The sequence below is a fragment of the Lepeophtheirus salmonis genome, chromosome 4, assembly GCF_016086655.4.
Source record: "Lepeophtheirus salmonis chromosome 4, UVic_Lsal_1.4, whole genome shotgun sequence".
In the NCBI taxonomy this organism is placed as follows: Eukaryota; Metazoa; Arthropoda; class Copepoda; order Siphonostomatoida; family Caligidae; genus Lepeophtheirus; species Lepeophtheirus salmonis.
The window spans coordinates 27,886,501-27,958,589 of NC_052134.2; the positions used below are offsets into that span (position 1 = coordinate 27,886,501).

The 72,089-nt window shown below is 32.4% G+C and overlaps 3 protein-coding genes and 1 long non-coding RNA gene across 4 annotated transcripts; 2 read left to right on the top strand and 2 right to left on the bottom strand.

Annotated features, from left to right (window-relative positions):
• Positions 1-2,771: 2,771 nt before the first annotated feature.
• LOC121116727 (uncharacterized) lies at positions 2,772-5,877 on the bottom strand. The gene is made up of 3 exons (XR_005863928.2): positions 4,385-5,877; positions 3,708-4,317; positions 2,772-3,650 (listed from the first exon to the last, which is right to left on the bottom strand). It is a non-coding gene; the product is annotated as an uncharacterized lncRNA (long non-coding RNA).
• Positions 5,878-6,293: 416 nt separating this feature from the next.
• LOC121116726 (pyruvate dehydrogenase (acetyl-transferring) kinase, mitochondrial) lies at positions 6,294-8,681 on the top strand. The gene is made up of 2 exons (XM_040711021.2): positions 6,294-7,158; positions 7,286-8,681. The coding sequence occupies exons 1-2, from the start codon at positions 6,897-6,899 to the stop codon at positions 8,323-8,325; spliced, it is 1,302 nt and encodes a 433-aa protein (XP_040566955.1). The 5' UTR covers positions 6,294-6,896; the 3' UTR covers positions 8,326-8,681.
• Positions 8,682-9,281: 600 nt separating this feature from the next.
• Smg5 (Smg5 nonsense mediated mRNA decay factor) lies at positions 9,282-13,140 on the bottom strand. The gene is made up of 6 exons (XM_040711020.2): positions 12,401-13,140; positions 12,088-12,337; positions 10,581-12,019; positions 10,447-10,530; positions 10,170-10,385; positions 9,282-10,118 (listed from the first exon to the last, which is right to left on the bottom strand). Exons 1-6 carry the CDS (start codon positions 12,834-12,836, stop codon positions 10,045-10,047), a joined length of 2,499 nt encoding a protein of 832 aa, XP_040566954.1. The 5' UTR covers positions 12,837-13,140; the 3' UTR covers positions 9,282-10,044.
• A 1,693-nt stretch (positions 13,141-14,833) lies between these two features.
• Positions 14,834-16,154, top strand: LOC121116722 (ribosome biogenesis regulatory protein homolog). Its single transcript, XM_040711019.2, has 2 exons — positions 14,834-15,162; positions 15,218-16,154. Exons 1-2 carry the CDS (start codon positions 14,953-14,955, stop codon positions 16,037-16,039), a joined length of 1,032 nt encoding a protein of 343 aa, XP_040566953.1. The 5' UTR covers positions 14,834-14,952; the 3' UTR covers positions 16,040-16,154.
• Positions 16,155-72,089: the final 55,935 nt, after the last annotated feature.

Here is a 72,089-nt window from a genome sequence, read left to right on the forward strand (position 1 = left end):
TATATACAACCTTGCTCCTTCCAGACTTCCCAAATTTGATTTTGAGCACCGCTCTGGTAGGTGATGAATGAAGTCCAAGAATTAATAAGTGTATCAATGTAGAGTTGTTGTATCAAATCTTTGTTAAGGCGTATGCAAAGAAGGTCCCAGAGGCTGTCCGGAGTCAGCTTTGATTGCAACTTGGAACATACTCTGTTCATTGTAGAAAAGCTACGCTCTACAGTTGCCGTACTTATTGCAATGGTGTTTTTAAGTTGACGAGCTTCATTAAGTTAACGCACCTCTTTTCACTAATCGGTAGCCCTAGTTGAAAATCTTGTTTGGCTCTTGACAATTCCAGTTTGAGGAGGGATCTGTTAATGTCTAAACAGTCAAAATGCTCTATAAAATAACCTAAAGTAGCGATATTCAAGTAGCAGGGTTTGGATGTATCCAATGCATCGAGAGATTTCATTATTTTGATGTTCCTGCTGTCGAACCGGATTCAGAACTCTTCTTCAATTATACTTTTGATGTAAGATTTAGATTAGAAATTTGGATATTTATTGAATTTGCAGCACTATTCGATGAAGTTGATCTAGTTTGGTGTTTTGGCATGGTGAGCGTACGTTCAAGGCGTAAACCAATCTTGTCACAATAATCATTTGTTTTAGCTTGCATATGGCAGGAGGGGGGGGGATGGGCTTGGTTTTTAGAATTTTAATGATAAAAAAATCCAAAAATATATATATTTTTAAATTGAAAAATTAAATTATGTATTCTAAAAATTTCAAATATTAAAAATTTTGATTTTTTTTTTCAAATATTACATTTTTGCCAAATTGGCGTAATTTTCTTGATCCGGAATATAAAAAAATTTAGTAAAAAGCCGAAATTCCTTTAGGGAGGAGACTATAGGCTCTCCAACCCACCCCTTGCTGACGCCCCTGATGATCTACAACAAAATGTATCGAAAGAATGTTCAATGGCTACACTAAGGTTGTGTCTATGAATCTTAAGATGTATTATATCAATATTTATCTTATTAATAAATCAAAATTTATCTGTATGTATTAAAAACAATTACAAGGTGCACTGTACAAGACATATTTAGTGCTTCCTAACTTATATTATCAACACATACTGATCTAAGAAATAACAAATAATTATTTAGCTGTGTGCATATACTTTTGTACATGGATCTTCTCTTTTGTGCACACATCATATTCATACATCGACTGAACTGAGTCTTCTAGATTATTTAATAATTTTTTCATTTGAGATATAGATTTATCCGTATTTTCATTGGTGCATATTGAGGATGTTTCACAGCTATACTGTTTTCCTAGCCAGTATCAGAAATTGGCTATATTTCTCGTTAGCCAAGCATTTAAATCACTATATCATTTTTTTATTGACGCTAACATTTTGTAGAATAGAATGGAATTGAATTGAATAGTAGTTGAAGAACTTTGAAATATGGAAGTTTTATTCTATTCGAACTACCGACTGCGCCATGTGTAGTTTTCTAGAGGTCTTTGTATTTGTAACTGAATAAATATATATGTACACATAATAGCAGGATGTTATATTAATAATAATAAGGGAAGGACTATAATACATTTAATATAAGTAAGGTTGATAATTTTGGTAAGGATACAAAAGCGTGCGAGGTAAAGGGAATAAATACTTATGGGATCATTGATTAAATAATAAGCATCTTCCTCTACCAAGAACGTTATCAATTCCCACCTTTATTATTCAATATTAATATAATATTAAATACTGATGGTCGATAGAGAACTGAATAAAGTGCCTAAAATAACGTCTCCTTCTGTCTTGATTTCTGAAATTGGGGGGCTAGGAATTTGGAAATACTTACCGGACGAGAAACAGATGGCTTGTCGGATTTGTCGATATAAATTTAGTCCTCTGTCTAAAATTAAACGTCACTCATTAAACTCATCTCATATCAAGAGCATGGATATTCATCTATAAAATCAAGTTAATGAAGAATACATCAAGCTGCAAGATGCAACCCACCGTTGATACTTGAAGAAACTACTAAGAGTCCCTCACAACTCCCCAATTGTACTCCAAACATAGGAGGAACATATAACAGATTATAATTTTTAGCAAATAAGAATTGAGAACTACTAAACCCCGAAAACACCCCAAACATTCGGCGTACAACTGTGAGTTTGTAAGGGGCTCTTAGTAGATACTTAAGTATCGGTGGTGGGTTGCATCCCATTTTGCCAGCCTCTGTTACCCGAAAACACCTCCAAACATTTGAGGTAGAATTGGGGGTTTGTGATGCGTTCTTCATTTTTTTGCGGTTATTTGTATCCCGTTTTGGGACCTGGCGGTACCCGAAAATACTACCGAACATTCGGGATACAATTGGAGGGTTGTGAAGGGCTCTTAATTATTTTTAAAAGTTTTTACGTTAAGTTGCATACCTTTTTGGGACCCGGCAGTACCCAAAAATACCCCTAAAGTCCAGGGCAAAATTGGGGGTTGGGAAGGGCTCTTAGTAGTTACAGAAGTGTCGGCGGTAGCCCAAAATACCCCCAACATTCGGGGTACAAAATGATAATTCATAAAGTCTATGCCCCATTTACTAATAAATTTATACGAAATTGTTTTTATACGAATATGTTTTATGCGAAGTTACCGTACACCAATAAAGAGGTGACTCGCCCTTCAGCTGTTGGCAACCATTTCATGTATTCATCCATATCTATGTATATTAATATACCTATCTAGAAAAAGATTCTATATAAACTTCATTTTGATCATAAGCGTTTTATTAAGTATAATTATAATTTGTTTTAATGCCTTTTATAGAGGATATTTAAAGCTTTTGAATGAAGGGATTTGCTTTCAAAAGGATTTCCGGAAAAAATCTGTTTTGAATTGTTCCGAGATGTTGTTTGCTTCATGATGCAATCGAATTTTAGAGTAAACGAACATAATTTATTTTTTTGTAATTTTAGAACGTGGTTATTTAATGGTGAACATTCGAAAGTGTGAGGTTCAAGATCCTTAAATATCTATGACTTGTCATTACATTTTAGAAATATGCAGCTGATAATAGCGTTTTGAATTAATGTTGTCTTGGTTTTTAGAACTCCTTGCATTTTTAGTCTCAAAAGGTTTTCTCTGTTTCTTTGCATATATCTATTACGTCCTTTGATGGAAACAAAAGACCCACATTAGATTTTCCAGCTGTCAAAGAATAATTATGGCTGTCCGTTACATAGCTGTAAAGAGATTCCAAGCACTCAGGACATACTAAATGCTTGGAGACTGATTTGATAGCCTATCCAATATAAGCAACAACACATTCTTTCAATTGAGAAAGACTTGGGACGAAATTAGGCACACCAAAGTAGTCATGGTCACTAATTAGTAAATTTTTTTCCTCCAGGCATACTTCTTGATCAATGAAAAATCTTCATTATCAAGGAATCGGAAAACTTCTTATGGTTTCCTCTTGTTCTTTGAGGTAGTGAAGAGCGCCCCTATATCCTCCAGCCTTGTGCATTCACCTCAGCTGTCAGAGACATGATACCTAACTAATAGGTGCTTATAAATGGAGGAAAACATGGGACATGTTGGATTATTATTGCTTCCCAAATGAGACCTTATGGCAATTTATATGATTCCTGAAAAAGAATTAAAAAAGAATTCATATACACTAGGTAATATATATAAATATCTACCAGAGATAGTTTGTAAGTTAGAAGATACTTCATTCTTTTAACTAGATTTAACTAGAGAATAAAATATGTCGCAAATTGAAGTAATTGATGCCATGACTCCAACAAAAGCAGTTCTTTTACGCGTTTTGACCAAAGGTTTACCATATTCATCCTTCAATTCAGAAATATATAAAAACATATCTTAAACGATTGGTTTCCAATAGTCTTCATTTCCAATTCTCAGAGGAGATTTGAATCCTTTTGCCAATAGCTGCTGTTGGTGAAATCAAAAATTCTATCAAATCTCCTTAGAAACTGAACTGTTCCTTCAGAGTTTCTAAACTCCAGTAATTGAATAATATCCTTTGTACAGAACTCTCTCCCATCTGCTGTAGATTATATTATGGGTTGAGTAGCCATGTTTACCTGTTGAAATAAACAAATTAATTAATAACCATTTTTTCGTTTAAAAAATTGTAACATTTTTCACATATCTTTATTTTCATATTATGGAAGTTAATGTGCTTTTTCCTTAGTTTATTTGCAGCTAGTAGTCCTTCTGACGACTGCAGTTTTTCCAATTCTTCTAGATACTTATATTCAACTCTTCTACCGTCTTTATCTACCATAACTTTAAGAGATGCAAATGTATTCCTAACTAACTTTATACAATGGCATGTGTCAAAAATCATAAATACTTTTTGGTGGCGATCACTGAGGTGAAAGAAATAGGTCTAAAATCTCTCTCCTGGTTCCAAATTACCTCCCAATTCTTTCAACATTACTTGGTGACTACTAAGCCCGTCAAAAGTTTACGAAATCACTTTGATATTAATAGAAAGGAGTCTTTTATGACATTTTTTTACAAGATTGGCTTTTTCGGAACCAGTCAAACTATGAATAAAAAAATGAGCCACCGGAACTTTCCAATTCGAGTTAAAAGAAACAACCATTAATACAAGAACCTCAGTTGCCGGCACAGTTTCACAAATTTCTTTTTCGTTAAGTCTATGTTGACCTATACTTTAAAACCTTTCTCATGGGCTTTATAGGCCTTAGATTATAGTATATCAAAAGAAGATTGAGTAAATCCCGGGTCATTATCTACATTAGAATACCAGTTTCTAATTGTATGGAGACTTCGTAAGCAAAAGTTGAATGTCTTCCTTACATAATTATAGGCTTTAGTGGAGTAAAATGACAATGTCAAAGAGAACGCTCGAAGCTCAGGGGAGTAGCTGCTACAAGCTCTCTTTCCATTATTTCCGAGTTGTCTCCTCTTCAAAATATTTTTAGGTACCTCCGAAATTGTTTCAATAATAGATGTGGCCTCTTCTGACATTCATCTCTTGACTTCAATTCATTGACTACGTCAACTAAGGTTGATAACTTCTTACCTAACTTATTTTTTTTCCATTTGGACTTTCTTGATCTCGATGAAGTAGGAAAGCATATCTCCTTACCATTGGAGTTTCTTACATTACTCTAAATTATTTGAGCTTGCAGGACCCTAATATCTAGGGCTGGCTCAGGAGACGTTTTCACAAATTTGGGGCATGAGGAATGTCTGTCCATGGGGGATTTGCGTTTTAAATTGGTTCTAGCTACATCTTCTTGAAGATGAGGGGGAACGGCTTTGAATATCGTAAGTACAGCGTTTTCTCTTAACCTTTTAACATCCAAAGTTCTATTAAAACACACAGGATCAAAATGTTGGCAACAAATCCTTGAATGATCCTTTGGAGGAAAGTTCTTCAACTTGAGGTTCCTTACCCATTGTCAGCACCTCCCTGAATCCTTCGGAAATCGATGAAATGGAAATTCACTCTTAGCAACACATTTGTTATGCACCCGAACACAACACAAGACATGATTAGCAATTTCACTTTAAAGTTTAACTATGAATAACTTAGGATTACATAAAATGGGTGCCGAGAGCTGAAAGGCGAGTTTCCTTTTTATTATATAAGTTGTGGTTCCAGTTATTAAATAGGTCGGTGCGTTCTAGCCACACACCTACTTTTAATTTAAAGTATCTTGTCGCTTTGAAAGAGTTTATGAATTATGTGGAAACTTCAGCGACTAAAATGACGCAGTTAGTAGTCACGACGTAATTTCAGCTGTTGGAGTTTCCATTAAAGACCGATGGACTCATTTATTTTATTACGACCAGACTGTTAAGACGGCAGTCTTTTTAATTTGGTGCTTAGCTTAAATCACAATATTATGGAGGCTCATGTGATTGTGTGAATATTTTCAGCCCCCCCCCCCCTTCTAATAATAACAATCCTACGGACATTTTAGTCTACGCATAAAGAATATGTACATTTCATCATCACTGTTCGTCATTATAATTTACTACGTTGCATTTTTTTATGGAGTTGAGCATAGGTCTCTGTGAGTTTAATGACCCTTACCACAATTACGTCATTCAGAGTAGTAATAACAAATACTTGGCTCAAAGTTGATACTGTTTGATGCATTATTAATTATTATATATGCTTGCATTCGTGTATGCTGCCAAAAAAAAAAAAGAGCTGCAGTTGACCTTGAATCACTTACATAGAGTAAATCATACAATTGATGTGTGTATGCGTAAAAAGATTTACAAGTACTAAAGCATTAAATGCCTTAACAAGTACCAATGAATTGCTTGATCATTTGATGTTTTTAATCAATAAAACCTTGAATAGTCAGGAGCAAAGACTAAAATTACCTACTAGTTATTATATCCTTATTATTATGACCTCCTTCTTCAAAAATGTAAGGAAGAATAACTTGTATCTTTTTCGTGGATGGGGGGTTGATAAAGGGAAATAATTCCTTGCAGTGCTATATTTTAGGGGGAGTGTCGATGTGGATTTGGAAAATTCCATAGGGCGAGTTAATTGAGTTTAAAGGATGGGATGTATATATTATATTTCGAAAAAGGGCCCTAACAAAAAGCAGACCCGTCGTAAAAGCTACGGATTAACGAACATAAAGCGTACCCTATTTATTACTATTATAGGAAAAGTTTTATAGCTTCTCAATAGATGCTACATATATTTTCCCTTCATATAGAGGGCGCAAATTCTCGAATTTTCTTAACAATAGTCAATAACAACTAACTAGCACTGAAATATTACGCAGTTAAATAGTACGTTAAAACTTCACAATTTTATAATCTCAATCCTTAGTTGTACAGTGTATCCCTAAAGTGCAACAAGCATGAGACTGACAAGAACGTTAAGAAGAAACTTAATCAAATTACTAGACACTGATCTATCACAGAAGCTTGAACATTATGCCAAGTTTATACCATCCCCTGTTAGTATAACACATTTCCTAGAGCACGGAAGGAAAGCATCCAAAGAAACATCCTATTTTTTTATGAGAAAGGAAATACCAGTTAGATTAGCCAATATAATCAAGGAGCTTGAACTCATCCCTGATATCCTTCAACAACAAGTCTCGTTTTGTCAAATACAAGGTAATGTTTTATGTTGACTGACTCTTAACGCTTTCTATTATCATGGAGTACTATTTGATATTCTAATAACATAACTCCGATGCCTTAATGAAGCAGAATAAAATAATTAATTCTTATCTTTTTTCAGATCTTTATGTCCAGAGTTTGCAAGACTGCCTTGAATTTGAAGTCTCTTCAAATAATGATGCTATACAAAATTCTTTCAGAGAGGTTCTAAAAAAAATACGTACTCGTCACATTGATACTGTCCCAATGATGGCGGATGCTCTCCACCAAATGAAAACTCAACAGAAAGGCAAACTCCATCCAGCTATTGAGTCTCAAATCCAGTATTTTCTCAATCGCCTATACATGTCTCGTATATCCATTCACATGATGATTCATCAACATGCTCTTACGTTTGGAAATGAAAGCTCCAAAAGTCCAGACTTTGTTGGTTGCATCAACCCCGAATGCAATATTATGGAAATAATTGAAGATGCATATAGTAATGCAAGTTTCTTATGTGATCAACACTACTCAGTCTCGCCCAAAAAAAATGTTAAGATCATTAATACAACCTCAATGGGTGACCCGGATAAAGTCATCTTTCCCTATGTTCCTGCACATCTCCACTACATCCTTTTTGAGCTCTTAAAAAATGCTCTTCGAGCAACGATTGAAAGACATGAGGATTCTCCTAATGGAATTCCTGATGTTGATGTCCTTGTTGTCAAATCCCCATGTGATGTTACCATTAAAATATCAGATCAGGGAGGAGGCATTCCGTATTCCATTACGGATAAATTATTTCAGTATATGTATACTACAGCCCCCAGTCCCTCTTCGAACAATTGTCTTGGTCAAACTCCTATTGCAGGGCTTGGATATGGTTTACCTCTATCTAGACTATACGCTAGATATTTTCGCGGGGATGTTGTTTTAGCCTCTCAGGATGGATATGGAACAGATGTAACTGTTTATCTACGAGCTCTGTCAGATGAGGCATATGAATATTTACCTGTTTATAATCATATGACCAAACTTTTGTATGAAAAACCTAGACCATTGTCCTGCGATTGGACGGATCCTACTGCATCTCTCGGATCTTCCCGAAGTGCTAAAGTTAAATTCAATAATGCAAGTCATTATAACAATGCCTCCAATTTTAAGAATAATTATTTTTAAATCATTTTTTATTTTTATTGTAATATATATTTATATAAGTTTTAAATGGCATTGACTTGTAATATAATATACATTCTGTAAGAAAATTCATTCATATACTTTAATGTTTTGCTCTCTACTGAATGATTGTTTTTTTGTTCATTTTTTTGATTATAATTAAATATGATCACACTCCCCCAAAATTGGAGGGGATTGGTTATTTGATCACCATGTCTTCAACATTTCCTTGAATTGATTATAAGGAATTTTTATGTTCGTCGATATAACGTACTATGAATTATAATTTTTTGAGTTAGCAACTACTTTACTAATGCAAAGGTTTAGGAACATACGATTTCAATAGTATAAACACATAATTGTGAATAACTCTTACACCCAACTCTAATATCAGTATTAATAATAAAACAATTATAACTATTCTTGTAGCTTTTGTAAACTTGTTAGAGCAAAAGATTAATTATTGGATATTCTCAAGCGTGTAAAGGTACAAATAGCGAGTCTTTTTCGGGAATTTTGCAGGGGATGAGCAAACTAAAAAATATGAAGTATCCACCAGGTTGTGTGACTTTCTGTAGCCTGGGTTAATATAAGTAAGGATTGCTTCAAGATGCTGGTGTCTCCTCCCTATGATAATTATCATCTAGGGAGTTGTATTATTTGTCACAAACGGAGTCACTCTCACCTTATTTACAAACTAATATAGGTAAACGGCGCTGATGCCTTATTAAACTTTTATGAAATATGTAAGAGGGTTTAGTTTTGTTAATTATATTGTTTATTCAATCTCCACAATATTAGGTTAAGGGTCGCTTAATTAGTTTGGAATCACCCACTGAGGCTGTACTAATGATCGTAACGTCTTTATTTGAAGATGTTGAGTAGTGTTAATCACATAAGAAGCTTGCATTATTGTAACACATTCCCACCATGTGAAATATAACTAAAACAACAATATATAGATTTAAAATAACATAGCTTTATTTTAATGCAACATATTAATCAAAACAGACTGTCAATCACAATTTAAAAGAAATAATATAATAAAACAATTCATTACTTTAAGTAGTGAAAAAAATAACAACGACAAAAAAACCGAATCGGTTGATATGGAATTCCGTAGAGAATTACTCCCATTAACTGTCTCCTATAGTTAATAATTATTTGAGAGCTGTTGTATGAAAAGTTTAACATAATTAAATGCATAAAATCCATATTTCAGGCATTTGACATATATTATAACTACTCCCTTGAATCAAATGATGGTTAAATCAATGTATGTTAAAATGGATAAATTAGGCAACTGAAGAATAAAAATATAGAAAATTAGTCCTAAGACCTTTTTTCTTTTTATTATTTTTTGATCAAAGAGAGAAAATACATAAAGAACCCACAATCATACCTTAATTAACCTGAAATGTCAGTATTAAATTGGAATAATACCAAAATTCAATGCAAAGAAAAATAAAATTAACTTAAAAAAATATTCATAATTTACATCCTAACTTCTAGGCCCAAATGGAGGCACCTTACAAGCCCAATCCATAGATATTAATGCAACTCAAGGTGTCAATATCTTTCTTTTCTTTTTAAATAGCAGAGTGGGTTGAAGTAGGCAATTATTAACTCGCGCAAGAGAGAATAATATAAGAAATTCTGGAATAGCATATACATATGCCTTTAACATAATTTTAACCAGAGACATCTCGAACTTTCAATTTTTCAAGTTTTGACATCTCTTTGCTTATTTCTCCTGATACAATGACGGAAAGTTTTGACATGTTCAATCCGAATTCCTATGAAGAACGATATATGAATACAGGTATTTTTAAGAACATTTCTCTTACCGATTAATTTAGCTAACTCAATAGGATTAACATCCATATCGAACTCTTGAGGGGACAATAAGGTGACAGTGCGAGTAGAACCAAGTCTTGTAAAGTAATTGCAACATTCGAGAATTTCAAAATAATGCCAAGCTTCTTTATTTTTCCTTTTAGGATATTTAATATCCTCCAAAGCGGTTGTTTCATATTTCTTCTGAGCACGAAGCCATGGATTACCTAACATGAAAAAAAACAAAAAACCCAAAATTTAAATTTTTTCAATATATACTTCCCATACCTTCTTTAAATTGCCATTCAAGCCAACGGATTGCAATCCTAGCTCCATTATGGGTCCTTTTCATCGCATCTAATTCTTGAACAACTAAGTAGAACAATTAATAGATAAATAAAAACAAGTCATATAAGACCTACCTGCACTTGGAATAATAACAGTAAATTTTTTAGCTGCTACTATATTTTTGATAGTTCTTATATGTTTTACAATAGCCCAATGATCAACAATTATGTAAGGAGAAAACATCTTTGACTCTTTTTCTTCTAGGTTTTCCACCTCTTGCTTAAGCCAAAGATGAGCCATACTCTCCATCAAAGCATTTCGCTTCTCTTCATCCGAATTAACGCCATCAGATTTAATATTTTTTTCGTTCGTAAATTTAGGTTTTTTCTTTATTTCCTCGAGCCAGTTTTTAAACTCAACGAGTTGCTTTATTCTTACAAGTCCCAAATCTGTTTTATCCATAAATATATAGCCTTTTTTCCAATTTAAATTATTTGTGTGATAGGTAGAAAACATTTTCAATCCCCTAGTGTAAAAATCCTCAATCATAACAGAACCAATGTCTACTTTATCAAAGCTTTCATTTATTTGTTCATTTTCGATGTATTTATTACTATTATGGAAGTCAACAAGATTAAATACTTTACTCAATCTTCCCCAGAATATTTTCGAGTGCTCATCTGTCTCTATAACGTCTGGAGATGTCATAACCCAGAGACAGAGTAGTCGAATGCATGAAGCTAGACTATGATTTCCCAAAGTTTTGGCTAGATCCTTGGTTGAGCAAACAACGCTAGATTGTTGTATGACAACGTCATCATCCTCTTCATCCATCACATCCTCTTCGGAATCCGATGAATTCATAAAATTATCAGACAAAATAAAATCATCTTCATCACTTGACATTGAGTTCGTAAATTCATCTTCAGATATACAGGAATCCTCATCATCGTCTACAAATTCGTCAGATTCATTTTCATCTGTGCTACTTGTATAACGATTTCTTTTTCGACGAAATCGATCCAAAATATTTCTACTTGCATTTTTTTCCCGATCCCCATCCTCCACCTGAACCTCATATTCATTCTTTTTATCCTCATCCTCTATATCTTCTTCTTCATCATCATCCTCTATATCCTCAGATCCAAAGAGTTCCATTTTCAAATCTACCAGTAGTTTGAAGACACAGTTTGAAAACAAAGCAAGAAGAGCAGCTCTTGCAAGAGAAATAAAGGAGGGTTTGGCATCCTTTTTCGACTCCATATATTGAATACCAGCAATTAAAAAAGCAACCGCATTCATGGCTACTTCTGAATTTAATTCATCTCCTTCCTTTACAATACGAAGATAAAAAAACGTTAATACTCTTTGGCAGATCTCACTCAAATCAGAAGTCTTGGTATCTGGCTCAAAAAGAAAGCAACGCATCATATGAAGCAAGGACACAACAAACAATTCCGTCTCTTCTTGACCCTTATCCTCATCATTCAACTTTAAGTAGAACTTTTCATTTTTTGTTAGTAAATTTTTCAAATTAATTTCTGCTCCATCAAAGCGATCTTCACTCATTGCACTGTGGGGGAAAAATTATTCAAAGAAGCTCATAATGTGTAGGGAGTAAAAATAAAATAAAAGGGGTACCTTCTAAGATAGTAATAAGCGGACGGGAGTCCCCAATATTCCTCCTCTGATAAACGCCCTAGTTGGTTATAGGGCATTCCAGATTTATAACTAGAGGCTATGAGTGCTTGGTGATAATATCTTCGTGCTATATTCAAATAACCCCCACAATTCATTTCTCTAAAATAGCGAGCTAAATCCCCAAGGCATAAAAGACACTTGTAGAACACAGTCCGCGCCCATTCCTCACTCGCCTTCTCAGGGGACGTCTCTGGAAATAGAAAGAAATTCAATGATTTCACAAATAATTATTGAAGGGCGGGCGGAATATTACGAGCGGGTTGAGAAAAACCATGGATTGGACTCGAGTTAAAGTCTGATGGAACAATTCCCAGTTTGGAAATGATTCCCTGATAGTGACTAAATCCTCTCCATATCAAGGATATGACTCTGGACCTCTCTTCCATGTCCAATTCTTCCTTTTTAAAGGCGGATTTCAGAGTGCTGTAAAATCCCTTTCTCCAATGGAGATCAAAAGCCTTAATGCCCCACTGAGATGGATCCAGCTCCATCAATTTCATCGCCGTTTCCTTTAACTTTAAGCGATAAATCTCCATTTCCGGACGGAAAAGTCCTTTGAGACTCTTAGCCTCCGTTTGCACAAAACGATCCATTCGTCCAGATATTTCACCCAGGGTTTTACGAGCTTTTTCCAATTCACTTCGCCGACGAAATACGTCCCATTGTTGGGGATCATCTTCCTCGTCCATCTTTTTCTTTGTCCTTGTCGTATTTTATCAATTATTATTTGTTTCGGTTCCTAATGAGTGACTATAAAGTAACTTATAACTTTGAAGCTTTAACGAATTCTACTTCCTTTTTGAGCTGAACCAAGGGAATAAAGAATTAAAAAGGTTCCTCAAACGAAAGAAAAAGAAACAACTACAATATTTTATCTCTCCCTTTTTTATAGCCACTTTATCCCATTCTAGCTAGCTAGACTTGACCCAAAAAAATACATTTTATTAATATTCCCCCCTTCAATTGTAGACACAATTCTCACTAAATATGTTCAATACTAAAATTATAATAATCAAGTCTATCGAATATCCTTTCTATTAATTTTATACCCTTATATATAGTCATATTTTCATGACTTTAAAAGTTAAATATAAATCCATCTGCCCTTCCTCGGAAGTTTGAGACACTCCATGCAGCAACCAACGCTTCTAGCTAATTATAAAATATTTTACAATTTGGAAATTTAACCATACGCAGGCTAATTATTTATGAGTATATCCCGCAAGAATTTTATAATATCGTGTCAAATCTAATTTTGTACACATAAGTATATACATGCAGTATAAATATTATACGGTATTAGCCAAAAGAATTTGGTACCCCTGGAGTAAAATTACTAATATTATCATTTAATTTAGCTAGATTACAATCTCCTAAATAATTGGTGGGTGTTAAATAACTTTAAGTTATTATAATGAGAGATATCTTTATCTATAATGACTCGTTTATTCTTAAGGATCTATGCTTGCCTTGTATACAAAAAGATTGGCAACAAGTCTTAAGCTCAAAATTAGTTTATGCGTATTTAGATTTTGAAAATAGCTAATTATTGGTAATTTCGCAATCCGGTTATCAGCAGTCATGGGCAACAAGGAGTTTTTGGTTTCTAGGTATTAATAATTAAGCTAAGAAAATGAGATGAAACAGGATTTAATAAGTGGATATTAATACTCATACTAGTTTTAAGACAGAGAGCTGAGTTAACTTCACACTAACATGGTGTGTCTTTTATGTAACATCCTTCATTTAGAGGAATATATATTATTATCATGGTAAAATTCTTTAATTTGCACTTCATTATAAACAGTAAAGGAAAAAAAAGTCCTTTAATTATTCCATTTTGAACTTTGAATTGACATTAATATTATCAATGTCGCAGTTCCATTATTACAAGTTTGGCTATTTCTAGCTAATGTTTAAGACTGGATATGTCTTAATATTACATGACGTAGTATAATAATAATTAAAATCATGTTATAACTTATAGGTTAACTTCGCAACAAAATTATCTCAAAATGTGTAACCATTTATGAACAATCCCATAATTTAAGTTAACTAAATTGATAGAGGGATTGGTTCAGCTTTCCACGGCTCAACCAATGTTATTTACATCTGGTGCAATTTTGTTTAAAGTTAAGAGTTTTAATTTGATGACTGTTTTAAAAATGACGTCATTCACTAATTACTTTTCACATTTATTTTTGGGAATACACATTATCCTTGTAGCTGCTGAAAAGACTACATCATTCTCAAGTATTGTTTATATATGTCAAGTACAAGTTGTAACGTGTTTAAGCAAATTTGTACAAGTTGCAACAATAAAATGAGATTAATCATTTTAAATGAAGGATTTACAATATTTTGGATCATGATACTACAGTAATGGTATATTCCATGGATGATTGCTAAATTAATTGTGTAATTTTTGGCTATTTTAATTCAAAGGACTTAAATACGAGTATTCTGTGGCACATAATAATGTTCAAATGCCCACAATTATATTACTCATAAATACATAATGAAGATTTAGTTTTAATAGATCAAAATGAAATAAGGTTATCAATTAATAAATTGTTATTACAATGTTGTAGTTAAATAATTAATGCATTTTAGGACGAATAAATTGTAACATGTACAATTTGCGTATGCATGTAACTTGTAAACAAATATAATATAATTCTGTCTCTTTCTGTCTCTCTCTATATTTATGGCTACATAATTTAATAAATACATTGACGTCATTTCAACTGTTGCTATTTAAAAAATATGAAAACAAGCGTGGTGAACTTGATCGCAGTGTGAAAGATGATGATGGAAGCTATGGATACGGATGACTTGGTTAGTTCCATTCTCAAGAATAATTCCAAAAAGTCCAAGGGGTTAAGTGTCCTTTGTCCTGATCGTCCATTGGATCAAATTAATGACTTGGGCAATCTTTTAGGGTTTGAAGCCAATGAAATTCCGGTGAATCCTGACGATGATTTTATTAAATCTCGAACACGAGATAACCTCCAGGTACGGCGTAGACTATTGATATAAAGGTATTTGATCTAATATTTGATCTGTTTAGATTCTCATCAATGAGCTATGGAGTTTGGAAACAGAGCGAGTGGAAGATGCAATCGTCGTGGCGCTTCCCCCTCCCATATCCAAAATCCCTCGTGAGAAACCTGTGCCTAAGGAGAAAGCACTGACTAAGTGGGAGTCTTACGCTAAAACTAAAGGAATTGTGAAGAAGAAGAAATCACGCTTGGTTTGGGAAGATGCTGTCCGTGAATGGGTTCCACGTTTTGGATATAAGAAGGCTCAAGCTGAAGTGAAGAAAACATGGGTAATGGAACTTAAGGGAAATGCTCCTGACTCCGAGGATCCATTTGAAAAAGCCGCCGAGGAAAAAAGAGAAAGAATTGCAAAGAATGAAATCCATAGGCTCCGGAATTTAGCTAGAGCTAAAAATGTCAAAATTCCATCTGTTCGTGAAGCTGTCTTACCAAAAACAGCTGCACGTAAATCCTCAGCTCAAGAATTGAGTCGAGCAGCAGAATTAGCTCAGAAATCAACTGCATCTCTAGGAAAGTTTCAGGAGAAATTGTCCTCGAAAGTTGAAAAAAATGTAAAAAAAACACCAGGAAAGAAAAGAAAGTTTGATGCCCTTGTGAATGATACAGAAAAGGATAGGAGTCTCTCAATTCTGGATAAAATGAATAATAAAAAGTCACAGTTAAACGTATCTAAAGCTGTGGGAAAACAGATTCATGCAGAAGAGACAGAACGCTCTGCTAGCAAGAAAACAAGTGGGAAGGGTGGGAAAAAAGGTGGAAAAAGAGGGACTTATACGTCCAAGGCACGAAGAGGTGGAAGTGTTGGTGGCAAAAGAGGTGGAAAGAGGTGATGATGGAACTCCATAAACGCTCTCCTGTATTAATACTTATCTCATACACTAGATTTGCTTTGTTATTTTGAATTTATCATATAATGTATTAATATATTTTAATATGAAACGATAAGATTTCCTGAGATTTTTTTTAATATATACTTTGTCTCAGAGATTAATCCTGAGATCTTGGGATATTAACGTTACGTTAGTTATGACTTATATAAAAATATCTTGGTATTTTACACATACAAATTATAATTGATTTATTTTATTTACTTATATATTAATTATAACTTTGTTTATCTAATCTGATAAGAGTTTAATACTCGTTTAGTCGTTTTCAACTCGTTCTCGTTTCGTCCGATATTAAGTATGGAAAACAATATATTAGAAATTAGGCTGGAACATGTTCGAATTATGTCTCTTAAAGGCTTAGTGAAAAGTTCTATAAACTGTTATCATTTTATTGGAATATCAGTGTTGATTCTAAGAATTTCTAAGTGGGAATCTAGAAAAAAAAAATCTGAATGACATCCCTGGTCGTTGGCAGATTCTTTGTCAATGTATTGGACCTAATATAGGTATATATATATGTATATTCTAATAAGCTTAACATACTTGTTATTTCACAGTATACTTCTCATTTGAGACAATAACTATGCAAGCTTGGACATAGAACGGAAAAAGAATGGCGTTCACTCTTTCCGTTAGTTTTTTGAACGAATATATTTGGGAAATTGCCAAGAAATAATTATTTAATAAACATAGATAAATATATATATTCTTAATGCCCGTTATCATACACAGCTTGATGAATGGGCCTAGTAGCCGTGAAGGATAAATTATTGCAATATTCAATTCAAATCATTTGTCTTAAACTATAATTTGCAGTTTCGATTCTTTAAGAACCTGCATAATTCTTGTCGATTTTATAGCTTTTATAGCTTCTTCGAGTTAGTTAGATTTAGTTAACTAAGTTGAATGATCAACCATGCAATCGAACAGGGACAATCAGAATCCATTTAACGTCTTATACAAAATATTAGTCAATAATATGTATATTAAATATTATACTGTTAATCAAAGCTGAATATATTAATTCCATTAGACATTTATTATATTCTGAGAAAATATAAATACTTCTAATAATATATTAAATAATTAAAAAATGTAACATCCATAGCCAATGCGAAATATAAAATTAAACTATGTACAAAAAGAAAACTGTAGACAATTGTTACAAAATAAAAATATTACAACTGCACAAATATATGTATAGTGTTAGCCGTTGATATGCCCTTATTATTTTCATACTAAGAAATGCAGTTATTAACTGGTTGGAGCAGTGCATTCATGTCGGGTTGAAACTGAAAATATAGACAAGTGTTTCGGGACTAATTTTATCCTCTTACACGTCAAGCACCCCTTTCGCCCCAAAGTCTTGCATTAATGTCTCTAACAATAAATAATAATATAAACAGAACCCACCTGTCTGGATAGGTTAACACTAACTAATACAAACTAAGACCGCTGTGGGTATATCAGAGATTAACTTAAAGGAGGAATTTATCACCTTTCGAAAAAATCAGCAAAACAATTAATAACCAATCAGAGGCCTCTCCAAACAAATTCAGCTAGAAAATAAAAAAATGAAATCTGACTGGACCTGACAATTAATGACCAGACCCTAGTTTTATGGGTGCAACTATAATGTTGAAAAAATTTATCTCGGCCCCAAAGTCGGGTTAGGTTCGGGTCATCTTTTTTTCTTCGCACACTTAACATGTCTATGCTACGAGTCATCCTTCCATTAAATATGGTAAATCAGAAAAAACATGTCGGTTCAGCTATTTTTTAAAGGAAGGAGGCTGTTGAAAATAAATGCCTTGAATAAAAGTATTGCCTCTATTTTGAGGATATTAAAAAAAACAATTTGAAAAAATTGGACGCATTTTTATAAAAATTGAGAGTATCATAGGACCCCTGGAATTGCTTGTTTTCCTTTTGTAAGCTAGGCCATTGATGCTCATTTTTATGTATTACGAAACAAAAATTATTGATGAGTATTTTTTTTGTTAGACTTTTTATAATAAATAAATATTAAATGATATATATAATGAACGAAAAAAAATGAAAGAATGAACGGCGAACGGAAAGTTTTTATGAACGACTGAACAGAAAAAGAGTGAATGGGTAAAAACCTGTAATTATGCTCGTAAGGCCTTCAAGGAGTCGATACTGTTGTTTGAATTGGCAGATAACTTCCTCTCTAACTCCCCCTAAAATAAGTAATCCATAAAATTCATATGGGGCCAGGTGTGGGGGTGTCTTCTTTAAACAAGCTTTGGTTTTTGCGGGCCTTGTTAGAGGGGCCAAGTTTTGTTGATAGAGGAACTCAAAACAATTGGCCTCATTTTCATCAAGGTATCACTTGGTCAGGCAAGATTTCATACTACCAGTCGGCACCCACCCTCTCATTTGACTCAAAGAAGATAGGGGGGGGGGCATGACACTGCCATTACTCCTAATGACCCCAAGGATCATGATGCTGGCCGGAAACTTGGTTTTAAAGATGTAGGGTACATTATCTCTCTCTATGGCCAACCATCTGTCGTTCTGGATGTTGTAGGATCTTTAGACAGTCGATTGTTTCTCATCCGAATAAAAGATGATTTTGTTACCACTGGACTTCAAATTGTTCGTAATTTACCTGGGGTGTAATTGGTAGTATAGAGAAGGAATTTTATTTGCCTTAGTAGTTGTCAATATTATTTAATTCGTGAGTAGTGAACATCTTTTTCTAAATAGATTCAATTATATTCAAAACCTGTTTGAGCGTTCGTGTGTGTTCATAAAAGACGGAGTGTAACCCTGAGGATTTGTTGCAGAGATATAATTCTAAGTCCTTGTTGGACTCAGAGTAGAATTGGAGATCGACATCGGAGTAACACAAGCAAATGTCCTTGTTTAAATCCTTTTTCATTTCTCTTTTGTCACCAATGATTGTAGCTGATCTAATAATAAGTCATTACGCCGTTACCTTTATTGTATCACGCAACCTTTCTTCAAAAAAGAAACCAAAAAAAGGCTCGAAATCATCTGGTAGTTAGCAAAATAAGTCAATCCCACCAACTCCTATTTATTTCATATATACTCCTAGACTTTCACTTTCATATTATTTCTTCACCATTTTTAAAACGAATTACATATTATTAAAATCTACATGGTATTTTGTTCGATACTGTATTAAAATATTGCTTAGTAATATTTTACTACAAGAGTAGTTATTATATTATTTTTTCCGAGAAATAGGCAAAATTTCTTCATATAAATAATAAAATAATTGATCCGGCTTTACCTGAACTATCCCATATACTACAATATTTCTAAATCAATTATATCTGAGCAATATTGTAATTATCATATTATGATAGCATAAATACTGTCTTATTATGCTAAGTTCCTAATCATTCATCAGGGGAGTCATAAGGTCAAAAACTTAGGGAATTGTATTTCTGAAGGGGCATATTTAATAGTGTTACAAATCTTCTTTTCACTTTCTGTCGGGAGTCCGGGAACTTCCCCATAAATTCATAGTACGTCCGGGTTTTTTATAAGTTAAGAAGATTTTCTTTCAATTGAAAATATACGAGTAAGTTAAGTTTAGATAAGGAAGGATCAAATTAAAGATAGATTGATTTACTTGTTTTTTCGGATTGAAATATTGCTTTTTCCTCAATATAAAATTAAACATGGGAAATTCTTCATTTATAAAATTGATATTTTTTTTTCCATCAAAATGTAAGAAAGAGTAGGGGTGTCCGCTGCCCCACATCAATTAGGAAGAACATCTTTTAGGATTCAGAGATGCTTACTTTAGAAGGAGATAGTATCACCAAGACGTCTTATTAAACAATGAACAAAAAAGAAGAAAGAGCACGGGCAACAATTGTTTTTCCTCTTCTAATTTTTAAATTTAGTTTTTTTTTGTTACAAACATGTGAACTCTAATTATGCATCACTGGCTATAGACATTAAAGCTTAAAGGCTTAAGTATAGACTAGAATTTTTAACTAACTATATACGGAGCTTTCATGAATTAACACTTTTATTGTTTTAACTGCATTAACAAGTCAAGTTCTGAGAAGGGAAGAAAAAGTTGAATGCACCATGAAGGAAAATGATATAGTGACGTCATCTGTGGTATCATAAAGAGCGACATCTAGTGTAAGAAAAATATTTCACAAAAATTATGAATCTTTTCAACCTGACAGACGTGTTTGTCAATTTGTTTTAAAGATTCTGAATCACGTTCGGGGGGTGGGCTTCAGAAAAGTAGCCCAAGGACCACCAGGTGAAATGTAGACACCTAAAAGATATTTTTTTTTATATAAAAAAAGGTCTATAGGGCCTAACACATATCTCTTTACACCCATTATCGGGATGGATTCGATTGTATTCAAACTATTCCTTGTCAGTGAGTTAAATTCGAATAGATTGTAATGAAAAAGGGAGTGCCAGGAGAAGGAGAGAGTGAAACATATGTTTAATGATAAAAATCCAGTGTAGAATAGGCATGTTAAAATTACAGTTATAACTCTGCAACAAATCCTTGGGGTTACGCTTCCTCTTTTATGAGTACACACCAATTTTCAATCAGGGTTTGAAGATAATTGAACCTATTTAGAAAAGTATGTTCACTACTCAGGAATTAAATCATAATGATAACTGTTAAGGAAAATGAAGACTACAAATTCCAAAAAAAGGACCGGCTAAAAAAACAACAACTGATTTTCATAATTGTATATAATCTTGATATGATACATTTGCATTAAGACCCTTGTAAATATCTATTTTTTTATAATCTATTTTTCTAAGTTTTAATTGTAGTTTTTTCATTACAAACTACTCAACTTTAGTTACTTATCAATTATCACCAAATACTATCCACTGGTATGCTAGAAAAAAGGAAGCCAAAAATTATTGTGATAACCTTGACAATTTGAAAAATGTTTAGTAGAAGAATAGCTCAACTGTCGTGACGTTTTATTAGATTAGCGGTGAGCAACCTTGAGAGGGTTAGAAAGGAAGGAAACCCACATCCTACTCTGTATAAAGTGAAAACTTTAAATTACTTCAAAGTCGAACATAAACTCTAGTTTTAGTCCAACAAAGACTTTTAATTATAACTCCCCAACCAATTTTGTATTTTGAAGACTGGTTACATTATTAATCCATTATCTTACTCAGTTTTTATCAAGATTGAATGATTACAAATGTTCAAATTTTAAGAAAATGATCAAGTCCTACACAATTTGTGTCTGAAAATGGCATTGCTCTTAATAAAGGCATCGGAAGAGTTGAATTTATGGATCTTTGATATTACAATATTAAATTGCCATGAATATTGAAATCTTATTAGTCTCTTAATTACAAAATTGTTATTGCGAAGAATCACATTCAATACTATGTAATACGTCAACGAACAAGTTCTTTGTCATAATCAAGACCAAAAAAAAGAAAAAGAAAAAAGAAGACAACCCAAGCTGTGTCAATGTATAATTGTGATATAAGTTAAATTTTATTATATCATTTTTATTTATAAATAATACTTTTAATTCACATTGACAACACTAATTTATTTTTGAAATCCATTGACTTTGTGATGCGTAGAGAGGATAAAAATGAATAAAAGAACAATGATGAAAGCTTTGGTAAATAAAAACAGGCAGGGAGCACTCTCCCTGAATCAGGTAACAACTGAAAAATGCTCTTTTATTATAGCTTTTTGAACATATTTGGTTATCACTCAAAATATGTATAGCACAACGTTATTGAGGGGATCTGTGAAGAAGAGTTCTTCATTAAAAAAATTAAAAGTAACTTTTAATTCCAAAATCCACAAGACAATCCATCTTCTATGTTATTAAAGCAAGTTTATCTAAATGTACGTATGTATGTACGCATGCTTTTGTGTATTTATAATAGCATTAGCTCTTGCTTTCTTCAATCTAAAAGGATGTTCTATTAATGAAATTAGGGCATTTTATTATACAATACAACATCATTTTTTCGCGCAGGACAAACCCCAAATTTATTATTGTAATTAAGCCCGTAGAACAACAAAAATGACCATTAATACTTCTACAAGTTTGGCATTTAAAGCCTTAAAAAAAGCTTCTAATGTATAGCTACAATTCACTGCCTTATTTCGACAGAAAAGAACTATATAGATGAAAATCAAAGTAAATAACAAATTGATACAAATATTTAGCATTGGAAAAGTGAATTATTCATTACTTTATCTTGATTAAAATTAATAAAAAAATGTATATAACCACTATAAGATTGAGTAAAATGTAGGACCTTACTTTGAAGCGAATATATTTTTTCTTCAAGTGCTTTATATCTTAAGTGAAGTCATAAAATAGACCGCGGCTTTTTCTAACTGGCAATCTGAACAGGGTTTTAATTTTTCTGATCTGTTATCATCAGTATTTAATTCTTACAAAGTACAAAGTAATAATTAGTGCGCGTGCTAATGAATGACGGAGAGTAACAATGAGGATTTGTTGGGGAGATATAAGACGCGTAAGTCCTTGTTGAACTCGAAGAACATACCCTTTCCATATATGAAAATAAAAAAAAACAGAAGATGAATGTGGTAATCCTGATAATTTGAGGAATGTTTGGAAGGAGAGCTGCTTAGCTGTCAAGATGTTTTATTAGATCAGATGCAAGAAACTCGAGGGGAAGGAAATATACACAAATCACACTCTATCTATGGTAAGGGCATAGTCAGGAATTACTCCGATATAAATCCTCAATTATACTCCGAGTCCAACCAGGACATACACTTATAACTCCCGAGTACTAAGTTCTCAGTATTACTCTCTGTCATTCATTGATCAGCAGAAATGGAGATGTCCTGCCCCCTACTTCTTCGAGTCAGTAGAGAGAAACAACTTTTTTATAATCCTATTGAATGGGATAAAAGTTTCAGTTTATTGCACCGACCCAATACATAACAACGAAACCTGGAAGTTCAGATTTTCGGATTTTTCCAAGATGGTTTACATAATGGCGAAATTGCATAATTCTTTTTTATAGTGAAACATGCATACCTATAAACGTTTCACTAAGTAGCCAAAATACCGCCATGGAGTCAACAACAGAATATTTCAGACCTATTTCATTTTCAGAGCACAGGATCACTTTTGTGATGATTTTGGTGGACACCGATCTGGATATTAACAAAGTTGGATGTAGGAAGTCGTCGGAGACCGTCTATAGGTCTGGAAACAGGACCTTGCACCCCTACCACACGTCCAAGATTGGCAGCAGGAGCACTGCTACGCCTGGTTGTCCAAGTATATTTGGCCTAGTAGCTCCCCCAACCTGAATCTGACGGATTATTTTTCTGAAGCTATCTTAATTCAAAGGTCAACAGAGGTTCTTATACCACCAAGAAGTCCCTGATCGAGAATTTTGATTACTCTCTAATTTTTAGGTCTTTTTTGCAATTCAGGACCCGGACTCCATTATTGAAGCCAACAGAAACTACATTGAGATAGATATCTTTTCAATGACTGTATCTGCTACTTATTTTTTATTTTTTTGACAAAATAAAAAATGACAATTTTATTTATATTTAAAGTCAATAGATCAAACGTGCTTTAATTCGTGACAATACCCTGTATTATGTTTTTTATAGGAGCTGATAAATATTACTTCCTTATAAACTGCTTGTTATATGAATTTGGAGGATAAATAAATTACTACTATAAGGAAACCTTATACATTTAAAATAGCCTTAGTACAGGGAAAAATATGGTAATTTTATTTAAATTCATTTATATTTATTATGCATTTTTAAATCAATTTATACCAAAGATAGGGGATAATTCTTCTTTTAGAGCATTCGTTATGAAACTATGGGTAATTCCCCAATAATGGGGAATTGGGGGAGTTGCCAAGTGGCGAATGACTGTAAATTGGAAGAATTACTGCTTTTTATTTCAACCAAATTTCAACTCACAACTATTTACAGACTGTTTAATAACAAAAACAACCAATATATGGGGTATTGGAAGTCAAATGTAACATAAAAGTGACATCACTGTTGGGTTAGAAATTTCAACAGTGGCTCCATGCAGACTCACTCCTACCACGTTTCTATATGGTATAATATGTGGTTAACAGACCTCCCATTATGAAATAATTATACATACGTGTATTTATTCTTATGGTTATTTTATATAGTGTGTGTGTTGTAATGATATTGTATGCTAAGGATTAATATTTGTGAATGCCGGGGGAAAAGCAAGTGGCAGGTGGTGCACAGTCAGGCTGGTGCCGGACGTGTCGGTGACTGTTTGTAGTGGTTTTAGACACACGCTAAGCTTGTACATAGTATACCCCCACCCTTTCCCTACCCTCCATAAAAGTCAGTTTATAAACTTCAAATAACATAGCGACATATTTGCATGAAATTTTTGTCTAAATGAAAAGTCTATCTTTCTATTTTTGTCAATAAATTGCCAAATCAAAATTCGCAAAGAAAATTTACAAAAAAATTGTTTTGTACTAATTTTGCAAAAAAGAAAGTAGTTATTATCATTATAAAGAGGAACTCAAAACTACCAATATTTTTTTGCACTTGCAAAAACAAAAATATTATTGCAAATAATGTCATTGAAAAAATTACACTATAGCTGATCATGAGTCTCCTGACCTTGAAGACAAGCTCATGAGAGCAACTCACAATTTCGGCAACCTCCTTGATATAGTGATGCCCATGGAGAAGAGTTGCAATATGTTGCATTTTTGCCTCAATCGTCGTTGTTTGTTGACATAACTTAACCGGTAATACAGCGAATGAAAGCTCATGCATTTTGAAAAAATTTATTCTTTATAATCTTACATCCAATCGCAGGTAATAATGGTTTTATGGAGCTCTAATATATTTTGCTTCGGTTCACTTAAAGTATAGTGTATAATACTTCTCATGGATTAATCACAATAATTTATTATGGTTATAAGTGGAAATGAATTAATTATTATTCAAAGAATACTACTTCTTGAGGCGTTTTTTTGTGTTGATAGACTAAATTTCTAAATATTTATTTTTCAATGGATCAATTTCATATGATCTATTTTATAACATTTTCTCAGGAGTACACTAGCCCTTTGAAAAAACTTTTAAGAAAAGTAGTTCAAGTCACGATATATGTATCTGTTTCCAATATTGGAAAAAAATAATTTTTGCCTCTAAGAGTTTTAGAAGTTGCAAGTATATGGAAGATTTCTGTAGTAAATTATATCTAATCTCTCTACAAATTAACTATATTGCTTCTTGAACATGTAGTGTAGATTGAGCTTTGAAAGTGCGCTTTTGTAAGCCAAAAGGAAGCTTTACACTTCCAATTTAACGTGATCTGTTTGTTTATTTGTGTGTCAGATGAGGACTCATTTGTAACAACAAGTTCATGTTAAAAAAAAGACAGAAAAAAGAAGTATTGACATGTTACAAAAGAGGGAGTGCTCTATTTTTTTTTCTCCCCCAAGTTTTAAGTTGCTCGAATGGCTAATCGATAAGAAGTTTTGTGACGCATATAACGCCATAAATATATACACCTTTTAAATAATAAATTTGATGACTTTTTCTTAAAGACATTACCAAAAAATTATCTAGTATTACTAGTGTGTTTAAAACATATTGTCATAACAAAATTCATGAAAAAGTCTTAATATACAGCTTCATTTAATAACATAAAATGACCTCCAAATTGGTTTCGACATTTTGGGCCAAAAGTGACCCTTTCAATATAGAGAAATTTTTTTTGCCCAAGGGTAGGTTTATATTTTTCTATTCATATGTGAAAAAAATACAAATATTTACAGACAGAATCAGTTTTTTTGAGATGAAGGAGTTTGAAGTCGCTAATAAAATAAATTTTAATGAACGGCAGATTTGTGTTGGAGTTTGGGGAAAAAAATTACCTATTCTAGCTGACAGAGGGAATTTTTAAAAACATTTAAGGAAGCTTGAATATATTCTATTTATTGGAGAAAGATATATAAAGATGATTCAAGGAATCAGTCTTTATGAGATCATGAAGTTTGTAATCGCTAATAAATAATAGGACTATTTGTTATCTTCAAACTGTTTTCGACGTTTTGGGCACTAAATGACCCTTCTAATTAATAAATAACATTTTTTTAAACCAAAGGAAGCTGGAACATTTTTTCCATTCATTATATTTAAATTGATATTGAAAAATTGAATGACAGAATCAGTTTTTATTACATGAATAAGTCTGTAGAAGCTAATAAATGATAAAGTCAGTGTCATGCTTGTGTTATGCTCATTCTTTTCAGTCACTGAAGTTCGTACAATTCATATCTAGGGAAGTGTAGATTCCGTGATTGAAACTACGATAGTCCTAAATGAAGAGAGATATAATTTGAGTCCGATGATAATAATCAAATTCCGTGCGTCATATTTAATACACCACTCTTTAGAAACCAGTTCTTAGTACGTACGATTCAAGTAGAAGACAGATGCACTTTTCGACGACGAATCTCCCGATTTCTTAGGGAATAGCCAATGGATTTTATTATTTGACGTATTTATGGGAAGAAATACTCTATGCATAACGATAGAGCCCGTTTTCCAATGCACATTTTGACTTTTTTTCAGAATTTGTATAATACTTAGGAAGTACATATATAAAATATTAGATAATGAATGGGACTTTAGAAAAGGTTTAGCGACCAGCGTGTGTAGGTACAGCACATCCAGGTAGTACTCTAGAGATTTAAGTACTCCCTTGCTCATCATATCATATTAAAACAAAATTATCAAGCTGTTATTATTATTTTTTCATTCATGAGGAGAGAACATATAAGTATTGAGTAACTACGTGTGAGTTTGCCCATGAAAACGGAAATTTACTTGAGGAGTTATTTACCATATTATAAATGGAAAGTTTGTCTGATTGTCTACACCTAATAAGTTCGTGGGCTACTAGTAACTTATTAAATAATATGCACAGCTTTCAAAAAAGAATCTTCATCAAATGGCTTTTGTATATAAGGACCAGTATGAGCCTGACCGTTCCACGGACGCTTGGGAGAGGATAATGAAAATGTGATGTGATGTTTGTATAGAAATTTATCAATGTTTGTACCCCCGTCCAAAATATTAGTTTGTCTTAAGTAATCAAGAAAACATATTACCAAAGTAAATGTGAAATTAGTTATACAATGTCACTAAGTATTCCAACGTTTCGGACTTGCTTAAGGCGTAGACGGTAGCCCTGGAGACGCCCAACTACTTGGAGTGTGCCAATGGAAATCCAACTGTCATTTTCTCAGCTAAAGAGCTCAGTTTTTTTTTGTTTTGTTACACATTGTTAATGCTTTAATTTGACTTTCTTGAGCTTAAACAGGTTTACAAAGTGGTGCAAGACTTATTAAGTAACACCATATACTTTGGTATTAATATGTACACAGTTTTTAAATGAAAAAACAACCCAAGAAAGATGATATGTTTACTGCTTACATAGCAACATATATCTATCTAGGTACGTATGTTTGTATTTTACAAAGACAAGAATGCATTTCAATTTATTATTCATGCAAAATATTTTCTTCACAAAGAAAAATAATTCCTTAATATTTTGACTAATGGATTGTTTTGCTATTAAAGTACATGCTGGATTATTTATGACTAATTCCTTACGAATAATATCCATTTCCCACATAATATTTCCTCTACAAATCTTTTAAAACTAATGCTAACTCAAAAATGACTCTACCGGGATACCGGCCCAACCTTTATTATTTACTCATTTCTGTTATGCAAATTTTGAGAGGTTAGGATACATTTTCTTATAATGTTCCGGATATCTATGTTGTAGAACTCATAAGTAGCTGTCGATTATTAATCGACAAAAATATCTTCTTAATCGCCACTATTTGCACATAGTACGAAAAGAGGATTGAGATTTCAGTGCTCCTTCGCGCAGGATAGTCTTAGAAGACCATCTGGGAGCAGAATGGGACCTCGAAGAAGACAATTTACAATATTCCCTTACAATTGAAGGTCAAGGAGGTCCTAAAACACTTTCCAGGAGCAGACAGAAACCCCTCGATGTCTGTCAACAGCCCCTGAAGTCGGCCTTACAGTCCAGATCTCAATCACTCGACTTTTCCTTTTAGCCGCAAATTGGGACTAGAGACGTTGAAACTATTAAGGACTCAATCGACGAGAAGTGGGCTGCCCTGGACCTTAACTTCATTTGCAATACTTACAACTCTTCTTGCAAGAGGCTGTTAACCATCTGGGAGGCCAACGGTGGCCGAATAGAACAAATCAATTTGACTTTAACTAAAAAATATTAATAAATACTTTTGTTAGTTGCATGCTTAAAGAATGGTAGGCTATTTCCTTTTTTTTCCCAAAGTGTTTAAGTTTCAAGTTTCCACCCGGTACAAATTATGTATACATTTGACTGATTCTAAAATTCTTTTTTTGTCTTTCGAAATATTTGTGACATTTTCAAAAATGTGAATTTTGATGATAAATGAAGATATTTAAGTTTGAACCACATTAATCAATATAGAGCAGTGTTGTATTCACGTTTTTGTTATTGATGTGCACTTGGAGTGACTATGACTCAATATTAATAGAGCTAATAAATACCAAACTAATAAAAAGTTATTATTATTAATATTTTTTTTTTTTTTTTTGGGGGGGATACAGATTTTCAGTGTTCCACTTTGTTTTCCTTTAAGCCCACACATTCGTGATTACACTTTATACTGAGATGTTCTCTTCTCAATATCAAAACAATACTGATACTAAATGAGAACAGCTTTAGAAAATAAAAATAAACAGTTCAGTTCGACAATAATAATAAGACTCGCAAGTTAAAATGCCTAGGATTTTCAACTCTAGAAATGTACTAGCCTTTTCTTTTTTTAAATTACGCTCTATGCAACAAGAAAAAGTCAGCTAGTTTTAATTCATTCTGACATACCGGTAAGTTATATCTTATAGAACTCTGAATATATAATAGGCTGGGGAAATAGTAATTCCGTATTTCCCCCTCTTTTTTTTTTAACTAAGTACATCTTCTTCATTATGGGTCACATCAGATAGATCAAACAATAAACTGTATTATAAGTGTGAATGTATACAAAAAAATAGGTTCGGACAATATTGCACTTGACTAGTTCAGTTGTCAATTATCGTGCGTCTAGTGTGGAGGTGTCAAATGAAGAAATTCGCCATATTTCTACTACTTGAAAAGGAAAAAGGCGTAAATAGCGACCAAGAAAACTTGAGATATAAATGGAGCCGATAATCTCTTGGTTCGCTTTACACAACAATGGTTCGAGCTATTTCGTTCTGGTGTAGTTGAGCACCACACACTGGTAGGCTTATCGTCGAAAATTTCAATAAAATTATAGAAAATATCGAGATTGACTGCCATTTTAGCATTCGTAATATCGCTTAGGAGCTAATCATCGATTATAAAACCGTTTTAAACCATTTGCAGTAGGAGATGAATCATATTTCATTAAGAAAACTCCTGACCTCACCACCTGTTACTAGTCTATAGCCAACGCCCTAGGGTGCACAAAATTCCAATTTTTTTTGTCAATAGGGAGAAAACCTTTTAAGTAAAGGGAATTATGAAGTTGGATTTTTGTTGGCAGCAAGTTACAGGACAGAGCAGGGCTTATTTGGTTTAAATCAGATGATTGTAACACTTCTTATAAAGCATTAAAATAAAGCAAAAATACAAAATTGCTTTTTCCCCAACCTAATATATTCTTCAGGCTTGATGCAACATTGTCGTTTTTTAAATTAAGTATCTAAACAGTTCTAAGATAAATTGAAAAAGTACTTTATGGTGTCCAGACGTCCATCCAGATAAACTTTACTTTGTTAAGATAAATAACTATTTCAGATAAATAAACAATTTATCAAAAGTTTCAATATAGTACTTCTCTAAAAGGATTATTTTTCAAAAAAAAAAAGTTATTTTGTTCCGCGTACAAGTACATATCTTATGTCAATAGGACGTAAGCGTTGTTTACTTATGTCAATTTGTAAACAAAGTGGGAGAAAGTGGCACCATTTGCAGCAAATAATACAACTACTTGGATGATAATATTCATAGATGAAAATAATATTGATAATGTTTTTTTGTAGTTGCTACCTGACAATATGTTTTTTATTGTCCAAAACTAATATAATTATTCATATATTGTTGAAGCGAAAGCAAATAAGTATAAAGTAACCACTAGTGCGGGAAAGATGAAAATATCAATGGTTATTTGTTAGGGAGCTATACAACCTTCGTTATGGCTTCTCAAGTGTCACCTCTAATAGAAAATCCTCTCATAGACCCATATTCTACCATTAAGCTTGTCTTCTTGATATACATAAGCCTTCAGATAGCGAGAAGTTCCAGGTTTTTCTGAATATTAGGGAATTAGGCGAGCGTACACCAACAACTTTGTTAGACAAAAGGACAAATGGACACGAATTGTGTTTTTTAGCCAGAGGTTTCTTCTTGATACCACTGCCGTTTCCAATCCAACTCCAACTAGAGCAAACTGATTTTAGAGATCCTTATAAACTAGAACCTGCCGTCGATTGTATGTACAGTGAAAAGTAAAGCAAACGACGCCTTCCTTCGTGAGTTTTATAAGTAAAACAGTTAAAATCTTTTGTTAAAATCATCAACGTTATGGAACTAGTGCCAGGAGATGTAGGCCTAATTATGTATGGAAACTCTATAAACACTAGGGATATTCCAAAAAACCGTCAAGAATACGGGAAGTTGGCTGTCAAAGATTCATTTTCCCCCACTTCTTTAAAATTTACGATATAATATCTCAGACGAATTTGCTTGTCAATACAGGCTCGAAAATCAATGTATTTCCTTCTAATACATCAATAGATAAAACACTATCCTTCTTTGTGAAAGCCACTTATGGTTCAACCATTAAAGTACCCTACCATTTTCAGCTAAAACTTCATATAATCGTGTTTTTTGTAGGACATTTATCAAAGTAAGGGTATATCAACCGCTTGTTGGGTAGGGTAGATTTTCTCCGTGCTTTTTACCTCTTCCCTGACCTCCTTTACCGTAGACTCGTATATTCCTTCAATTTCACATCACTGTCTTTCAAACATCGAGTATATCAAAATCCACTCATCTCAGTTCGGTATCTATGGCTTTCCATAATTTAGTGCAAACTTTTGTCGGAGTATATTGATATTATTAAACCAGAATTTTCAACAAAGAAACCCAAACACGGTATTGTTCACAGCATAGATACGAACTTATTGAAATAGAAAAACTATGCATCGTTCGACGTTCAAATAGTACTTTGGCATCAGTACACATGGTGCACAAAATTAATGGCAAGTGGAGATCCTGTTCTAATTTTCGTCGATTGAATGACGTCGCAGTTCCGCATCGATATCCTCCTTAAAAAAAAACAGTCAATCTAGTCAAAGGTTATCATCGGATTCCACTGATAATATACCAAAAACAGTTATCAATACCCCACTGTTCATATTCATTATTCCAAATCGATAACATACCATCAAAGCTTCGGACCTCTCAATTTGTTTTTGTTCACCGTGGACCTTATGGAGTCCCTTTGAAAGTAATACAAATTTCAGACAAATATTGTAACATTCAACGGATTCCCAAGTACAAAATTTGTCTAACAACAGATTAAAGTCCGGAATAGTTCCAGATGGCGCTATACCAGCTCTTCCCCCTCCCCCAAGGAAGACCTAAAAATCCTTCCTCCTTAATCCCTACAATGGACTTTCCTTGAAAACAAAAACTTATAAGGAGCGTATAAATGATAAATATTAGTCACTATTATTTCATAAGAATTTGTTTATCTCTGTGTGTTTGTAAATAATTATTAAATCGTTATTAGGGGGTTTAAAATCAAATTCAATTCTAGCCCAACTTTTCGGATGCAAAATGAAGTTTAAAACACTGTGGAAAAAAAAAAAAATCCGCTCAACTCGAAGTATTTGGTTGGGCTACAATTTGTTTTTGTTCAAAAAGAAAAATAAGGATTATATTATGTATTTAGAGAATAAATATTAATCAAACTTTTGAGATTCAACAACATAACTTTAAAATTCAAACTTCCAAAGTTCAGCAACATAACTTTAGAGAGTAAAATTTGCTTATCTTCATGAATTAACATCCGAATTGTTATATGCTACATATAACGAACAACACAGAGGGGGGGGGGGAGCGTATATGTGGCAACCTTTTTATGCACCCGGAAGCTTCCTATATACAGATGAAGAATAATCTACTATATGTACATATAAGATAAAGAAGTGAATAATAAAGGACAATAGAATATACTTTTCCAGCAGAAAAAGATATCCTTAAAGTAAAGCAATATTTAATTAAGCAAATTATTTCTCCAATAAAATTTATGACAAAACTAAATCTAAATCCTGAAAAAGTATATTTGTACAGGGTCGTTCAAGTAAATTTGGACCATCTTTTACTACCTCCTGAACAGTAAGGAAAGCATTTAACTCGGATATTTCAATTATAAATTGAGTGTTGTGTTTAAGTTTCAGTTAGGCCACTTTTTATAAAAAATAAGTATTTACGATGTAGGAGATCCGGAGGAACACCATTATCGAATTTGATTTTGCGGAACAAAGCCCAGGCTACATCATGAAGATACTCCATATATATCCAAAGAGCACAGTCTACGACGTCTAACGCTTGAATGAGGAAGGGGCATATAAGTGACAAGCCCATAAGCCATCGAATGATAAATAAGGGACTTTCAGATTCCACGTGGGGCTGAAACGGTATTTGAAGTTATCTCGTGTCACTCCAATTAAACCTCTTTCCAAAAAGCATCAAAACATTCGTACTACTTAAGCAGGTTCACGAGTTATATTATGATATACAATGTCATCATCATAAGATGGTATGGTAGTTAAGTTAGTAGACAGGCTGTTGCATTGTTGTTGTTATTTGGTACACTGACCTATATACCAGGAAATAATATGTTAACAGACAGAATGCCGTTTTATGCAGTTACGGCAAGGTGCTAATTAATATCTCGTAAATTAGGAATTTTCTCAACTTTTTTATACTTTGAGAGGAAAATATATGTCTTAATCTTAGCTCAATTAAAAAAAAAAAATGTCAGTTAGGGCGGTTTTCCAATTTAGGGCAGTACAGTCTCCAGTGTTATAAACACTGACTTGAAGATGAAGTCATTCTGTCTCTACCAAAAGATATATCCTTACAAACAAGATGAAGCCATCTCGGCTGCCCACAGAAGAAAATTAATGAACAATTTGAAGTCCGATGGTAACCGAATCATTTTCTATTAAGATGAGAAACAATGGACTATCAACAGATCCAACATCATCCAGAGCGACAGATGGTTGCCTCTTTAACTCCCCCGATATGAATGCTATGGATTATTTATTTGAGGGGGAGTTAAAAGGGAAGGTTTCTGTCAATTCACAAAGTATCATCGACTCCTTGAAGGCCTCCATCATGAAGTACAGGTACAATTCTCCCCAAGGACTTATCCTTTATCCTCGTACCGAGAGAATGATTGGCGAGGAATCAGTGAATGCAATCTTTAGTATAATGAAGGTTCTTATTTTCCATCCATTTGTCTGGGACAATGATTCAAACTCGGGTCAACGGGAAGTAATAAAGATTAACAATAATTAACAATTTTCTAAAAAAACGTAATCAAAAAAATGTATTTTGTATTAAAAAAAATCTAGAGCCAAATAAAAGGATGTTTCTTATTTTTATTTTGTTGAAATTTCTAATTAACCGTGTCAAAATCAGATCCTTTCGATAAAAAATACAATTGGCATAGTTTAAGCTAAATTGAAATTTTTTTAAGGTGACTTAATTCCCTCAAAGTTTTGAAAATTGGCAATTATTTTCAAAAAAAAGTTTATGTCTTCCTCGATTATTGTGAAAGTAATACTTATAATATTTTATAGCTTTTGAAAGTGACGAAAATTTATTCTAAGAAGTATGTATATATTTTTTTAGTAAATAATATTGATAATGTGAATTACAATACAAAATAGTTGAAGAGAAAACAAATACATATATAAGGTGTTGCTAGAAATGATTTTTGCATTTTCTTCCTGCAAAACATGAGTCTTTGTTTTGGGTGTATCATTCCTTATTTTGGCATGTAAAATCAGATTCATTTATGGGTCCTTCGTAGTTTAGCCAAATTTCAAGTCATATTTAATGAAGCATCATTGCTCAAATGCACATCTTGATTACTTTTGCTTACAATTTAAATCCATTCGGTATGGTAGAACAATTCACATATTACAATTATTGATTATTAAAGTTAACGAATATTTACAGAGTGGGAAAAGAAATTTTTCAGCGTCATTAAAATTATTTTTTTTTGGGGTAATTAAGGTTTCCAGTGACATTTTAAGCAATGTTCTGATACATGAGTTGCCTTTCTTACTCATTGTTTTGATTTGATCAAAATAGGACAAAAAAAATTTGAGGGAACAAGAATAAAAAAGGTAAAGGGGTCGGATCTTTTCGACACGTATGTTGATCTAAAAAGAATTTGAGACATTGTCGGCGTCACGGTAAGGACAGTCCAGAACATTAGGGTGGCCAAGGAGAATGGGAAAGGAGTCAAAAGGAAGGCAGGAAGGGGAGGAAATAGTTTTAAGAGCGATTAAGCATTTATAAAGTCTTTGAAGGCCAAGATCAAGGAAGATCCAACAGCATCTATCCACCGCTTGACTGACGAGTTCTACACAGATGAGATCACCATCCGGAGGGTAGTTCATTATGACCTCGTCTTTAAGAGCTTTGTCAGGACTCCAAGACATCTCCTCACCGACAGGATAAATGAGTTAAGGCTTGAGAGAAGCAAAAAAGTCTTTAATTACTTGAAGTGTCATCTGTTGGCTGTGAATATTTTCTCAGACAAGAAAATTTTCACAGTTGACCAGATTCTGAACTACGGAAACGAGAGATTTAAATTAGTATCACCTAAGAAAGTCCATGGCACCTTCAGAACAAAATATCCAGCACAAACCATGTGCTTTGGAGTCGTGGCCTAGATCAGAAGAAACAGGATATATTATTCTTCAATCCCAATGAGAAAATCGGGGCTGAGGCCTACTATAAGGTCCTGACTAGGAAAATATAGCCTAGGATTTAGGCTATGTAACTATCCTAAAAATAACTATGTGTGTACTCGTGACGATGCCCCCAGCCTGATGGCCTTGAAGATAAAGAACTTCTGCCAGGAGCACTTTGCTGACTTCTGGGACAAGGCCTACAGGTCCTCTTATAGTCCTGATTTCAATCGCCTCGACTTAAGTGTGTAGAGCGTCTCAGAGAGCAAAGTTAGAAGACACCACAGAGAAATGTGCTGAACCTCCCAGCATCAAGAAGCAACGGGCCAACATGTTAACCGATTATATTGTGGCAAATTGCACCAAGTTCCGACCTCGTACAGAGGCTATGATAGAGGTTGGGGCGGCCATATTGAGTAATTCGATCCCAAGATTAATTGCTAAACGTTTTTTTATAACCTTTTTCATTATACTTTTCTTATAAAAAGTTATTGAGGTTTTGGTTTTGCTTCTTGATCGTGGAAAATTTCCCTGTTGCACTCTTTAGCAAAAAAATAATTCTACGCAATAATTTGCAATTTCCTTACAAGTTCATTACGAAGGATGTTAATTTGAACAAAGATTGAAAGGAGATAAATTAGTGGAATATTTTTTAAATAAATGAAAAGATAAGAAATATTATTTAACAAAAGTTGTGTAAATATCAAAGTGCAATGCAAAGAAGGACACTATGGAGAAATCATCAAGATTTTATAAGCGTCTTTGTTACCGGAAATGAATTGCTTTCATCACAAATGACTTAATGATTTCTTTTCTGTCATTATCTTGAATTCAAGAAGAGTATCTGGTAATCATCAAATACAACTAAGCATGCATGAGAGATGACTCTTCTCAAGAGGTTCTACTCTTTAAAATATTCTAAAAAGCTTTCAATCGATAAAAACAATTAAATATAAGCCTGGAATATTAAATTATGAAATAGAATGGCATACTGAAGATATAAGATAGTAAATTATCATTTTTTCAACAAACATCTTCAACAGATTCTTACGAGAGATGATTATAAATAATTTTGGATAATATCTAGTGGTTGTACTACAAAACGTAGAATAAAGTTCATATTACCCGGTCCAATGTATAAACTGTTGTATATACATCAGTGTATATATTTTCTTTTTTTTATTTCTGTTGCGGTTTAAATTTAGCTTTTTAAGAGGAACGAGGATTGCAGAATATTTGTATCTTCATTGTGCGAATACATTTGAAAGCATAAATCTCTGCTCCTATAGCCTCAGATGCTTCATTGAATTATTTGAATTTGATGAAATAGTCTAATTACAAAAACAGCATTTGGTAGCTCAAACTCCCAGAAGAGTTTTTAAAATCGATCCAAATTTTTACTCAAGTAACTATGATTAAAAAAAAATCTATTTAAATAATTGATGCTTTTAAAGTTATAAAATATCCAGTAGAACGAGGAGTTGCACTCATTTAATAATACAATAGTTCGTTAACAACTGACGAATCCTTGCTTCAATTCTTATTACAAGTCAGTGAAGAGCATAAAAAAATCGTATCTAAGCTGGTTTAGTGCTTCAGACATACTAAAAAATAATAACCATTTATTAATATGTAAATTGTTTAATTACGTAACGATTCATAGAGTATCGATTAAAAATTTTATGATATAAATTATCTTACGTTAAAAGTAATAAAATATCTATTGCATGTAAGAAAACAAAAAATTATTGAATATAATTAATTTTTAACTCTTTTTTTTTTAGTTACCTCTAAACAATGCTCAATTTCATAAACAATTTACTAATTGTATTTTTTAAATAAAAAAGAACCAATTGTCACCCTATTACTTTTAAGAATTTTAGAAAATGAAAATATTAAGTTTTTTTTCGTTTATAAAAAAAATTATTTATTAAACATTTTAAAATTAATCATCTGAGCAAAGTTTAAAAAAAAAAAAATCATTTACTGCCCTTCAAATTTTTAGAGGAAGAAATCATTCATCAATAATTATTGTAATAGTTTTCTCATGTTCCTTGTTGACTTGATGAATTATTCAATCTTATAAGTATACATATAAAATTATTTAAATTATCTATCAAGTTTCTCGACTTTGAATTATAAAAGGTTCTAATGACATTTTTCTATTACAGAAAATATTTTTAAGGAATTAAACTACTAAGATATTTTAAGTACTCGAAGAATGGGGGAAAACTCACAGGAAATCGGTGAGGATCAAATGTATTTGTTTATAAGGGGATATATATACATATATTAAAGAAAGACAATTAAGAATTAATTAAATCCAGCAAGGAATGCATATATTGATTATATTCAAAATTCATTCGAATTCGAAGACGATGGAGCTACACTAAAAGTCTCTTACATGGAATAATCATCTTTATGTTTTTGGGATTGTAATCTAAAAATATCCAAAGTCATTTAAGATACCCATTTATCGCCATTGGACGTCTCTTCTCCTTCTTCATCGTACAGCTCATCATGAGATATGGTTTGAACTGTTTTGAGTTTTTCCACGTCATATTTACGTATTTCTTGTATAAGTTGAAGCATTTTTGAGGGAGGGTGCAGATAATGATAAAACGAAAGAGGAATAGAGGCCCTCAAATTATGCCTTTTTGAATTAGTAATGACCATTTGCCAAATTTTACGCAACAATGGAAAAAATTACACTTGAATGTGATCGACGAATTTCCATTCACGCATTCCGAGCAGTTTGGTATCTGTAGAACAACAGTCTACGCCGTCAGCAATTCCTAAATGTTGAAGAGGAAGAAGGTCTATGTTAAAAAAGCCTAACTGGACACGAATGAGTAAAAGAAAAGAGTTCAGACTAATCCTCTCAAGTCTATGAGGGCCGATGCAAGAGATTTTGAGTTTCACACAAGACTGTTAGGTGAAAAGGTCACTTTTGATACCTGTAACGAAAAAACCCCATCTTCTCCATTACAAGACTTTTTTCAATGAGTATTTTATGTCCTTTTGAACTTATTTAGACACTTTTGCAACACTCCCCCCCCCTCCCACCCAACAGCCTAGATGCCAACTCTAACAACGTCACCTTTTGGGTGCATGTCGAAGGGAAGGCCTGTAATGTGCGTTATCCAAACTCTGAGATCCTCAAAGCCACTGTTAGCCAGTACTGGAATGCCATGACAGAGGACTACATCCACAGTGAGTGACAGGTCTTCATAGCCGTTAAGGGCATTTACATTAATGACTAAGAGAGCTCAGGCACACATCTATTTATAGTATTAATTTTGTTAATTTTGCATAAAACATGTCTCACCAGTCTGTAAAAACAAAAAATAAAATCCCTAAAATGAACGTGGAAATTCTGACAATTTGAAGAATATTTACGAGGAAAGCCCCCTAGCTGTTATGGCGCTTAATAGATCATCTACACAAAGACGAGAGAGGTAGGAAATTAACACATACCCCACTTTGTATTTGTTATAATAGAAATAGATGTCAATCCTCCATTCTCTTCCGAGTCCAACAATGACTTACACTTATAACCCCCGAACAAACCCTTATTGATACTCTGTGTCTTTCATGGGCACACACACTAGTGATTTCTTTATATTTAGATGTCCATTCTTCAATAATTAAGTAAAAATGACAATAGCTTTAGAAAATAAAAAAAATCATGTTCAGATTATCAACAAAAAAAAGCCGCTCTTGCTTTCTAGGACAAGTTTTATACAGCTCTAGGAATCACATATATCAATGTATAAAATATCATATTTCGCCCAAACGTTACAAATTGTCCTTCAATAAAAATGTTTTTGGATAATAGTCCTATAACTTTACGCTGCAACGTACGTCATTTGTTTTGGGTAGCTAGGGTTCTTAAGTAATACTACTTGATTTGAATATCCCATTCTTTGATTTTGCTTTACTTTATTTATGAACCAATCAGTTTTAGTTCTTTTTCGCTAAAATGAATATCTAAAGCATTTGTAAATGTACAAAATGGGAAAACATCAAGTATTTATCAAATATTAATAAATATTTAAAAAAGAAACAGAAAATAAAAGGGTGACACCCTGACAATTTGAAGAATGTTTGGAAGGGGAGCAGCTTAGCTGTTATAAATTTTCATTAAATCAGCTCCTAGTAGTTAAGAGATGAAGAAAATAAACACAAACCCAACTTTGCATCTAGCAGTGATATGAATTCAGGAATTACGACAATGTCAATCCTCAATTCCACTCTCAGTCCAAAAAAGACTTAAACTTATAACTCCACTACAACTCTTAGAGTTAATCTTCCTCTTTCATACGCTAGCGATTATTTTATACTTATTTTCTCTCTTTAAGAATACAACAACAATGATGACAACGTTGCTAAATAAAAAAAATATGATAAAGTATCAATTAAGAAAATGGTGCAATCTTCAAGTTTCGTATTTTTATAACCTTTGACCATTATCATCGATCTTTGGGCGCATAAACAAACTAATATTGCATTATCGTTAACTTTTTTATACGTTTGCAACCTCAACTAAAAAAAGGAAAATTTTTAAGAAAACAACCTCTATATTTATTGAACAACTTTTAATGAAACTATTTGGAAATTAAATATTTCATTCTTTGAATTATTAATTTTATCTATATCAGAATCCATAACTGAGTAGAAAATAACAAAAACTCTGGAGGAAGCTTCTTGATTTATATAAATTAATATAAAAATAAAAAAACATATGTAATACAACTTTTTGAGTTCATAATACTAGGAGTCAGCTGTCTTAAATCATACTAAAGTCAATTCCTGAATACAGCTAAAATGGGAATATAATCTAGTTGTTTTATTACAAAAAGTGAATCATGATGGTTGAACTTTTAAAGATACTCAAAGTTATCAAGTGCACAGTCAACTAAACCCATAAAAGAATCAAGAAAATTCTCATCATTGAACACAGGTTAAAATCTCCATGGGACAAATGGTTGTATCAACTACATTGAACAACTTCTGCAAGAAAACCCTTAATAAATCGTGTTGGATTTAAATTAACTAAATTTAGTTGTTACATTTGTCATTTAATATAATTTTTATCAGACCACCACAAAAGGATTATTTGCGATTGAAAGTGTCTTAAAACATATAGCGGACTATGTCAGAGATTGTAACAAGTCATCTCTAAAAATACTTTTAATAAAAAGAAATCCATTATTTTTCCAATAGAGTCTTTAGTAATCTATATCTCACGTTGCATAAGTGCAATCGGTTTATTTCTTACTTTAAAAACTTCTGACTTCTCGTTAATTATAATTTTAAACATTCAAAGCGACAAAATCTAAAATCCTGATGAAATTATGCTTTAATTAGAAATTTTGAAACAGTTTTGTGATTGTTTGACTCAGTATTGTTTGAGCACGCATCAAGGACAGACACCAGAAAAAATAAGATATACCACATTTTTCAGTTTTTCTTTGACAAATTTCAAAGTGCAAGCCACCGCGGCTAAAAATGTGAATAGTTTTTATGGTCTTAATAAAGTAACAGCCAAATATGCAGTATTTTTCTTTCGTGGATTCCCTACTGGTAATTTCGATATAAAAGATGCAATTTGCCGATTGTCAATTTTCACAAATGTGGATACAATAATGAAAATCATCGAGTTACTATTTTGATTGCCAAAGAGATTAACATTAATGGACAAGATCCATAAAAATAATAGTTTTTTTATAAAGATATTTCATATTTTTGCACTAATGAACTTTTTTTTTAGAAAGAACCATTATTCTAGTTTCAAATTAAGTACAAGTATTTAAATCTCAAGCCAAATCTATAGTAATAAAAAAACAAATCGAATATCTGGACTATGGAACACAGTTAGATTTAATATTTAAAGCTGTTATTAAAAGTGTAATTTGCTTATGAGCTTCCTGTTTACCATGTTGGTTTTCATTCCTTTGTTCCATCGACTCATCTTAACATCCTCTTTACGATTATTTCTTTAAAACTCTATGTATGTGGTATTATTTTCTATTAAATATAATATATATATTATATAAAAGCCTTACCAGTTTCCATAATACAAAAATAAATCAAGAAGGTATGAATAGCTATTTTAAATAGCAATACACACATTGAAACATTCGAAACAATTTTTTATAACTAGAAACAGAAAATGATTAATTGACTTCTTGAATGATCACCGGGATTATTTTTTCTTCTTTTATTTTGCCCCCTCCTCTAAAAAGAAAAAAAAAGATTAAGAAATTTAAAAAGCTCCTTCATTTCAACTAGTGGTCGACAGTTTGTAGAAATATAAAAAATTATTTGACCCTTTCAAGATTTATACATCAAAATAGGTGTACTTAAAAACATGTTCGGAAAAGTGCCATAGAGAAAATTGGCCCTGGAAGATTGCCCTTGAGAAAATTGCCCTAGAGAAGATTGCCAGTATTTGTTATATTCATGACAAATACCTTAACATATTTTTTTGTTCCATCCCCAAGGAAATATCTTCAAGTGTGAGTAATATCATTGCAATAAAGGAGGATGAGGGTGGTGGGAGAATAAATAGCTAAGGGCCCATTAAAATAAGTTTGAATACTGTCTGCCCTGGCGAGTGTTTCAGGGGTAGTATGAGATTTTAAAAACCACAACCACCAATTCATCCAATACATCCAAGGTTGGGATCCCGGGGGGTAGTGTGGCATAACTAAAAATCACCGCCAATGAATCACATACACCAAAGGAACCCTTATAATATCAAGAAATAATTCCAAGCTCTTGGGTTGCCCGAGGTACTTGAGGGTACCCCTTGATCCTTAAAAACCACCGCCAAAGCATCACATACATCCAAGGAACCTCTCTAATACCAAAAAAATCGTTTCAAGCTCTTGGATTGGGCGTAAAAGTCTTGGTTGTGTCAAAATGAAAGTGTCATGGACCGAACCAACAAGGTGCATGTCTCTCATTTGCTAAATTTTTAAAAATCTCATAGTTTATGTTAGTTCAATTTATACTTTTGTTGTATTACTTCAGCACACATATATTGTTTATATTTTTTTTAACCCTCCTTCATGTCATATGCAATATAACAATTATGCAATTTTTTTAAAGATTACAAGCGTGAATCCCTTTCGTGGAGGGAGGACGATACTCTATATTTTGTACGATCCATAAGATGGCTCTGTCATTACCTCAGTACCTGTCCTTTTACAACCTCTGGGACTCTCAAAAAATCTGAGAACTAGTGTCTAGTTCGTGATAATAAATTTATAAAAGATTATATTTACCATTTACTCACAGGAATAGATCAATTATTTCCAACAGAAATCAATTAGATACTCTAACCTTTCCAAAAAGAAAAACAAAAAAGTTATTTAAAATTGAGTGTACCAATTATAAAATTAAATAAAGAAAAATTATTTATATGACTATTGAAATATAAATAATGTCATTTGCATGTAACGTAGCATCCATAAGATTAAACGACCTAAAAACACAAAAAAAATACGATTGTCAATTTGCAAACCAAGGCCTTAAACTATTTTTAGGTAAAAAAAGAGTTCCTTGAATGTATTGGATGAATTGGTTGGGGTTTTTAAAGGTCATGTGATATCCCCCTAACACCACGTCCAACCCAAGGGCATGGAACCCATTTTTTGTTATTAGGGGGGTCGTTGGATGTATATTGGTGGAGGTTTTTAAGGATCCAGGTTTATCCCCAATACTGTTGGCAACCCAATTTTTTGTTATTAGAGGGGTTTCTTGGATGTATTGTCAGTGGTTTTTAAGGGTCTAGGGTGAACCCCAAGTTCCCCGTGTAACCGAGGGCTTGAAACTATTTTTTGGTATAAGATGGGTTCCTTGGATATATTGGATGAATTGACAGTGGTTTTAAGGATTTAGGGGTACCCCCAAGTACCTTGTGCAACCCAAAGAACTATTTTTTGTATTAGAGGGATGCTTTGAAGGTATTGACGATGGTTTTTAGCAATCCCAGACTACTCACGGGCCAATCCGACGGTGGAGGGTATTCAACCATATTTCAAGAGGTCCTAAACTATTTATCCCCCCTTAACAATCTTCTTGATCAATTTCTTAGAAGATTAGATGAATTTAAAAAATTGCAAGGAAATTGTATTGCAATAATATTAATATTACTTACATTTGAAGGTACTCCCTTAGGGGATGGATCAAACAAATAGATTTAGATATTTGGAATTAACATTAAACGAATTCATAATGTGTTATTATTCATCATGAAGTTTGCACAAAATATGAGCAATTTTACTAACTAGCAATTTTCTCCAGGGTAATCTTAGGCTGTCGACTTTTCCCAAAGCAGTTTTCCCATTACCATTAAATATAAATCCATTATCTTGATATTAGATGATTGAGTAATGTGTGTCTCGCGTTCTATAGGTTCTATCGGTTTACGCTAGATGTTGTAAGAAAGATAATATTTCATACTAAAAAACTTATGATACAGTTTTGTTATTGTTTGACTCAGTATTGTTTGGGAGCGTGTCAACAATGGACCCTGCAATGAGAAAACACGTCATATTTTACAGTTTTTCTTAGAACAAGGAGATAACACAAGGCAGGTAACCGGAAATGTAAATAGAGTTTATTTTCTTGACACTGTAACAGCCAATCACGCGCAATTATAGTTTTGTCAAGTCCGTTCCGGTAATTTTGATGTAACATATGCACAAAAAATGTTATATTGCAGCAGTTTTCAAACTGGGAGGCGAGACCCTTCAGTTATCCCGCATATTGGGAGAACAAATTCATATTAATGGTGTCATATATTGAATATGGAATAATAATCAATAATTCCAAACCTTCATTTTTATTTGCTTCAAAAAGTACAGAGGCAGATCCATAGCTTCCTTGGATTAATTATGAAGCCAGAAAGGAAAAGACTTGTAGGCCTGACAACTTTCTGATAATAATAGAGTTGTAAATCCTAAGAACATTTTAGGGTGTGAATTTTTGCTTGTAGTTGGCAACCTGAACAATTATATATATTTTAAAGCTGTTATCATTAATATTTCATTCTTGAGGAGAGAACATATGCGTATATAGTGACTCGTGCTTCTGCTAATATGTCTTTGAGACACAGGCTACTTTCACAACTCCTAAAAATCAGGAGCTGTTTTTTTTAGTAGGTAATATGAACAGGATTTTTTAGTGTCCAAACTTATTTAATTTTTGAAGAGAGGAAATCTAATTATAAAGAAATAAGTAGTGTGTGTTTTTAAAAAGACAGAGAGTATTAATAAGGGTGGGTTATAAGTATAAGTTGAACTTGGAAGGGAATGGAGGATTGACATTGATATATTTCTCAAAAAATGAACCTCTAGCTTCAATACACACGTAAATTCTTGTTCTGAAAGCAGCACAGGCTTTCTTAACAAACCTTGTAGACATATTGGCCCAGGGTGGATTAACCTCAGCCTTGAGAGACTCCAACTTTGAGTAAAAGTTTTAGCGTAAGCAACAATTTCAATTTCGTCCCAAATGCTGAAATCAAATGTGCATTTGCATTGGCAAAGACGGATGCCAAAAATCAAACCAAAAAGTCTCTGAGCTCAGCTTCTTGGAAATATAATGCTGAATGGCATTTAATGTATTGGCAGGGGGTCCATCTTGCATTCATAAGAATCCCCCAAGACCATAGATTGCCTTAAGACGTGGAATAACTTCACTCTGAAGTACTTCTTTCTAGCTATTAGCTTTGACACTTCCATTTAACCATTGGGGAGCGAAATTTTTCTCATCACTCCCAACTAAACCGAGCGTCATTCGGCCGACAGAGTGCTCTGATTTGTTCACAAATCTATAAAAAGGATTGGCAGAGCTAATTGAAGATAAAATGTACCTGTAATTCCTTCAATTATGGTATTTGTCAACCAAAATTTTTTTTTCGCCGGAAAAGAGAAGAACACGGTCCTGAGATTTCATCTTGAATTTGTTCCGCATCTTCAAACACCGTTCTGGCCTCTTTTTGCGCTCTTCTGAGGTTAACAGTTGAACTCTTGTCTTCGTAAGAGACTTGAAGCTCAAATCCGCGAACAAAAGGTTCCTCATTGTCTTAGATGACATCCCATGTTCTCAAGTAAGATTGCATTCACTTGTAGAAGGACTAGCTTCAATCGATGGTTTCACTCCAGCAATTTTTGAACATGTTCCTAATGTGCGAGACTGTCCAGGTTGTGGGAGATCCTTTCAATTAGTTCTCCTTTCGTTCAGTCTGTTCTTGATCCTCCAAACAGTGTTTCTGTGAACTCCAAATGTTCCTGCGATGCTCTTGTTTTCCTCTCCAACAAGATCTGATCTGCGGTTTATTTGTGCTACTACACCATGGTCAAATATCTCAATAAGGAGGCGAAAAAATCTTTACACTTCGTTTTTGCTACAAAAGTCAAGGCTTTTGTGGATGTAGTGAAATTGTTACCTTGGGTCCAGTTCGAAAACAACTTGCCTTTCCGTCCAAAGAAAAATGTGGCCTATCCCCAATTGCCAAACCAATAGAATTAACTATTTGGGTGCTTCTGGAGTCCAATGCCTGCACCGTCTGTCACCCAAATATCAACAACTTCAAGGAGAGCGTCAACCAGTACTGGGATACCATGTTCGAGGAATACAACTGCAATGGGAGTAAGGCCTTCTTTGGCCGCCTGGAAGGCATCATTGCTGCCTAGGGGGATACATATCATAGCCAAGATATCATATTAGTTATTTTCATTTTATTAACATACTCCATTACAAATGGTTGCTGAAATATATCTTGATAAAGTTTTAGATTGAAAGTGTTTATATTTTTTTACTGCACGCGGTATATACAATATACATATGACATATACTATTATGCAACGTTAGGCCAGAATTAATCTTACAGAGGAAGATCCTAACACCGGAATGACCAATTAAATAATGAAAAATAAAGAAGAAAGTGCACGGCAGGAAAAATATCCGTTTTTGCTTTTCTAATTTTTAATTGTCGTTTTTTCATTACAAACTACTCAACTCTAATTATGCATCACTGACGGTTGCATATTTTATTGGCGAATGAACACTAGTGTACATGACTAAAAGAGCTTTTGATAAATTTAAGTTAATACATACGATTTCCACTTAGATAATACTCGGCTTGTCAAAATTAAACAAATAAATATATAATTTCAATTTCTTCTTTTTACAAAATGTGTGCCACTGACAATTTCTTTATTATTCTAAATCGCTATCAAACAAACAGATAATTTAATAAGATTTACCGGGTGTTCCATAGAAATCTAAACACTTACTAATTCAATAATTAATCAAGGCTAATTGATTGAAATTAATTCATATTTTTATATATTTAAGCATATGCAATTTGTAAGAATATAATATAAGCTTGAGCTCTCTATCTTACGTAAAAGTACATAAAATGAAACTTGAACATGATCAACAAATTTCTATTCATGCACTCCAAGCAGTTGGGCTTCTCCAATACCATCGTCTTCGCTATCACCAAGTCAGAAACGTAGAAGAGTAAGAGGAGGTCTTTCAAAATGGCCAAACTGGACCTGGAGGAGCTGTAGAAACCAGCCAGGCCCATCCATGCAAGGGATCTCGGGTTTTACACAGGGCTGTCCAGACAACTATCAAAAAAGTAGTTGAAAATATCCTTTTGATGGTGGAAATGCCACTTTTGACACCAGCATTGTTTGAAAACCATCTCTTTCGTTAGAAAACTCTTTTGAATGAGTTTTTTGAACTCTTTTTTGGCACTATTGACCCCCTATAGCACTGATGATCAACACTTGGACTACATCATTTGAGTGTATATCGAAGGGAAGGCCTGCAGTTTTTGTCATTAAAACACCAAGACCCTCAATGCCATTGTCATGTAGCACTGGGACGCCAGGACAGAGGACTACATCTGTAGCCTCTGCCGTACCTTCTGGAGCCCCCTGGAAGTCATAATTACTGCTAAGGAGCTCAGAAATACATTTATTTATAGTACTAATTTTGTTGAAATTCTATTCTTAATTAATAAATTATATTTTGTTGAAGTTTAAAATTCAAAGTGTTCAGATTTTATTACTCTACTCGGTATGTAGCTACAAATAAACTAAGCAATACAAGGATAGGAAAATATTTTGTTTTATAATTTGAGAGTTTAATATGTACATTTAAATGTATCGAACATATATTTAAAAAGTGCCATCTTCACATCATATTATTTCATGATGAAAGTTCTATGTGAGGATTATTAGAAATTTCTCTCTCTTTCTTTTTTTTTTTTAAACTGAAGTACGTACTTAAAAGCAAAACACTTAAGCCATATATTGAAAAAGAAAATGGAAGGGCTCAAAAAATATATATATATATAATTATTTTTTCCAGAACACTCGTAAATTTATTAAGTACATATCATTAGTTAAGTAAAAATCTAAAGTGATTTTTTAGACTGATATTTCCTTACAAAGTGCAATTCAATCGAGAAACGAAATTAAATGGTAGACAGATATGTTATAATCTAATTGTCGTACATCATTTTTTTTTTTCGTTGAGACATTCCATGTCAAGTGTGCTATGAAAATAGGTGTGTAAAACATGTCCTAGAAAGGGGGAGCAGCTTTTTATAGTTGGCAATTAGAAGACTGTTCTTTTATTTTCCACAGCTTATTTATGAAGCATTATTATTTAATTCTTGAATACAGAATATCTAAGTAAAAAGTAAACACTAGTGGTATGCTTCTGACATCAACTAGTGTTTTTTTTTCAAGGTGATATTTTTGTGCAAATGTTTTTTTTTCCCCTCTTGTGGCGTCCTTTATTAGCGAAACTTCCTTACAACGTTCAGCTGCTTGTTTGTATGTTAACAACCTCTATCTTACAACCCATGCAAGTAAGCAATGTAAGTAACTCAGGCCTAGATTGAAGCCAACATCCAATCTGCTTGTATAACCTAACGACTACACATGCGGAATTTGGACCTCATTGGGGACATTTAAACGATCTCACAGTTTTCAGAAGACATCAAAATGTCATAACCCTTTTAGAGCTCCAAAATTTTTGGTTTTTCAGAAATAAGACCCACAGTATTCAATGTTTACAAGTATGAATCTATTTTAAAATCGCCTCTTTTTGTCCAGGAAATCGATTACCTCTTTCAATTTTTTCAAAACTTGCATATTTAAATTTAAAGCTATGAATAAAGGAGCAAAAATATTATTTTATATCAGCCCAATGGCGAAAAAACAGAGTCGAGAATAGCTATATGACGTCTCTTCACGTTCGAACTGTGAGAAAATTAATGAATGTCCCTCGAGGAGTAGGGGCGGAACAATTGAAATAATCAAATTCACAAAACCTTCTACTATGTATGCACACAATAACAGCGTAAGTGAAAATCACTCATCTCGGAAAGAGTGGTGCGTCAAAATATTGATACAATCTTGAATTGCGGCGTAAACACAAGGGGTGGCAAAGGAAATGAGAAGATGATCTTTGTGGGGCATGCTAAGAGTCTATCCCTCCCAGACAGTGACCACAGTATTCAGACTTAAAACAAAACGAGCCTAGGATTGCTTGGTCTCTGTCATCCTATACGTTGGACACCCACACGGGGCTTGGTGGTACTCTTTGGAATTCCCCCACTTTTCTTAGAGGCACGGCTTCTTGTAATGATGACTCGTCTGCGCAACGTCAACACCTTCGATGAAAAAATCAATAAATAGTGTCATTTCAAATCGAAGAGAGTTCCATCTACTTTTCCTCAGGACACCATTAACTCCAATTGGTTTCTTAACCTCCAAAAAGATGAAATAAATAGAATGAATATGGGGAAATGCGACTTTCTTAATAGGGAGATTGAAAACCAAACTCACATATTCACAGAGGGATCGAAGAGTTTCGTTGGTTCGGGATTTGTAATCGCTAAAAGGTGATGGAGTAGTGTGGGAAGCCTCAATTACCATAACTCCTCAAAACACTGTTTACAAGGCTGAGATGCTTGCTATAAAATAGTCTTCCTTGGATTACAGAAAATTGTGAAAAATGTATTCTAGTGTATTTTGCATTTGGTGAGAATCTCAAGCAGCAATTGGAGCTTTGCGATCGATACAGACAAAGAGTTCCCTTGTCAGAGATTCAAAAACTCTTTTGAAGTCTTTTGCTAGTTAGGCCCTTCTCTCTCTGGATCAGCCTCCTACCCAAATGATTGGTATTCCTCGGTCATCTCTTTGGGACAAGCCGCGTGATCCTCCCAAGAGTTAGCCTTGGGAGGTGCAATCATTTCTTGGAGTTTTAGAAATGAAAACTGAACTTCTTGGTTTAGTTTACCACTGGGGATTTGCTAGTTCTTTTCTAGTTCATTTTTTTGTGGAACAGCATGCTAAATATTTAAAATATACTCAACTCTAATATAAAATCTAATAAGATAAAGAAATGAAAGGGAATAAAATTTGAAGTATCCTTTACGCTTTTATGTGCGCCACTTTTTAATTAAATCCCATGACCCAAAAATAATGATACAAATATCAATGTTACTACGATAAAGTCTAAATCAGGATTTCGTAAAGTGGGTGATACTGACCCTGGGGGACGTCCAGTAATGATAAAACTCGATTAAGATATTCTTAACATCAATAATCTTTTATAACTTTAATTATTTAAACCAAAAGTCCTTGAGAGTCATGATAACTATTTGTCTGTAGTTTTTAGAAAAGTCCAAGGCACGAAAAACTATTGGAAATATGGGTTTGATCACTTCAAAACAATCCAATTATAATTTGTGTACTTCCTACAACATATCTTAGCTGATTGTTAGATCTAACAGCGCTTATACGATTGGGAACTAGGAAATATTAAGTACACACTTGTAGTTAAGTCACCCGACCAAATCAGAAAGTATATGGCCCTCAGTAATAACTCAGTTCAATGACAATTAGATGAAATGCCTAAATACAAAGAAGAAATTGTTTAAAGGCCTTCCCATCAAGATCTACGATCTGTGGCACTTCTCACCTCTTGACTCATTGTCTCTATCTTTAAGAATACATCTTTTCCTACAAATCTTCTACGGGCTCATCATAGACTTCACAAGAAACAGGTAGCTCCCTAAAAAACACTCAAACTTAATTAAAGGGCGTGTGTGACTCAGAAACAGAGAGAGCTTCTCACTATTTCCCTCCAGCCTCAACTCCTTCATTGAAATCCATGTGTTCATTCCTACTTAAGTCAACACTGTTTCGTCTCGTAATCTAAAAAATCTATTTCATTGATCAGAGTCAAAGGTGAAAATCCAGTGTGGATTGGGCATGTTTAAAAAAACTGAAAATGAACATAGTAACTCTAACAATTTGAAAAATATTTTGGAGAAGAGAAAGAATAATGCTCATGATGTTTCATTAGATCATTTATAATCAGCTCTGACAAGAGAGGAAGGAAGAAAAGATATAAATAAGGACATTCGCTAGAATTACTCTGATGACGATCTCCAATTCTGCTCTGACTCAAACAAAGACTTACAATTATATCTCCGCATCCTTAGGGTTACGATCTGTCTTTTATGATCACACACGAACGTTAAAACAGGTTTTGAATCTATTTAGGAAAGGATGTTCACTAAATAGTAATTAAATAATAATGACAATTGCTATGGAAAATAAAATATGTTTTTCATATTACCAATTACAAATTAACGGACCAGCTAAAAAATACACTGGATCCTACAGTACTCATAATGTATATCACGCAGAAGTCCCTTATCTTTATCACATTTACATAAATTCCATTTATAAGGATGAGTCCATAATGTACGGTCTGCATGGACAATTATAGAAGCTGGACACTTAAACAAGCTCACCCCTCATTTTCTTATTACTTGTGAGTCTGTTTTCTCACTTAATCAAAGGTGGAAGGTAATTCTAGAATCTTAAAGATAATGCTCCTTTTTATTCTCTATAGGTTGGACTGTTAAGCCTATTATATTCTGCTATCACGTATAAATAGTTATTGTATTTTGTATGAAATCATCCTATACGTATATTAAAATAGAAACACATTCCTAAATAAAAATATTATGGAAAAAACAGCAAGGAACATAAGAACTGTGGATAAAGTACTATAATTTTTTTAGTTCAATTCTCTTAAAGTAAACTCCGCTTCGTCTCCTACCCTAAAGAAAAAATTTCCTTGATAAGAGTTGTTTAGTTTGCATACTATTATGTTTACAATTTCCTAACTTATTGAATAGAGAATCCTCTTCTACGCTACTTGTCACATATTAGAATAATACTCTTGTGAACATTTAGAATCTCCAAACAAATAAATAAATTGAATATCATTAATAAATGTTTACCATAATAAATTGTTTTATTGAAGATAATAGGTTAAATGTAACAAAATTTTAATGTAATAGTTTTAATTATTGGTTGGACACATAATAAAAAAATTAGAATATTAAATATATTTTTCTAAATTTAAATTCCCTGTTTATGAGTTATCCGTTATTTAATTTTTAAATTTTATTAATTCATTCGACTTTATTTTGGACACGCAAATGTTATTTCATCCTATATCTCCAATGGATTAATCGTAATAGATGAAGAGGAAGAGCTAATCGAAACAATGTTGTCTCCGAACACGATCGAATATTAAGAATGAAATTGTAGATATGAAAAAATAAGAATAATAATCGTGTAAATAATGTGTGATTAATTTTAGTGATCTGGTATTGATTGAATGAATTTTAAATTAACCTCAAACTTTTTCAAAAATAATAATTTATTTTATTTTTATCGAAAAATAAATAATTTTTCATTAATATTTAGAGTCATATTGAAGAAAACTATTTGTTGGGAATTCTAATTGCCATACTTTTTTAATTCAAGTTGTCCAATGTAATCAGATTTGTTTATTAGTTTTATTATGCTGTCATCGTAGTTTTCATTAATTGTATTTTTTAAAACAGATAAACATGCCTTATAATGAGAATAATATTTTTCTATTTTAAAAATAATATAGCCAGATAAATAGCATAATATATTAATTTCATCTTTTGGAAGTTGGGATGAATGATAAAAGTTTGATATAAATTGTGGAACAAAAATCAATACCCCAGGAGGGTTTGTCTGGATCTGTGTAGATTGTTTTTCGATCAAGAATCTCAAATAAAAAGGAAGAATCCTCGGAGTGATAATTACTCGACTTAACATCTTTCAAAAATTGACATAAACATATTAATCTATGTATATATTTGAATTCTTTAGCTGAAGGGATGGAATTGGTGATTCATACCATACTAAATATATTTTCAATACAATTGGAAGAGAAATGAGAAGTTATGACAAAATCCAGTCCCGCACAAAACAGCTTTTCTTGAATATTAATGATTGACAATGTTGTTAAAATAGATCCTGTTTGAGTTGGTTTGCAACTAACATATCCTTTTGCTTTTGAAATAAATTTTATTTACTTAGTAGTTCTAAGTAAGCTAATGAGAAAAATAATTGCTTTCTCATATTGAGGCACATTTTTATTGTAAAACGTAAGGATACTTTTTCTTCAACAGACCAAGTCATACCAATTCCTTAATAAGTCAATAAACAATGCAACCGTTAACACAATCATGTCACAAGCATGATCTTCAACCATGTATCTTATTGTCCTACTCACTTCTTGGGATCAGAAATTCAAGGCAGAGCCAACCTTCATCTTATCAAATTTGCTCAAATTTATTTTACTATGATGAAATTTGCATTCTGGTTTTAGTGCAAAATCTATCTGGAAATTAGCAACCAGGGATCAGCACAAAAGTAATGTTTATCACTAAGACTATATGGATTATTGATTTTATTTATACTTTGAGATTTTTTCTTACAATTTATACTAAATTATTTCCACATATCTAAATTTTGAGACCTCATATATGTAGAAACGTTTACAATGTCAATTCCCACTTCGTAGGACATTTTAAATATGTCAATTATAACTGGACATAAGTATGATCCGTTATATGCATTTGATGTAAAATAATATGCCACTATTTGCTTTCATCGCACTGTGGAAACTGCTGAAAGCATAAAAACAAGAGCTTTCGTAGTGTTGTCTGCGGAATATGGAGAAGATTATTCTGCCATTATGAAGCCACTCTTGCCATCATAACCTAAAAAACCTATTTGAACATTCATGTAATATTAAAGCCACTTTCCTATCAACTTTCGACATACTTCTAACCGTACCTTGATCTTTAGCATGTCAAATACTTCATTAGAGATTCAGTAATGAAACATAAATAATTCTGTCCTTTTTTGTAAAGTTATAATACAAGAGTGAGGTAAATAATCTTTTAATATGTCATAGACAGACTTCCCGATAGGCCATTCCTAATTTCAATGCATCCTTAAATGAATCATTACAAAAATTTCGGCTTTTTAAATTTTTAACTGTACGATTTTTGATCGAATCAGCGTTATAACAATTCAATTGATTAATACTTTCGTCCTTCAGACAATACATTTTTTTGCGTATAAAATTGCTTTTAAATAAGATATAACAGTATCTTGATGTTCTATCTTTCATACATACTTATGGTAATCATGATACATTGTCTGCACTGTGACTTCTTGCATACATTTGGAGTCAAATATAGATTAGATTACATGATCATCTAATATTCTCATCGGTGATACATTTGTCACAGGCTTATAAGAAAATTTAAATTTATTAGAATACTTATGATGAGGTGGTTGGAAGTCTTGAATCATCGGAATTGCATCAGCTTTTATACCTTTTCCGCGATGGATTTGAGCGAACTTTTTCCTCTCAAAATGATTTCCACAAATCAGTTAGATTGGAGAAGGCTTCCAGTTGGGAGGATATTAAAGTCTAGATAACCATTCCTTTCTTCTAGTAGGTTAATCAGAGCTTTTTGAAAATGGAAATCTGAAGAACTGTAAGTTCCTGTGAGTTGTTTTTTTTGTATTTTAAATGCGTTATGCTCTTACATCCATGGACGGAGCATCTACCCATGATGTTTAAAATGAATTAAAATTGAAATATAGAAAATAAAATTTAGAATACAAAATGAGGAGTTTTTGACAGAAAACATTAAATGAATTTTCAATATTTAGCCATTTTAATTGTTCTTACTCCAAAATTCTTCCTTCAAGGACTAATTTCTTAGAAAAATGGAATATTCGTAGTATAATATCAATGAATAAAAGTATATAATAAGTACGTAAGTTACAAAAAACTCAAAAATAAGTTAACCCAGGACTTTAAATGGGTTCTTCTTTATGTAATGTATATTGAGCGTAGAATTTCCTTCATATACCAAGATTTAATTTCAGACGTCAGAAGATTGATTCCAAAAGGGACATCTAATAGGGATAAGAGAAAGTGTGTCACACTGAATTATTATCAAGCTAGCAGGCGGGTTTGCTCTTTTCTTTTAACGCTTTAATCCTCCCTTACTTTTAGCTCATATAAAACCAAAACCTGAGATGTCATTAGTATTATTCATATATAAATATGGTAACTAGTAAGTTTTGATAACTAACCTAGTATGCAATTTTGACTTTGAACCAAACGTTACATGAATTAAGAGTCTATTAGTAAGGATGTAAAGTTGTTTAAATTCTCATGAATATAAATTAACAAGTAAAATTATATCTTGATAGACCACATATCTGCTGAAAGAGTCATTATTAAAACTTTAGGACTCCTCGCTTGCTGTTACATCTAAATTTTTAAAAGAAAGAGAAAAAATTTCAACAACACTTATATCTTCTTACTATTTACAAATGAGTACTAATATGCTCAACAATTTTACATCCCTATCAATGATCCTTCCTCTCCATTTCTACTGACATAATTAATTAAAATCAAAAATAATTATAATTTTAATTAACTTTGATTATCAACCCGATAAAGATGATATTTTTTTGGGGTTGGAAAGAACACGGCGTTAAAGTTTATTAATTTATTATTCAAAAGAGAGAGTTATATATTTTTTTAAAAGATCTATAGGGCTCCAACACTAGCTGATTAATTAATAAAACTATAGCTAGTATCAAAAGTATTTAGATATATGAATAGGTATATAATTTGTTGTAATTTTTTGATATTGGAAAAAAAAATTACATAAATATATTCAAAAAAGTAGACTTTACACAAAAAAAAAAATTCATGGAACAATTTTTTAAAATTATATTTGGTGATGTTGAAGAATCAACTCCAGTAATACTCATTCAATCCAATAAAGAAAAAAAGACGGAGACCCCTTCAAAGTGGCCAAATCGATTATAAGGGACAACATCTATTGGCAAGACCACACAGAAAAATATAAAAATACTGTGAGTGAAACAAATTGAGTGAAATACTTCATTGTGATTCTGTCCTTACACCAAAACAGATGTAGTTTAAATACCGTATCTCGTCTCGAGTCTTTTTCAAAGAAGGGCTTTTCAAGGATAACCGGGTAATCTGCAAGGTATGTAATAAAAAGGAGACAATAACACATAATTTCAGGGATTGCAGGCCCCTGAAGTATATAATATAAGAAATTAGCCAGGGTTTGGAGTCCAAATTGGGTAAGAAACCATCGAATCACGAACTCTTGTATGGTTTTGGGGAGCTAGCAATCTCTTGCGAATGACCTCGAAAGTTGTAATCAAATTACAGTGTTCGTTGTCTGTAGCACAGTACCATAATGCATTTCCCACGAATCGTTTAGCTTTGGCTGCACTAAATGAGTTCAGGTGGACAACATTGGTTGAGAGGAAATAAGATTGATGGGGAGAGAGAAGAGAAAAATTAAGCAACTTTGTAGAGCTCCTTTTTTTTTTTTACTTCAAAAATATATTTTAATATTTGGGGAAAGAGGAAAAAAAAATCTGATTTATCTTTTGTTATTTTATATTTATGCTAAACACACGTGCTAGTGTTTGTTGTGCTTTGACAGCAGTTTCTTTCTTGTTCTTATTTTTTTTCTTATGATATTTTCACAGAGGAGTATTTGAAGTTTAAAATGTAAAATATCATACTATAAGGAAATGTGTTCGTACGTTATATTCCTTTAATTATAATTTTTAAATGGTTATTACCAACTGTATTTTATATATTTATTGATTAAAAAAATAAATATATACATTTATATCTATGAATGTCCGATTAACTTTACGACTTCTAAAAAAATATTTATATATTATATTTATGCTTATTTTTCTATTCAATTACAGAGAAGCAATGTACAAGCCCAATATTGTATCTACAATTCTCAAATTTTGCATTTTCCTTACCCATTGAACATTTAAAACGTCTTAGCTAAGAAATAGACCTGATATTGCGGATACCATTGTTGCTTTTTGTCAACTTTCGAAAGGTGTTCCTCTAAAATATAGATGGGTACTGGGGCTTTGTCTCTCTGCTTCATGACTGATTAGGAGCAATTATATTATATAACGAAGGAATTATAAATAAGTGATATATACATTTCATGGATCGCAAGGTTTGAACATCAGAAGCGCTACTGACCGATTAAATATAGCCACCACCCTTTCTTTCATACATACTTGGCTTCAATATAAACTTATCACCCCCCGCCCCCCTGTAAATAAACACATATAAGTTTTCAACTATCCATTGTCGTTGTCTCCAATTTCGAGATAGAAAGAAAAATTATAACGTGGGAGTAAACTTATACAATCTACCCAAGAACTACATTGAGCTGAGTCCAAACCCCAAGATTTCCTACCAAGATTTTTGGCTAGAAAAAAAAGTATCTGATCTCTATCCAATATTATGAAATAAGGTAAAAATATATTTGATTCCTTTTTCAACATCATATTTGGTAGAACGGGCAAGTCGATCCGAAAATATTTTTGCCATTGTTGACGTACTCCACTTACTTAAGATATTCCAGATCTTTTCTTTACATTAGATATCACTTCAAGAAGACGATCAGTTGGATTTCAATTCCTAATTATATCAGGTTTCTTCCTTTGTGATATAAGTAAAGGCAAAGTTAATAGATATATACGGTTATGCCATCATGTATTGGGCTCGCTATAATTTTCAATTTGATGTACCATACCAGGTGCTGAGCAAGACAGACAGATAGGAAGTCATGGAGTATAACAGACGAACTCTAACCGTAACAGTCAATGCAGAAGATATATAGCTTCTCTTGTTAATAGTATTATTCTTTGACGTTACAATTAAAAAGTGTGGGGGAAGTCAAACAATTGTGGGAAAAGCTTTATGGTATAACTTTGTATTTCTATTAACCTTGGGTAAAGGGAGATTCATTAATAAATAAGTGAATCTGCATATTTACCCAGGGAGGTTGTAACAATAAAATCCTGTTATCAAAATTCCATTTGCATTAATCATTATTCATTGCAAACTTAAAGTACCAAAAATTCAGTATCCATATAATTTTCTAAAGTACTCTCTGACCAACAGGATAATAATAGCTTGGTAATTAATAAAGTTCAATTAAATTAGGTAATACCTCATCTACTTGTAATAATGTTCTTCAAATTCTAATGTTATTAACTTTCTCAAAGCAATTACCAATAAAATCTCCAATAGTAATGAAGTAGAATGTATTCTTTAATCAAAACCAATGCATCTTTTGTAAAATTGAAATAAAAAGTCAACTATTTTACTTTTGTAAACCCGTCATTCAAATGATACTCGCTTTGAACATTCTGAAAAAGGAATCCTACAGAATGGATTCCAAAGCCACTGACGGTTATGTTCGCTTTAGACGATACACATTTAAATTTGCCGTTAAAAAAGAATTATCTTGATTGGGTTTTGTCAGCTAATCAGCGAAATAATTGACATCAAGAAATATTTATAAAACTACGAATCTGAGTCAAAATAAATGCAACAGGATATAATAAACAAATAGAAAAAATATAATGTATCCCAGTTGACGAAAACCCAGTGGTATAGTGGGAGGGTAACTTATATAAATTTCCCCATGTTTCAAAGTTAGCTTCACGACACCTTACAATTGCCATCTGGTTACTCATCGTCTATGACGTCACTAATGCTAGAGTTTTCAATTTAATGTATCGTACCTACTGCTGGGCAAAAAAAAACAGATTTTGACAAAACACTCATCTACTATGTCGTCAATATTAAAAGCGTGGTGGTAGTCAAACATCAGTCGTACACGCGTTACCTTGTATTTCTATTAACCTTGGCAATAATTTATTTGCAAAGAAATAAATTATGAAAGTATAAAATATGCAAAAAACTTAAGAAATCACTTTAATTCTATTAAAAAGACGATTTTATTATTATACCGTACCGAACTTCGTACCATGAAGGGTGTACCGCGGTTCGTAACGAACCGTCGGCGGCTTAGCTTACCGTCCCAGTCCTAATATATATTTATTTATATATTGCTTAATGTTAAAACCCTATTCGATATTTTAGTATAACATTAATTTATAATATTTTATTAAAAGTGTAGCTTTCCATTTGTATTTCTTTATAATAGCCAAAATTTCTTCTTATGAAAAATAAAATAGCCAATATATACAACAAGGGGTCAATAAGAAATTGTATCCCAGTCCTTTTGAATACGGAGCATAATTATAGAATTACTTTTTACCTAATTTTTTTTATTTCTAAAATATTAAAATATGAAATACTCATGAATTATCAAGTGAGACTAGGGAATCAACAGCTGAAAACCGAATATTTAGGTTATTTTTGTATATTATGAAATATGCTCATGAGTATTTGTGAAAATTACAAATCCAACCATCTCTCCCTACTATTTAAAAAAAAAAAAAAGTGGAAACGATTATTATAATAACTAACTTTCCCAATATATAACTATAAATAAAAACTCTTTTTGAATGAGCAATTTAGTAAAGTTATCCACAATGGTATATAATTATTAGCTACAAAATAAAATTACATTTATACACAATGTGTTGTTACCTTTTTGCACTTTCTGTAATTGCACCTGTCTGTTGACATAGTATTTTTGTAGGTACAAATTAAATTTACAGTCGTCATTGACGGAGTTTGTAAGTTAAAGGAATTCATCCTGACAGAAATAACTTGAAAATAAATTAGTTTGAAGTGGCTCTCACATTCTGTTGCAAACTTTTTGATCAGTCCGTATCTTTATAAAAACTCCTATGTTGTGGTACTATGTTGTATTGGTCCTTATTAAGGACTAAAGACTGCAGTCCCGTCCTGTTCAATCTCAGTCCAGTCAAGTTCAGTCCTGCAAATCAGTTCTAAAACAGATCAAGTTCGTCCTTGTATTACTGTTAGTGCTGTGCCAGTCCTTATATAGTCGGTCCAGTCCAGTCTTAGTGCTGGTCCTTAACTGTCAGTCTTTTGGATCCCTTTTAAATGTTGGTCCTTGGGCCTGTCCTTAACTGTACGTTTTTGGAATGTTTCATACAAATATCGATGGTGTATTAAGCCAAATAAAATATATGACATATGAATGAAGAATATTGCACATATCTTACAAAAAAATATTCATTTTTCATAATAGTGCAATTTATAACGAACTGACTATATATTTACAAAGCTCTATAAGTTATTCTAACACATAATAGAATAATTAACAAAGGAAAAACACCCTCATTGACGTGACGAGGGATCGATTTTACCTTTTTTTAAGGACCTTTCAGTGGAATTGGACCGGACTGTAATCTTTGGTCCTAAATAAGGACAGACACAAAACTAATTACCGTATCTTTGTTTCTACTCTTTGCCATAGCTGACGTTCATTCCTATAGACTGAAGATTTTAACCCTTCGTTATTGAACTGGGTTGTTTTACACCCCGAATTAAATAAAAATGCTTCTTATGCCATAAAATCTACATTTTATCTTCAATACTTTTTAGCATGCTTCTGAAACTATTAATCTGATTATTTTCCATTCTTTTTTTTTTACTTTGTTTGTAACATGAAAGATTTATTTTTATATTTAACACTTTTTAATCCTGGCTTAGGGAATTTAATATTTCAATGTGAGGACTGAGACCAACAGAGAGAGCTAAAAAATTATAATAGTGTAGCTAATATTTTATACCGGGTGGGGACGAGTAGTTTGTGTACCCCCTACGCACAACATTGAAAGTTCTGCAAAGGCCGCAAATGAATTCGTACAACATTTTTTTTTTGGTGGTTATAGAGTAAAATCTTATTCTGAAAGCATGGCAGGCTTTCTGAATAAAGATAATAGACGTATTGACCCAGGCTGCATTTACCGTAGCCTTTAGATACTCAAAATTTGGATGAGATTTGGTACAGGCAATCCTCTCAATTTTGTCTCGAATACTGAAATCTATTGGGCTCAGGTTTGGCAAAGACGGAGGCCAAATCTCTTTTGGCCAAAACCCTCCGAGGCAAACTTCTTGGAAATGTACTACTGAGCGGCATTTGATGTATGGGCAGGGGCTCTATATTTCTTCCATATGAAGTCCCCATGACCATAGGTTGCCTCAAGAAGTAGATTAACTTGACTCTGGATTACTTGCTTGTAGCTCTAGGCATTGGCACTTCCTTTAACCATATAGAAGAAAAAACTTTTCAGAGTTTGGCAGAGCTAACTGGAGCTAATGTACCTGTTATTCCTTCAATTCTGGTATTTTTCAACCAAAAACGTTTTTTCGTCAGAAAAGACAAGAACACGGTCCTTTGATTTCTTCTTGAATTGGTTCCGCATCTTCAAATACCTTTCTAGCCTCTTCCGCTCTATTCTGAGACTAATAATTGAACTCTAATCTTCGTAAGATACTTTAGGCTCAAATCCTCAGCCAAAAAGTTCCTCATTGTTGTAGGTGACATATTATGGTCTCGAGCAAGCTTGCACACTTGTAAAAGGGTTTGCTTCAATTGAGGGTTTCACTTCAGCAATTTTTGAAGGTTTCTTAATCTACAAAACTGTCTAGGGTGCGGGAGATCCTTAAAATAATTAATCATGTTAAAATTCTACAGTTGATTAATAAATTAAATTTTTTTGAAGTTTAAAATTCAAAGTATTTGATTTGAAGCCACCACAAAATACATTTTAATTAGGTAAATTTATAGAGGGCGACAACTTCACTTCCTCTTTTCAAAAGGTAATAAAACAAGTCTTATGAATCATAATTTTTTAATTTTTATTTCATAATGATAGAACACATTTAAAGTTTTGTTTTACACAGTATTGAAAATCATATCTGATAGGGAACTTTACCTATTCTCCGTTCCCTGAATAAATCTAACTTCAGTATTTCAATTCCCGGTGATTTTTTCATTTTTTTTCTCTATAAAAAACTTTTCATAGCAAGATTTTAGAGGGATAATTTGTTATATAAAAAGAGGTAAAATTTAATTATCAACATTCTTATTTTATGATTGTGAATGATTAATTGATTAAATTATTTGTATCAAGTAATTTTTTTTCTTCATGTTTTTACTATAAAAATAATAAATTATACCTGATTAAATGACATCAAAATCATGTTGTTAAGAGGATTTTAAAGTAAGAATATATTTTTTCTTAATGTCGTTTATTCAAGCAATTATTTTTAGCATTTTAATTGATATTTATGTGTGCAAAATGAATTGGATAGATAATAAAAAACCAAATTTAAATCTCGCAGGTGTTTTACATGTAGCATGGAGATACAACCCCTCACACTCAGCCTGTACGGACGCCTCAGAGACTCCCTGAGTTGTGGAACCATTAGGAATGCGTTGAAAATATTGCATGTTATCATTTAAATGATTATAATCAATGAAAGAGCCTTTCATTAAGTATGTAAACATGATTAACTTCTACATACATTCATTCATATTATATAGCCTTGAAATAAGAAGACCCTCGTATTATGAAGAAAACTAATAACATAAAAGACTAATGAAGCGAAAAAACTAGGTTGGACTAGAAAAATACTTCATAATTATATAAAAGAAAGTAAACAAACAAATAAATAAGACGAAAAAAAAATATATATACCAGGGGCTTCCTCAAGGTTATATATATATATTTGGGGGGGCGAATGGTGCTTGGGTTTTGGAATTTTCTAGAAAAAAAATCAAAAAAATTGCAAAAATACATAGTTATTCACAAAAAAATATTTTTTTATAAGAAACATTTCTAAAATAAGATTTAAAAGCTTAAATTTTTTTTCATTTATAAAATATTATTTAAAAAAAAATTGTGAAAAAAAATTTAAAATATTAAATATATTTAAAAAAAATTTCTTAAATAAAATTCAAAATATTAAATTTTTTTCAATAAAAATTCAAATATACGTAGAAACTCACAGAAAATTAAACTTTTTGGTAAGCAAAATTTAATACAAAATTTTTTGGAAAAAAATTTAAAAAAAAAAATTTAAATATTGAATTTTTTAGACCAGATTTCAAAAATCAACGCCTATCTACAAAAAATTAAACTTTTTATTAAATATATTAACTCTTTCAAAAAGTTTAACTTTTTGGAAATAAAATTTAAAATTAAATTCCTTTGAAACAAATTTCAAAAATAAATTTTGTTGTGAAAATGTTTAAAAATTAAAGTTCCTAATATTAAATTTTTGGGGCAAAATTTTTCAAAAATCAACAACTATTCACAAAGAATATAATTCATATCAATATGACAAAGTTTATCGCTATAAATGTATGTTTGAATCAAAAATAGTAATTTCTACAATAAAAAAATAACAATGTAGTCCTATTAATGAAATCTTGCAGGCGTTTTGCATATATGTTATGGAGCAATATCAAATATTTATATTAATCCCACATTAAAAGCACTTGCAGCAAATTTCTCCGACACCGAAATCCGTTATTGTTACTAACAGTGGCCATATTCAAGATTAATTATACATAATATCCTTTTAGTAAATTATATTATTGGATATTAAGTGTATACAAGATAATAATAATATTAATAATTGTTTAATTCCTTCTTTTAAATTTCAAAACTTTTAGACAATCCGGTAATTTCAAAAGTGATCTCCTCATTTTTTTCTGCATCGAATCTGTCTTTTATTATAAATAGTTTTGCTACAATTATTGAAATAAAAATATAACCAATACTTTTTAAAGTAATATCAGACAAGTAAGAAAATGTAGTTAATACATGACAATATACATTCATTGATTTCCTTGTTAGTTCCAAGTTATAATCCACATATTCATTCAATAGAAATGTGTCTTTTTATTTACTTTATACATTTAAATGTAATTTGTTGATTCTTAGTATATTAATACGCTTCCTTATCTATTCTCTCTCACCTTTTCTAAAATATAGGCCAGAGTTTGTATACTTGCTATTTATATTAAGTGCGCTCTTATTTTCTCTAGTAGTCCTTGATTCATTGTAATTAATGCAAGAAATTCAAATCTGTTCTTTTTTTCAAATCTATCTTTAACTAAATCAAATAAAAATGTAATAAAGGATTTTCCAATAAGAGGTGATCTTTTGATATTTAAAAAAAGGTATTTTTAAGATAAATGATCAGATGTTTATTTAATTATAAAGGGAAAGATATGTCATTAATAACAAAAAACAATATCAACCAAATGTTCGCCACAGCTACGATTACAGGACCATAACCATTTTATGAAATTTTCCATCACCAAATCGCAAAGTGGCTGTTGTGTGCCCACAATGGATTCACAAATTCCATCTTTGAGGTCTTGAATCGACACTGAGCTGTTGGCGTAGACCTTATCTTTTACGTATTCCCAAAGAAAGAAGTCACATGGTCCTAAATTACAAGATATTGGTGGCTTCGAGAGATAACACGGTCTGTAAACTTTCCAGTAAAAGAATGATGTTTTCGTTGCTTGTGTGGCATGTAGCGCCATCTTGTCCATATAAAGTTTGTCAATATACCCTTACCATCCAATTTTGGCCATAAAAAACATTAATCATCTCTCGATAGCGCAATCCATTCACCATCACTGTTGCTCCAGCCTCCAAGATCTTGTGATTTAACACCTTGCAACTTCTTCCTTTGGGAATCATACGCTAAGTTTCATATTCTTGAAAAGTGTGAGGAGGAAAATGTGAGAGCTAGACTTATTGTATTACTGATTTAAGAATCTTTGTCAACATCAACTTCATGTTATTAGATTTTACAAAGATAAAATGATTGATACAGTAAGGCTTGTAAATATTATGCATTCTTAAGGGTGCAAGTTTTGTTGTTGTTGGCAACCTGAACAGAACTATATATTTTATAAAGCTGTAATTATTTTTCTTCTTGAGGAGCTAACGGCTAAGTATAAAGTGTAACCATGAGTGTGTGTACTCTTTAAGGAAGGAAAGTAATTCAAAGGAATTGTTGTGGACTAGTGATGAAAATTACGTGAATTTTTGAGATGTTAAAACACAACAATAACAACCTAAAATCAATACGGTAACCCTGATAATTTTAAAGATATCTTGGAGGTGAGGAGATTAGCTGTCAAAAAGTTTCATTAGATCAGTTACTATCAGCTATGAGGAGGGAGGAGGTAGAGAAGGGGAAATTAGAAAGGACATTTGCAAGAATGACTTCGATGTCGGTCCTAAATTCTACTCTGAGTCCAACAAGGACATACAATTATAATTCTGCAACAAATTTTCCAGACAACTTTTCATCTTTTAATAAGTACCCACGAATGTTCAATCTGGTTTAAAATATAATTGAATCTAGTAGAAAAGGAAGTTCACTCCTCAGAAGTTACATAATAATGACACCACCTAATGAATATGAAATTTCTTCTTAGGATTACCAATTCCAGAAAATCAGACCAGCATCAAAATACAGTTGATTTTCATAAATATTGGGGATTTATAAGTAGGGATTTCTTTTTTGTTAAGAAAAAATGTTTGTGAGGAGTAGGTGGGACCGAGAGATATGATATTTCTTTATTAAGAACCTTGTTATTATTGTTCCATTGTTATAAGATTATTTTTGGAGAAGGGGGTGGAGTGGGGAGAAAATGAACTACTACTATAAGGAGGAAAGCCTTCTAGATTCAAAATAACATAGGTGCAGAGAAAATATTATTATTACATTTAGATAAAAATACATATTTAATTTTACTATACATATCAGCGCAAAGAAAGACAAGATTTCTTCTTTTGGAGGGAGATGTTAATACCACCCACTATGTACAGAGGCTTATATAATATGTTCTAAAAACGTAAACGGATTTGTTTATATTGACAATCTGTATATAGTTTTATATTTTCATTATTTTATTATTAATTTTTAAAGACAGAACATTTAAGTATAAATTAATAATTAATCTGTGTTCTAATTAAAGACGGAGAATAACAATAAAGGTTTGCACGGGAGTTATAAGTCTATATGGCAAACATTGAACTTGTCTTGAATCAGAAGATTCCTCCTCTGTGAAGACTTCTGAGCCGAAATAGTTTAAGAAAAGTTCTTGGAAGTTACAGAATACAACTTCTGGGACAGAGTAACTATGGGATAACGCAGCTTCCTTCAGTGGTTTAACAATGCAGACCGTATTTGCTTGACTTGGGATAAAATTTTCCTAGAAAGCGGGAGTGGCATTTTCTAGTTGGCAATCTGAACAGGCTTTTTTATTTTCGAAAGCTGTTATCATTATTTTTTAATTATTGAAGGTAGAACATTAAAGTATTAATTAAGCATTTGCTCATGAAAAGCAAGAATTAGGAGTTTGCTCAGCAGATATAAGTCTAACTCCTGAGCAGACTCGACATATAAATTAGGATTGACATCTAAGTAATTCTAGCTTATATTTATTTCCTGTAAAAGAATAGGATTTGTTTTCACTTCCTTGCTGTCACAGCTACTTGTAGGTGATCAAATAAAACGTCATAACAGTTAAGGGGGGCTCTTTTCCCAAACATTTTTTAAAATATCAGAAGTACCATTTTCAGTTTCTTTTATTTTTACATACTGGCAGGACATATTCTATGCATCATCAATTAAAGAATAAACAAAAAAAAAAAAAAAATCCATCCCTAATTATGACGCAATTCTCATACAAAAAGGGACATATTTTGAAATTCCCCGTCAATTATGACAATTTGTCAATATATGGCAAATACCTTAGTGAAATCTTTTTTTTACGTGTAATCATGTGCAGAGGTATCCTTTTTACAGATAATATACAGGTATATTTTTCATGGAAGTTCAAGTACAGGGGTTGGTTATTATTCAAGCATATCCCTATTATGGTGTCATTGACAACTTTCTAAAAATGACATTGAAGTTTAATCAATGCAATGAATTGGAAAGTCTCTTTGTAATGCTATGTCAATATAACCTCCTCATCAATCATTTTTACAAATGAATAAATATTAGTACTCTTATTAAATAATATTTTTATCAATTAATGAACATTTACTTAATTTAAATTCTGATGACAAATATCCAATATAATTTATCAAAGTTATTACATTTAATAAAAAAATATACAATATATTGTTTCTAAAATACTTTGTGTGTCTACAACGAATGTAGAGGACCATCAAATTTACCCCCAAAGGCTTTCATTAGACGGTCAATATTTAAACATTTCTTCTAAGTAAACATATGAAAATTATAAAGAAGGAGGGAAAAAACTTAGCTAGATACTTAAATATTTATACATAGGACAGTGTTAGACATGTATGACAGTTGAAATTAATGTTGTGTTGGTCCTTACTTATTCATTCCAGTCCAATCCATTCTTAGGAACGGTCCTATCGGTCTTTGGATTCTTAGGACTGCCAGTACTAGATACATTTTTGGTGACGTCATCAACCATAGAAGTATACAGCTTGGGGATCCAAAACTTGCATTAGCCGTTAATTACGATTTTATCCTTTTTATTTTATACGTAATCAAACAACAGCTGATTTTTAAAATCCTATGTCTCTAAATGTAAAAATGTCTTAGCAGCAACAAAAAAGGTAACCTAAGTGCGTTCTCTTCGGAGTCAGTGTCAGTCCTGTGAAGGCTTCAAAGGTCCTTGAAATCTTTATCTGTAAGTCTAAACATTAAAAACTCCATTACAGCCCCATATACCCAAGAAGAACCAAAACTTATGCAGCGTGTTTTATTGTTTGTGAAGGAGAAAATATTGAATACAAAATATAATATTCAAAGATATCAAAAATTGGGTTGGGGTTGTGCTTTCTGGATTCCATTAAAATCACGTTTTTCATAATTTAGTTTATTACTACAATTTTAGAATGTCCACTCTGTATAGATTTTTAGGACTGATATGTAGAACAGAATTGGACGGGATTGGAGTCTTCATTTTCCTAATTTTTTGTAATGATATTTTAAGTATTTAGACCACTCTATTCTTTTATAAAATCAATTATTTTTCCAATAGATAGCTTTAGTAATGTGTACTTCGGGCTTTACAAGTGTGAATAGTGTACTCTAGATCGTGTTACAAGATAAGGTTTAGTACTAAAAAGACTAGTTTGCCATTGGTGTGATTGTTTTTTCTTTTCCAATATTAATTGAGCACGCGTCAGAGATGGACTCCAAGAAAGAGAAAATAAGATATTTCTTACAGTTTTCCTTCGATAAAGCGTAAAATACAAGCTAGGCGGCTGAAAATGTGAATAGTGTTTATGGTTTTGATACTGTAAAAGACAATTAGGAGCAATTTTGGTTTCCTCCATTCTCATTCGGTAATTTTGATATCAAATATGTACATACTGTGGAGGGGTTATTATCGAAATGTGGATAAAATGGAGTCTGACAGTCATGTGAGCACTGTTTTGATTGCCAAGGAGATAATGGAAAAAAAATCCATTAAAAATAATGAATTATATATGTATAACAATAAAACAAACAACAAGATGTTTCAAAGTTCCTGTTTTTATTCTAATTTTTACCTCGACTGATTACAATCTATTAACCCACTTGCACCAAAAAACTGTTAATGATATCCTATCTTGGCATCAGCTTCTTCAATAATTAAAGTTTTATTTTTTGTTATTATCATCATATTCACTCTTCAGTATGAATATGAGACTTTTTTTAGGATAATCAACTTATGTGTTCTTATATACCATGGAAAGTAAAAAAAAAAATCATTAAAGTCCAATATTTACTCTGTAGACCCAGGCCAATATTTGTTTTGTCAACTCCTGCGTCTCAATAATTTTATTTGTGGTTTTTCTTTTCACTAATTCGTTTAAAAAACTCCTAATTCACCCCCCTAAGATTATATTCCTCCAGACTACTTATAAATGTATTAGGTGTGGGGAAAAATAATTTCGTCGATACAGGCGATTTTGTAAGCTAAAGATATCTTGTTCATTATTGGTCACATCGAACCATACCATAAAAGATTGTAAAAGTGTAGGTGTATACTACAAACTCTAGTTTTACTGTGTTACACTTGCATGGATCAGTCGTGAATTATCTTGCGTCGAGTATAAAGGTCTCAAAGGAAGAAATTCGCCATATTTTACATTTTTACTACCTGAAGAGAAAAACACGTATAAAGCAACCAAGAAAGTTTGCAATGTATACAGTGCCGATACTCTTTCAGTTCATGTTAAACAGCAGTGGTTCGAGCAATATTCCTCGCGCTCACATCGGCCCTCTAATATGAACAACTCGACCGTTTGAAGCTGGCGATCCAACAGAAGTAGCCTTTATTGGTGAATAGGAGACAACAAGACATCCTCAAGACAACACTAGGCCACACACATATTTGAAAACACGTCAGAAGCTCTGGGAGCTTGGTTGGGCAGTTCTTATGCATTCATCCTAGAGCCCAGACTCTCTTGTCTTTAAAAAATTATCCAATTCAAAGGTGTGGATAATTTTGAAAATTTTCAATTTTATCATTATCACTAATTGACCGTCTGTACCTCTTATTTAAATTCTTTAACTCGATCCGACCTGCAACATAACTACTTTTTGTATCCAGACACTTTGCCAAAATCCACTTCGGCGAATTACATTTGTTGAACGGATACATTGTCTAATTGTCACTTTGCCAGATGACCACTTTCCTCAATGGATTTTTGTTTGTGATATTAAGATGGGTTTTAATTGTCATTGGGGCATTTGGTCCTCAACCAGGGAATGTAGAATCTTTCATAGGGGTATTGATGCTGGCTGAGGGTGAGTTATTGATGGCCATACTAATGTCTGTTCGAATATTTGCTGTCCTTTTCTGGTTTTGCCCACATCAAGCTTTTTCTCAAGGTTCTTGTTGTGGTTCTTCAGTATTTTATCTTGGTAATTATACTTTTGGAGCAGGGGACGATACCAAAGATGTAGTTATATCTCATTCCCGCCTCAAAAAGTGGTGACACGCGATTATTTTGTCTTCTATCTCAGTTGTCTTCGGTCTGATAAACAAACTTTTTCACTATATTTTTTTTGTTTTATTTCTCTACCAGTTGATATTACGGTAATAATCATCCAAATATATTAAGTAAGTCAAAGTTTCATTCACAATTCGTTGGGATATCCAGTATGTGGGGTTAAAGAAAAAAGAGACATTAAATACTGTTGTGTTAGTAAAGTTCCATCATTGAAATATTATAAGGGTTCGTTGAGCCTAATTTATTGTCAATACATATGCCACATCAGTTACTCAGCATAAATTGTAAAAAAAGAAGAGCCAAGTATGGAACTGCGTAGCATAATGGATAAAACACCCTGGATAAATTATTATCTTGAACTCAATGTGCATAGTTGACGTCCAGATTGTTCCTAGAGAAGGAAATATACTTAATGTATATGGTCATCAAGGACCAATCCTATACCAGATGGAGTAAATGTAACACTATAATGTTTACTTATATACTTCATCAGGGCGACTCTATCTGACCAATTCAAGGAACACTTAAAAATATATATAGAGAGTTGATCTTATCCAGTGGTACATATTTTATTACTTTCAATATGGAATGCCATTTGTTCAAAATCACAGAGGAGGAGAATAATGCAAATTATCTGGGAAAAGAGCAAGCTGATACGGTTGGAAATAGTAAAAAAGATTTTTAATTTTCTCAAGCTTCATGTCTTCGAAATAAAAAAAAAATCATCTGGAACCATGGTCTAGGGCAATGTGGAGTCTGCCTTCCCATTTCTGTGGAGAGGAAAGAGTGGCTTACATCAAACTTCTGGATAAGAATGTGCTTCCTTGGGCCAGAGAAAAGTTTGAGTACAAATTTTGTTTCACTCAAGACGAAGCTGCGTCTCATCATACCACTAAGACCCAGACCTTCCTGAAAATCAACTTTCTGGACTTTTTCGACCTCAATCTTGTGTCACCCTCATCTCCATAGAGTAAAACCCCTACGGACTATTCTATGTAGGCGCGTCTGGAGGAGAGGGTCTGTGCTGCACCTCCCAGGAGTGTCCAGTCTCTAGAACCTTCCATCAAGAAGGAGTGGTCCAAGCTCGAGTCTGCCTACATAGCCAAGAACTACATGAGATTTAAACCCTGTTTATAGGCAGTAATTAGAGCTGAGGTTTCACATAACCTCTTTTTTAATTTGACACTTGAAAAATTGAAAAAAAAAAAAAAGGTACCATAAGATCAATAAGACCATCAATCCTGTATTTATAAGATCAAATGAAGCTTATATTATGAAATAATTAAATGCAATATACCTCTAGGGAAGCCCCAAGAAATCATGGAAAAATACGACCCTTGAGTCATTAACCCAACCATCCTAATGAAATTATCTCTATAAAAAAGGATTTATAATAAATTAATCATAAATTCGTGGGAAAGGCTTTCGAAATTTTTAAATATATTATATTTATATAGGTAAAAGGATTATTATTTTCTTCAAGAATAATGAACATCCTATAAATTTTTATGAATACTGTTCCAAATTTATATTTTTATCAAAAGGATCATTTTTGACCTTTGTTTTTTCTACATTTTGAAAAAATAAATAATTTAGATACCATTCCAATTTCTAGTGACTTAAATGGAATCACTTGATCGTCTGGATGAAAAAATAAACTAAGACTATTGGCAGAATAGGTATTTTCAAAAATAACAACTCTAGCTGCGCCCGCTGTTTCAAACTTTATCCGCTGGGATCTATAAAAAATAGGGTTGCCGTCTTCTTAAAAAAAATACACATGTAAAATTAAAATTCAAGCCAACCTTATTAGAGCAATACTTCTGCCTTAATACTTCGTTCTTACTTATTTTAATGAAATTATTATATTTTTTCAATAAAATCGATTTCATTAAACGTAAAGAATATTGATGTTTTATTGACAAGTTCGTAGAATTTAAATCTATTTATTTTAATAGTAATTGGTGGTTGCCAGATCTACAATTTTTTCTCTGGAATAATGACTAGTCAACCCTAACTTCAAATTCAACTGAAGGTAAAATGAATTTTTTTCGGCTATAGGATTTTTTCATATTGAAGCTATTATACGTACAAATAACTTAAAATAATTATGCACATGTTTATGTTATACCGCCTCTGCGTCCTTATTTAAAACTCCAAAGAGAAAAAATTATTCCTTACAGACCTGTAGTATAAGAAAAGACGAACATTCAAAAGAATATTAGGAGATATCCTCACAAAATCAAATCCTAGTGACCAGGGCAGTTCAGTGGAGATTTCGTTTGAAGGGATTAATTCCCACACATGTACACTTATCCATTGAGGAACACCGATCCCGAATCCACGACTTTTCTTCTCTTCCTCGATATGACACGCAAATAAATAGATTTTTCATATAACATCAATTCAAAAATGAGTTTTAACCTTGAAATATTATGGTAAATTTTGACAAGGATATAGAGCGTTTTTGAGTATGCCCTTTAAAAAAATTAAGTAAATACTTTCAGCTTTTGAAAGAGGTATTTTTCAACTATCTGAGTATAATCTTCTTGAAGCTATG

What these genes read in the sequence shown, in the direction of transcription:
- LOC121116726 (XM_040711021.2), top strand. Translation starts at nt 6,897, where the DNA reads ATGAGACTGACAAGAACGTTAAGAAGAAACTTAATCAAATTACTAGAC. An exon ending in CTCGTTTTGTCAAATACAAG is followed by an intron (nt 7,159 to 7,285) that starts GTAATGTTTTAT and finishes ATCTTTTTTCAG; the next exon opens with ATCTTTATGTCCAGAGTTTG.
- LOC121116722 (XM_040711019.2), top strand. Translation starts at nt 14,953, where the DNA reads ATGATGATGGAAGCTATGGATACGGATGACTTGGTTAGTTCCATTCTC. An exon ending in GAACACGAGATAACCTCCAG is followed by an intron (nt 15,163 to 15,217) that starts GTACGGCGTAGA and finishes TGATCTGTTTAG; the next exon opens with ATTCTCATCAATGAGCTATG.
- Smg5 (XM_040711020.2), bottom strand. Translation starts at nt 12,836, where the DNA reads ATGGACGAGGAAGATGATCCCCAACAATGGGACGTATTTCGTCGGCGA. An exon ending in GCTTATTACTATCTTAGAAG is followed by an intron (nt 12,020 to 12,087) that starts GTACCCCTTTTA and finishes TTTCCCCCACAG; the next exon opens with TGCAATGAGTGAAGATCGCT. An exon ending in TGAATGGCAATTTAAAGAAG is followed by an intron (nt 10,386 to 10,446) that starts GTATGGGAAGTA and finishes TTTTCATGTTAG; the next exon opens with GTAATCCATGGCTTCGTGCT.